We start from the raw sequence: 63,303 nt of genomic DNA on the forward strand, positions 1-63,303 counted from the left end.
GTTGTCTTTTTGGCCAAAATGCCCTCTATACAGCACAGTGGGGCTTCAGAATTTATTTTCAGTATCAAATAATAACAGAGATGAAATGAAATGTTTGTAGTTTGAGTCCTACTGTACTGTTTGCCCATCTGTTCAAACATTTCTCTGCAGAAAGTCCCTTAGGGGAGTTGAGCGACTAACAAAATTAAAACAGATTGGAGCATGACATGCAACAGTTATGTAAGCTTCATATCTCAACTCAAATGTAAATGCCCCAAGTTTCCTTTTACATTTGAATCCTAATTTCTGTGTTAGCTCCTCAACTGTCCACAACACCACCTGCTCCTTTCACCAGATGTTTCTCCTTTCACTTTCAGTTCACATTTAAACATGGCATATAAGTTGTGGCTATAGCAGTTCAATTTAGTATTGTTTACATACATGGGATGTTACCATTTTAATACCAAAAATAAATAAGCTGGAGAGAATTGGATAAAACCTTTTTAAATGTATGCTTTAATGCTTCCCCTGGAGATTGAATTGTCAGTATTCACATGCTGCCACAAGCTGTGGTCGTTAAAGTCACTCGGTTTAGTGAGGTTGACAAAATTCTTAAAAAATAAAATGTTAAGTGTTTAAGAAATAATGTTGAAAAACAGCTTGAATTTATTCCAAACAAATGTTCAATGTTCTCAGCTATGTTTGACTAAAAAACTAGGTATAAATACTAAAATACCAAATAAATAAGGGAAACATTTAGTCTTTAAGAGCACACACATATCCACATTTGGAGCCACGTTTTAACAACAAAATATATAGAGTTTCTTCTTTGTTATGCGCCCCTCCAAAATACTGTTAAGTTCAACTTGAAATGAAAGTGATAATGAAATACAAAGTCATAAATGGTAAAGATTGATATTTATTTCTCTTCACAAATAAAAAGAACCATGCTTACTCATCACAGAAATAAAAATAAGAGAAGCGTTCAGTCTTTGTATCTCTACCGGCCTGCTGCCGGAGTGTTTTTTTGAGAATGTGAATAATAGCACTCTATGAAGATTGAAATTCTTTAAAAAAAATCCAAGCCTATGCCCATACACTTATGCCACTAACCCCCACCACCCACAACCCACTACCCCCTCAACCTAGCTCATTTCCCCAGAACAAAGATCACAGCATTATTTGAAGCGGTCATTCTGAGGGCTCTCAGTCCCCAGATGTCTTAATAACCTGGAATAGTGTGACATTGTAGAGCACCTGGTGTCCGTTGTTCCAGGTGTACAGGACCCTCTCCCTGGGGTTGTAGTCCATCATGGAGATGTGGGAGTATTGATTGTGGAAGGGGATGTCTGTGTACTCGTAGCTTGATGTGTTGGTGTAGTAGGCAAAGTAGATCTTGGCACCAGCCAGATGAGAGTTGGTGACGTAAAGTGTACCGCAGATCATGAAAGACTCTCCAGCACTGCGTTTGGGAAAGCCTGTGTCCCAAGTCTGCAGCACCTCCAGACTCTGGGGCTCAAGGCGGCTGATGACAATGTTCCCAGCATTGGGGATGGTGGTGTAAACAGCCCACAAGCCATTCTCATCCGCCATCAGGTCGATGTCAGATGAGCCACCCCAGGAGTAAGGAAAGGTGTTGTTATAGCCGGCACCACTCAGGCTGCGCTGCACCAGCACACTCCTAGATCGGAAGTGGTACTTGATGATGATGTTGCTCTGGTACTTGTTGTAGTATAGCGAGCCGTTGTAGACCACGTGACCAGTGCCTGCCCAGGGATGAGGCAGTAAGTGCTGCACAAAGTTCTGGCCCTTCATGAAATCATTCATTGTGCGGTATTCCAGGACACGCCGTCCTTTGAAGTAACCATCCATAGACCACACCTGCGGAGAGAAGAAAAATGTTGATCACTAAATAATAATCAGCAATTTTTTGTTTTCAATATCCAAAATATGGAGATTTCCTTTTTTTTCTCTATTTTTTTAAATCCCTTAGACAAACTGAAGGAACATTGTATGGACCAAAGTATTTATTGATATATCTTGAAAATCATTGGCAGATCAATTGATAATAAAATAACCATAAGATGAAGGAGATATATAGAAAAGATTTAGAGGTTACAGGAGAATATTATTATAGCTGGCACACCTCTTTGCAAGAGCACTATGAGCAATGTTTTATTATAGCCGGTGGCGGTGCCCAGAGCGAAGTAAGCGTGTTGTGTGTATGTGGGGAGGAGCGTGAGTGTGTGCCTTCATGATCACACTTGAATGTGTGTGCTGGATTATTGATCTCTCCCACGTTTGCAAGTGAAGACGTTCCCTGTGCTTTGCAGTCAACCACTGCCTGTGCTCCCTGGCCTTTCCAGTCCACATTTACAGAAAATCAATCTATTTAGCAGCTCTAACTTTTTCCTCAAGCACTCTCAGCGGATCTCTCCACTGACATGGCCCCTCTCTGGCTGCATATCCCATCTCAAACCCCTCAATGCTCCCACAGAGACACAGTTCAGCTTTTAATTGATTCAATTAAACTGCACTTGGCTTAGATATATTTATTTTCTTCTTAATGTATCAATGAGAGATTTGCTAAACTGTAGCTCTTGCTCCTCTGATTCTCCACCAATTGTTTGTCTGCTCTTTCTTTTTTTTACTGTTCTTGCCTGCTTCCCAGGTGGAGAATAGGCAATTTCTTTCAACAATAATTCCAGTGGGGAGGAGAAGTGGTGTACGGGAGAAGTTGGGGGAGGCGAGGAACAGCAGCTGAATTATGGAGAAGGAGGATTAAGCATTGTTTCTGCTTTGCCTGCTAAATGAGTCCCTAGAGCTGAGCCAGGCAAAAGCTCTAGCACATTTAGACCATGCTTTTAATTTTGGCTCCTCAATGATGTTTCCCCTAATGCGATTATCATGATTGGTGTGAGTGTTGATGTGATGTTGTTGATGTATCTGGCTATTAATACAATCAGTGATTGATTTTAACAGTTTAATGTGATCTCAGCAAAATAGGTGAATAATACAGAGATCAGAACATTCAGTCATAGAAATTGACCTTCTCTGTTGGCAATATCTATTTAGCCTGTTATGATTCAGAGTGGAATAAAAAAAAGAGGCCATCTTCATCTCTCCTCTCAAACTTCATCAGTTTCAATTATCCCCTATATATGGCTAATAATCCACTCTTTTTACTTCGCCACCACTCAACAGGCCTTGCAATTTTTCTTCATTTTCTCCCTCACTTGTGTCCTTTTCAATCTGCTTCTAACCATGTATTTGCCTAAATTAAACCATGTGTCATCTCTAATCAGCTGAAGCCATTCCTACATCATGGGTCCAGAGCATCTCAGCACACTCCTGGTAATTACCTAGGTGATTTAGAAAACTTTTCCCCAAACAATTTATTCATTTCTCTGCTGATGATGAAGTCATTATTCAGCCAGAAATGCAGTGACCGAGGTAGACAGCGAGAAGGGAAAGGGATGCTATCAATCAGGGACTCAGGTTTGCATCCCCATTTCTCATACTGACTCTTCTCCTCCGGAGCTAACGAGAAGTCCTATTCAGGCAAAACAGTCAATCAGTCACTGAAGTAGCAGCTGATAGAGTTTTTTGAGAATGACTTTGATTCTACTTCATCCTCTATGTTTGTTGATGTAAGGTGCTGGAATTTAAAGGTTCTAGTTCAGGGTTGACTCAGGTGAGCATAAAGACAGTGGGACTTACCCTGTTGTCTGAGCTGGGGATCATGGTATCAGTCATCCAGGAGCCAAACCTTGAGCCGGATGCACGTACGGTTATGGGATTACTGACACCAGTCAGCTTCCCACAGCCTGGAGGTCAAATCAGAGACAGGTAAGATACCACACAATTGTTTTTTATGGATTTCTTTTTACTTTAGTTTTCTATTAATGTCTCATTAATGTCTTACTTTCTCTGCATTTGTTTACTCAGTTTTGTAAAGCACTTTTTAAAAGTTATCCTGAAACAAAATATATGTAATTAAAAGTTTCATGAATCTTATCATGCATGAACTCATTTCTCTGTGCAAACGCTTAAAGCCAATGGTAGACAATAACAAAACACTAATGACCTAAAGGCCAAATTTAATTGCAGTTTTTCCTGTTAAGTCATCAGTTTTAGTCATGGGATTTTGTAAAATCATCAGTTCAAGCCAACACAATACAAGAGAAGAATGAATTATTAATTCAGGCTTTCTAGGCCATTTTTTCTTAATTTATGCCAGCATTAGGAACATTAAGGAGACTGGAATTGTTGCCTATTTACAACAGAGTTGACCGTTTCTCATTTTAATTTTAACATTCATGCCTTTCTTCGTTGCTTTTGTGCAACCTCTAATTGTTTAAGTGATATTTGAGAATTACTACCCACCCAAGCACCCCCATTTATTTGAAAAGACCTTATACCTAGTTTCTGCATGCAGGAGTGGAGCCTGGTCTCCAGCAGCAGGACTCTCTGGCGCAGCTCCTCATAATCATAGGCCCCCATCTCCTCTTGGATGGCCATCAGCACCAAGGACAGATTCCTCACCTCCTCCCGAAGACGCAGGATCATCTTTGCATCCGTCTTGTACTGGTCCAGCACTGGCAGCAGGGGAAGCAGCTCGGTTACCTTTTCTTTCAACTCCTAAGACAGTAATCACAGAGAAAGATCAATGGAACAGCAAAAGAAGGGTGGAGAAGATTAAACCCTGTGGGAATATAGGATAGGGGATGAGGTCGACAATACATGACAATACAGGGGATTGTGTACAGGATAGGCTAGCCCTTCAATCTTCAATGGTTGCTTTTGGTTCATATATCATCGCTCAATCAGGAGTTAATATTGTTGCTTGGTGCTGGTTCATCTGTTTTACTTTTAAACGTCTGTAGTCATCATGGGATTTATAGTGGAACTGCAGCTGGGATTTCATGCATACCTGACATTTTTTGGAACACACCAGGAAATTGGATTTTTTTTCTTTCTTTGGCTGTGTTTTACACCACTGTGTATACATAATTGACTCTCTTTATATTTATGCTCTTTATAATTAAACATTGTTCTCAGTTGCTTGCTTTTTTTCTGTATTGATCATGCTTCCACCCCCTTATTTAACTTGTGTGGGATTCTTTTTATGATCTGTAAAGTACAAGTAGACCAAATTCCATTTACAATCCTTTGTGTTGATTAGAAAGCTCTGAATTTATACAGTATTTTTAATTTGTGTCCTGTCTAAGCTGGTTCTGATTTTTACTTACAGTAAGGAGCATGGTGCTGCTGGGTTTAAAATTGGTCTGTGACTCATGTGTTTAGAAGTGAAAGGATCAATGTGTCCTTAGGTAGGAGTGCAGGAAGCAGCAGTAGTCAGGCTGCCTGCTCAGAAGTTAGAAGGCTCAAGAGAGAAATAGGTGTATCAATAAAGTGTAGCCACCACAGGAGGGGCTGTTTCCTCCTTGTTAAGGTTTATCGTAAATCTGGTGATGGAGCAGCTCTCAGCCCCGTGGCGCCACATCATAAATCTAATTTTCCCCTTTTCAAGCCACGAAAATTCAGTCTCGTTAATCTCCCACGCTCTGCCATTGGCAACTTTGAGCTGTGCGCATTCATCAGCAAACCTGTTCTGGTCAAATCCTGCTTTTTCAAAAATTGTTCCTCTCTTTATTGGATTGCGGATTTGCATTCAGACAAGTCCGAGATTATAACGCTTACTGCTCTGCATATTTAAGTCATCTCAGGTTTTAGTGGGGAATTGGCAAATTTCATAAACATCTTCATTGCCTCCATTGTACTTGCTTTCAAAAGCACACACTTAAAGAAAAATACCGCCTGTCGCTGTGTCAAAGCAGGGTCTCAAGTGTGCGGTAAAGCACACTTAGCATTTATCAGAGCATCTTTTAATCAAACTATTTTATGGTCCATCTAGTATCTGTAAGGGTGTGAGAAATGAGCCGAAAGCCTGGGCACGACAGCATTGTGACAGGAAGACAAAAAGGCCTGTTGATAATGGTAGCTGAGCCTTAGCTTGTAGAGAGATAACGCAGGGATAAATGTGAATATATGTGCTTGTTATCTCAGAGTAGACACCAGAGTGTTAAGTATATAGAGGAAGAGAGACTGAGAAAGCAGAGAGAGGAAATCATGTAAATGTAAAAAGGAAATACAGAGAAAAACACTTTTCTTCCAGGTCCACAAGCTTAATTATTCAGGGTTATGTGAATTCGCTCTGCACGTGACTCGAAGAATGTTTAAGAATTTTATTTTATTTACCTATGTGTCAGTCTATCGAGAGTCACAAAATGTGATTGCCTTTGAAGAGTGATTCGAGAGATTGCCAGGCATCTGGCAAAGTTTGTGTGCACATGGAGAGCAATACAACATCTCATAGCAGTTGCATTCACTTGAGAACAATACGGTGTAAAGGAGACAGCCAATTACCTGAAAACCCTTTGGATTGAGACTGCGGGGATTGTCAGAGGCCACCTTCAGCTTTCCATCCACCACTTTCATTAGGCTCTCTGTGTTCCTTACATACTGTAGATCTCTATACGTCCGCAGGTCCAGCACCTCCATTGACTGGCTAATGTTCTGAACCTGTTACACACGGATACAAACAAACACGAACAAACACAAACACATTAGACAATTACTTTAGTAAGTGTAATTTAATAAGAATTTCTATCCATTCCTCATCAGACTTGCAGCTCTAGCTTGGAACTGCTGAACTGATTTTTCGTTATTAGTTGATCAGCTATTTTAATCATTGGTTACTATTTTTAATAATTTTCTAAAATAGAAGTAATTCCTTTGTCTTGTATTACAGCAAACAGCATTTCTTTAGGTTTTGAGGGATTGTAGTTGGATAAAAACACCTGTGAATGCAGTGGTGGGCCGTCAGGGCCAGCAAGGCCTTCTCTGCTGGCCTAAACATCATCAGAATATAAATTAAATGTTGATATATTTTTTCCACAAATACGTATTGAATTATTCCCCATAGTCTATTCTCTTCATTTTATAGCGTTCGTCTTGGCTGCGCTGCTTCCAGCCTCAGAACGAGATTTGGAGGGCTGGCCTTTATGTTAGAGCTTTTATCCAATCATATTTCAGCCATAATGTGTTGCTAGGGTCAAAGAAATCTGCCCTTAGGCCTTCAGAATCAACAGTGCGGGCGGCTGTAGCTTAAAGTGAACGCAAACAAAACTGTGGCGTTAACCAATCAGATTTCGAGGTGGCGACAACGGGCCAGCTAGCAGGCGTACGCTAACGTTAGCACGTGCACATCTTCTGATTGGATACGCACTATTGAGAGGCAGAGCTAGGCAGTAGGCAGAGCCATACAGTCTATGGGCAAAGCTAGCAAACAGAACTAGAACTTGAGCGAGCTAATTTGTGTAGATTTCTACAAGCTATTTTTTTCAACCCACAATGGCTGAAGGAGGAGAAGAGATGAATTTGGTCGCAGATATAATTACAACGCCATTTTCAAAACGAACTTTTCAAGTAAAGCTACACATCTTGAGAAGGGAACGACCAACTCCAACGCTAGCGAGCCTAGCACAGCAGGGAAACTACGAGCGGTACCCCTGGCTCACAGCCTCCGAGAGGCACTGCAAATTGTACTGCCGGGAAGGCCTGGTATTTGCAACTGATCGATTTGGTGTTTGGAGCCACACTACATTTGCAAACTTGAGTTGTCTAACCAAGGCAGCAACGAGACACCAAAGCACAGCTGGGCACTTGGAAGCACTGGTGCTTTTGAAAACCTTTGGGGACACACGAGTGGATCTACAGCTCAACGAACAAGTGCGCAGGGAAACGGAGCTCCACAACGAAAGGGTGAACAAAAATAGGGAAATATTGAAAGACTGATTGATTGTGTCCTGTTTTTGGGTAAACAGGAACTTTCATTTAGGGGACACGATGAAAGCGCCGAGTCCAGAAACAGAGGAAACTACGTGGAGCTTCTTTCCTTTCTTGCTGAGAACAACACAGATTTGCATTACCACCTGTACACAAACAACATGTTTACTGGGACGTCAGGCAAAATACAAAACGACCTGATTTATGCTATTGCTGAAGTGATGGGAGAAGAGATCAAAATGAAGATTAAAAAGCACCCTTTGTCGCTGTTATGGTGGACGAGACGTCAGATGTGGGTAATGTAGCACAGCTGGCACTTGTCCTGCGTTATGTGACGGACACAGGTGTCAAGGAGCGGTTTGTCAGATAATCTGATTCATTAAGTTAACTGTAAATGCTGATGTATTGATTATAAATGCTTCGGAAATATTAATATAACTCTGTTGTACTTGACTATGTTAAGGTGATGCAATGCCCGGTTATACTGCGTTTCTGTCTAAATGTATAGTTTCTAGAGCCATGGCGTCATAATGATGGTATTAAGAGGTGGAATAATTCAGGTAGGACTGTGTAGGACATCACTGAAGGCCTAGGTGTGAAATGCACGGCCCGCCACTGTGTGAATGTAAACTGAGATGAAACATTTGTTTGCTAGAAGCCAAAAGTCTGCAGAACAAATAATACATTTCAAAATGACAAGTAAAACAATGTATAGTGATATAATGAGTGAACACTCTTAACTTAAGTTAAATTTAGTAAAATGTAATTAATTTTTTTACCTGATTATTTGCTGCCTATCATACTATCAGAGTCTGACTTTCCAGACTTACTGTGGTTTGGTCTTCCCATGAATGTATCCGGGTAGGCTACTAGAAGTTAAAATTATACAGTTAGGTACAAATTTGAAAAAGTAAGTGTAGGAATGCTCTGTTACAAGTAAAAGCCCTGCATTCAAAATGTTACTTAAGTAAAAGTACAAAAGTATTGGCATCAAAAAATACTTGAAGTACCAAAAGAAGAAGTACTCTTTATACAGATTGGTCCATTTCAGAACAATATATATTACATGTTTTGATTATAATTATTGATGCATTAATGTGTTTATCAAAGCTGGTAAAGGTGCAGCTAGTTTTAATGACTTTGTATACTGCAGGGTCAGGCCTACTTGTGAATTTACACCAGGGGTAACTAAAGTCTTATTTAAGTGTTGATTATATTTCACATCATAAAGAAACTAAACTTATTAAATAAATGAAGTGGAGTAAAAGTAAAATATTTACCTCTGAATTGTAGTGGAGTAGAAGTACAAAGTAGCATTAAATGGAAATACTCAAGTAAAGTAGGCTACAAGTATCTCAGAATTGTACTTAAATCAAATACTTGAGTAAATGTACTTAGTTACTTCCCACCTCTGTAAAAATGTCAATAATCATTTATCACGTATTTCTATCGTATGGTAGGGTCAGGCCATAAGCATTTTTGTCTGCAAGGAAGCTGACAGGAGGTTGCTTGTACCATGTGCATGCTGGGTGTAGCTAAAGGTACATGCTAATTTGTGGCTGGTCCTCCAGGTGGCTTCTGCTTCACTGAATGACTTTTACCTACAGGGTGCTGTTTGAGGCCTGTCTGTTGTTTTTGACAGTATTTCCCTGTCACGTTGTGAATGCAAAGCTTTATTCAACTAAATGTTTTTGAAATAATTGAAGAACCCAGCGAAGCAAGAGAGACTGTGTGGACTAGGAATATGTTTGCATATGGAATCAACAAGCGAGTATATCGAACATGGAGCGGATTAAAGAGGAAACCGCGATGCACAGGACTGGCAGAAAACCGTTCAGACACGTGAGTACAAAAATACACTAATTTACAGTAATGTACTTCTGCTCTGCCTGCAAACGTAGCGTTGTGTGCGCGCGCTTCGATGCGCAGACAGTGCGTGCGCTCTGTTTGTGGCTGTAGTGATTGAAGTGTTATTGTTTACATCTCTGTTTTCTTTGCTTTGGCGGTGCTTTATTCTGCTGCTAGCGCTTTAAGATGTGGCAGGCTGTTTCCTTTATGTGGCGTTCTAATGATTCACCCCGCCGTGGTGTCGAACGATTCTTTATACATGGATTTATAGTCATTGTTCAATTGTCTTGAGTTTTCTTTATTTCTGGTGAATACAGTAAGGCTATATAAAAGGGCTACTTTATGCACATGGACATGTATTGTAAACTTGTTTCGCTAACCATTGCTCCTCCTTGAAAAATAAATAAATAACACGGCAACGTTTACTCACCTGCTTTTAGTTTTTCGTCAATTAAATAACCCTTAGTAGCCCTACCTTTACTTGAGTATAATGTTCTAGTAGCCTTCTCTTTCCATCTATGCATGCAGGTCGGAGGAAACTGACATGCTCAAACGGCCAACCCCTTCAAGTTGTTTTCATGACTTGCCCCAGTTCAGGTTGGGATGTTTTTACCAAAATGTATTTCCCTAAATGGTTCCATTGCCATTTGTCATCTGTATAGCCTATTCCAATTCCTTTGAGAAAAATGTACTATCTCCTTGACCTTGCTATATTAGTTGGCTTTCCTCCTCGTATTTGCATTGAAGTGTATATTAAAAGCTTCTGCTCTGCACTTGGTTTGAATAAATGGAAGGGTGTGGCAATAAAACCTTTCCACAGTACTTACACTAACAATTAAAGTGTAAAGTTAAGTATAAGGACAGCTTTAACTCATTTCAAACACACAAGGATATAAATAACAAAAATTAATTGATCTTGAAAAAGCAGAAGAGCTTAATCAAGAGACACATACAGATAAACAACACATTCATCAATTATTCCAAAAAAGGTACCCAATTAGAATATCAATATCCAATCTCTCTATGCTATCCAACAGAAGGGTAGCAGTCATACACTCACATTATGACAGTGTTAATAGAAACATACAAAATAAAACAAATTCAGGGAGTAAACATGCTGTCAAGTAGGTGTTTATTGAAGCTCAGTTCTCACTTTTGCACTATGTTTAATTTTTACTAAGTACTCCACTTGCTCACGTGTTGATAGCCCACTTTCGTGCTGCATAACCAACCTACTGTTTGATACACCCCCTCATATCCTTCACGTTGCACTGAACTGGCCAGAAATCATCTGACAAATGTTGCAGAGCTTTGCGGTGCATATAGGCAACTCATGCATACATATGTCCAACTACCCACACAAACAGACACCCACAAGCACTGCTGAAACTCAAAGAACGCTGATAAAGTGAGAAGTATTTAAGTCACTCCTAACAAAAATAAACAATCCCAACTCTCAAAAGGACACAGATTGATATAAAGTCTGTTTAGCACGAAATTTCTTGCTTGCCTACACCTTGGCACCTTTAGTACACCCAAATTATCTCGCCAATGCTTTGTGAACTGACCAGTGAATAGTTTGTGTGACTTTTTTTTTTCACCAATTAAAAACTAGTTTGACAGCACTATAGATGGAGGAGGAGGACTGAAAAACACTGTTCCACTTCCACCAGCCTGAAATGTTAACAGTGTCAGCATCCCCCTGGTCTGTGGTGGCAGGTGGGAGTGCTCCATCCTCTGAGCTGTCATAAGTGATCCACTCTCAGGCACCCACTCCACATACTTCCTAGAATCCAATCTTTCGCAGGTGTTTATTGTAAATGACTCAGTATGTACCAAATCCTGAAGTGTTGTGTGTATGCCTACCTGACTGTGCCCTCCTCTTTCATTTCATTTCATCCTAACTCACTTGAACCCAGTGGTCCAAGGGGGGATGAGGTGTCCTGAAGTCTGCAGAATGAGACTTCTGTCACCACCGTCCTTCAGGGCTTAGTGTGCCATGGATGGTATTTTGTCTGCCTTTGCAGAAAGCTGAATAAAGTCTTTTCCAGAAGGCTGCTTTACATTCTTTGAACAGAGGGTGGTTTTGACATTGTTAGTGCAACCTTGGCTTTCTCTGTCGGGGGGAGCCTTTGTGGATCTGGTCTGCTCAAATGAATCCCACACATGCTCTGGGTTCAAATGAGGATCTCTTAGTGTGCATGGTGCTGTTATGTGCACACTCATACATGCATACATATATTCTTGTAACTTGTGGTTTTGCTAGAGTGCATCTGAAATAGCACTGACCACAGGTGTCCTCATTAGGCTGGTCTGTGGGCTGTATTTGATGGGAGTGCTTGGCTCTGACTACTGGTGTCTTACAAGCACTGTGCATGTACAGAGGGGTTTAATAATATAATCCATGCTGTTTAATTCAATCCAATACAACAATTAATATAATGTCTGCAAATCTGAGATGCAGTGATTTCACTCTGGTAATTTGATAAGCCTTTTTGTTTTATGTATTGTTTTTTTTGGTAGTTATTGAAATAAAAATATAATGGAACATGAAAAACGATGCTCTCATTGTGTAAATCTGCACCCACACAGATTTTCACCTTTATTTTATGTCTTTACCTTTCCAAAAGGGATGCTATTATAAAGGCTCACCAAACAAACTGTAAAGTACTCTACATACAGTGGGGCAAAAAAGTATTTAGTCAGCCACCAATTGTGCAAGTTCTCCCATTTAAAAAGATGAGAGAGGCCTGTAATTTTTTATCATAGGTATACTTCAACTATGAGAGAGAAGATGAGAAAAAAAAATCCAGAAAATCACATTGTAGGATTTTTAATGAATTAATTGGTAAATTCCTCGGTAAAATAAGTATTTGGTCACCTACAAACAAGCAAGATTTCTGGCTCTCACAGACCTGTAACTTCTTCTTTAAGAGGCTCCTATGTCCTCCACTCGTTACCTGTATTAATGGCACCTTTTTGAACTCGTTATCAGTATAAAAGACACCTGTCCACAACCTCAAACAGTCATACTCCAAACTCCACTATGGCCAAGACCAAAGAGCTGTCAAACGAGACCAGAAACAAAATTGTAGACCTGCACCAGGCTGGGAAAACTGAATCTGCAATAGGTAAGCAGCTTGGTGTGAAGAAATCAACTGTGGGAGCAATTATTAGAAAATGGAAGACATACAAGACCACTGCTAATCTCCCTCGATCTGGGGCTCCACGCAAGATCTCACCCCGTGGGGTCAAAATGATCACAAGAACGGTGAGCAAAAATCCCAGAACCACACGGGGGGACCTAGTGAATGACCTGCAGAGAGCTGTGACCAAAGTAACAGAGGCTACCATCAGTAACACACTACGCCGCCAGGGACTTAAATCCTGCAGTTCCAGACGTGTCCCCCTGCTTAAGCCAGTACATGTCCAGGCCCGTCTGAAGTTTGCTAGAGGGCATTTGGATGATCCAGAAGAGGATTGGGAGAATGTCATATGGTCAGATGAAACCAAAATAGAACTTTTTAGTAAAAACTCAACTCGTCGTGTTTGGAGGAGAAAGAATGCAGAGTTGCATCCAAAGAACACCATACCTACTGTGAAGCATGGGGGTGGAAACATCATGCTTTGGGGCTGTTTTTCTGCAAAGGGACCAGGACAACTGATCCGTGTAAAGGAAAGAATGAATGGGGCCATGTATCGTGAGATTTTGAGTGAAAACCTCCTTCCATCAGCAAGGGCACTGAAGATGAAGCGTGGCTGGGTCTTTCAGCATGACAATGATCCCAAACACACCGCCAGGGCAACGAAGGAGTGGCTTCGTAAGACGCATTTCAAGGTCCTGGAGTGGCCTAGCCAGTCTCCAGATCTCAACCCCATAGAAAATCTTTGGAGGGAGTTGAAAGTCCGTGTTGCCCAGCGACAAGCCCAAAACATCACTGCTTTAGAGGAGATCTGCATGGAGGAATGGGCCAAAATACCAGCAACAGTGTGTGAAAACCTTGTGAAGACTTACAGAAAACATTTGACCTCTGTCATTGCCAACAAAGGGTATATAACAAAGTATTGAGATGAACTTTTGTTATTGACCAAATACTTATTTCCCACAATAATTTGAAAATAAGTTCTTTAAAAATCAGACAATGTGATTTTCTGGATTTGTTTTTCTCATTGTGTCTCTCATAGTTGAGGTATACCTATGATGAAAATGACAGGCCTCTCTCATCTTTTTAAATGGGAGGACTTGTACAATTGGTGGCTGACTAAATACTTTTTTGCCCCACTGTACTTGTATTCAACCTGCGATTAAGATACAAACACACTTGCTTTAGCTATATCAGCAGCACTAACAATGCTGCAAAAGCTATCCATCCTTAAATGCACACTGTACTGTATTTTGATTCTGCATAGTTAAAAATAAAGATGAGGGATAATTATTAAAATAAGTATTTTAATTGAATCATAATAAGAAGAGATCAGAGAGACCATATATCTATGTTTACTGAAGCACAATTAATCTGCATTCCCAAGAGCTTGGCCATATTGCTCAGCCCTACTTACATGCAGAAATAGTATTCTTTCCACATGAACATACATAGTATAGTATACCACAATTCCTGTAAAGACATACAGTGCAGCTATACATTCGTAGGTAAAGACATCTACTTTCTCTGAATAGCTTTATGCAGTGTGTCTGTTTCTCAGCAAGTATAAGCCTTCTTTGTTGAAATGTGCTTCTTCAAAGTGGTGATGAGTGTGGGTTTTGTCTGTATGAACCTGTGTTTGAAACACCAGCCGGCAGAGACTGTCAAGGGAAAAGGCAAACTTAAATGAGAATGAATGCAATATGTGAATTCAGGTGGCTCATTGATCCATCAGGACCTCAGGGCCTATTCAGCGTTTCAATTTACCTCCATCTCTCCACACAAGACTACATCAATGTCAGCCCCTCCTGTCTTCCCAGCTCTTTTTTTACCTCTCTGCTCTCAGGCTTTTACTCACTCTGTGGATCAACGCTTATTCGCCCATTCACTGGCTTAGAGCATCTGCAAAAAACGACATTCCTGTCAATGAGCTGCCAAGGCCTCTCCAGCAGGTGAAAGCTGTCAAACATTATTTCTCTAATATTTAATTGTAAATTTGGGAGACAAGTAGATAAGAATGGAAAGAGGCCATCCTTCAGCAGTCCTATCCTGCTTCTACTCTCACCCCTGGAGTGTGTGTGCTTGCGTGAACACACTGTAGGTCAATAATACTGCATGTATATAAAACATAGATTTATTGTCGGGCTGCTGGAACATTGCAGAGTGATTGCGGGTTTTGCATTTGTCAAAGTTTCGTATGATATTAAATTTGTCATATATGACACGAGTTTATATAACACTTTTTATTGACATGTTTCTCACTAAGAGGAAGACAGAATAAGCATAACTCTAAGTAAACAGATTTAATGTGTGCAACATATACTGCGTTACTATGCAGACAATGCATGTGCTATCTTCACTGATTTGTAAAACTGTTAACTTATGTTAGTATTAATATAATGAACATTAAGAGGCGAAGGCTTACTGAATGAAGGCAATTTAAACTCAAACATGTGATTTAAAAAAAAAAGAAGATAGTTTAACAAACTATGTCTTCAGATATTCCTCTGCATGTCTGATCAACTGTGGGGTAAAGTCAGAGACTATATTCATTACAGCAGCCTACGTGACAGACGGCGCCAGACACGACGAGGTGCAGCGTGTCTGTGTGGGTAACAGTTGTATCTCAAAGTGAGTGTGTTATTGACAGCTGTCACCTTCTCCATGAGCTGGCGAAGTTGCCTGCTGCGTGGGTCTCTGTTACACATGTTCTGTGTCGGTGCGACCACGGTACAGATACACTTCCCATCTGCGTCCTGTGCCGAGCTGTAGACCTGCCAGCCCTCCTCTGGGCTCGGGTACAGAGCCTGCAGAAACATAGAGACATATATAGCTTAGACCAAGAGAATAAACTTGATGCTTCGCTCTGCTGTTGTTTATCTTTGTTTATGGTTGCAAATGGTTAAAATAACCCTTTTTTAAAAAGAGAAAGGAGTAATTTTGCACAATGGCTAAATATTAAAATAAAGCACATACAATTAAATTCAAGGTCTTATGGCATGTTTTGGTTAATTTTCTGTCACTCAGCAGTGCACTCTTCCATCCCATGTACAGATCATTTGCCAGAATTCCTTTCAGTATTAATTCAATAACATGACAACCCTGCATGCACAGTGCTTATTATTCTTTGTGCAGCCCACACTGGAATGTCAGCAAAGGGACTTCCTGCTATGCAAGTTATGATTATTCTTCTAAAGTAGAAATATATTTTTCTATTTAATGATGTTTCAGTGAACCAACAGAAAGTAGCTTAAAGCAAAGTTACTGCACTGTCCTTCTGTTGCTAACTAGCTGTTACCATTTGGTATGTAGCTTGCTTAAACATGCTATTTGAGGAGTTTTAATTAATCTTATTCCAGTCACTCTTTATTGTGAAACATTTATTTTTTAATGAGTTGTTGCTTCAACGGCAAGTGTGCACAAAGCCCATATTGTTGTTTTCAAGTACCGTTCCCCTCTATTTATCCCACCACATGGCCCATTGCCAATTAGTATTTTACCATTGAATGGATTTATTTGTCCAGGTGTGTTTAGGTCCTTAATATGACATGTAAAGTAAACCCTCAGCAGATAACTCATATACTGTATTTCCATTATATTCTAGTTATTTCCTGTTAATTCCCATACATTTCTGTTACTGTTATTCCCATATAAAGTTCCCAACTTAAATCTTCATCACATATATTGCCACCAAGCAGGCTTTTTAAAATACATGAGGCAGACTGGATATTTGTCTGCCAGCATTTATCAACATTAATCTGAAAAGTGTTACACCCCCTCGTAAAACGTTTCTCAGCTAATAAATGTATCTAATATTTGAACGTGTTGTTGAAAGTGTTTAGAGAGAAAAAAAATACTCTTTAATACGTTCCATATCGTGATTAGTTGTGCCCATTCTGTCACCATACATTAGCTGCAAAATCATAATTTCTCTATGGCATTCTCTTACTCTCTTGCAACCCTGTCAAAAGTTACTCTTCCCCAAAGGCAATTAATAGCAATTGATCCCACCAAATACTCAAAATCTATGCAGTCTAATTTTAGGATTAACTGGAGAGGAACAGAGGGAGAGGGAAAGCGACGCCAGAGATTGACAGAGGTGGTGCTCTCAGCAGTAAAGAAAGGAGGAGAGAGAAAGAGGGAGGATGCAAGAGTCAGAGGGAGAAAATAGGCAGAAATGGGTGCAGATTAAGATAAGACAATAACATCACAGGGATGAAAAACACAACACCATGACAGAGATGGAATAAGAGCTTGACCGAGGATGAAGAAAGACAAAGACGAATCGGAGGAAAATGGGGCTTTCAAAGAAAAGAGCAAGAGGGAGAGATCAGGCTGTGTGAAAGCAGGGCATCTAATAAGTTTGGACACAGAGAGGAAATGGAGCTGTTTGAGATCGATAATGCAGACCGTAACCAGTGGAGGAGGGTCGAAGCTGAAAGGATGGATGTCTCTCTCTTACTAATCCAATCAAAAGTAGTGCTGTAGCACATGCACATGTGCACACAGTTTACACAAAGGCCGGGCCCGAACCATTCCTTTCATTCACGTTGCACCTACACACACTCTGCACATAAAGCAAAATGTGATGAGGGAAGAAGCAGCCATTTTAGTGATACAATTAAAGACCCATCCACATAAGTGGAAGAAAAAGGCTGGAAATAAAATCTTGTGGCTCGACCCGGTGCCGCTCTCCTGCTTTCTTCTGAGGATTTTTGTGCTCTTGTCTTCTTTGGTCGGGGGATCAGATTAAAATGTCTTGGGGGACAAGGGGACTGTGTGATTGGAGTGTAAAGTATAGCAACCACCCTGCAAGCCAATGTGCTAACTGTCACATCTTGTCACTCCTGCAAATCCCTTTGCACCCCAACCCCTCTCTCCCTCCCCTCCCCTGTTCTTCCTCCAGTTCCCCACACTCTCAGATTGAGTGAATTTTAAGTCTGACTTTTAGCAAATACTGTGAGCGGGATGGCTCAGGTAACAGGTACGAGACGGAAGCGTTCGGCGTTGGGCAAAAACAATGCGTTTATTGGTTGAGAATAGTGCCCACAACAGGCAGCTCCGCGGTACTTTCCGAGCGGGGAAGGCCAGGACGGGGTGTGTCGTCTTCCCAGGACCCAGCCTACTGCAAGACAGATCAGAACCAGGTTACCAACATGCCTTATATTAAACGCCTGATTACCTGATTCCGATCAGCTGTCTGGTCTCCGGCCGAGCCACTCCCCCTCACCCCAGCAGCCGGCGCTCTAACCACACCCGGCTGCCACATACCCCCACCGCCCGACTCAGGCCGGGATCCCGCCGGCCGACAGCCGACCTCCCCCCCCCCCCTCCGCCGAGCGGGAGAGGAAATCGGCCACGACCATCCGGTTACCCGGCCTGTGGATCACCTTGAAGTTAAACGGCTGTAACGCCAGATACCAACGAGTGATCCGGGCGTTGGCATCCTTCATGCGGTGGAGCCACTGGAGCGGGGCATGGTCCGAATAGAGGGTGAAAGGGCGCCCCAGGAGGTAGTAACGCAGGGCGCCGACCGCCCACCGTATGGCGAGGCACTCCTTTTCCACCGTACTGTAGTTCACCTCCCTCTGAGCCAGCTTACGGCTAATGTACAGTACGGGGCGGTCGACCCCCTCTACCTGCTGGGACAAAACGGCCCCCACCCCACTGTTCGAGGCGTCGGTCTGCAAAACAAAAGGTAGAGAGAAGTTAGGGGTGAACAGAAGCGGCTTTCCACAGAGGCTTTCTTAACCCTCTCAAACGCCAGCTGACATTGCTCCGTCCACTGGACCGGATCTGAAGCACCCTTTCGGGTCAGGTCGGTCAGAGGGCTGGTCAGCTCCGAAAAGGCGGGATGAACCGCCTGTAGTAACCGGCCCAGCCCCACGAACCTCCTGACCTCTTTTTTCGTCTTGGGCACCGGACAGGCAGAAATGGCGGCAGTTTTCTCTATCTGTGGCGCACCTGCCCGCCGCCCAAGTGGTACCCCAGATACCGTAACCTCCCTCCGCCCAAACCGCACACTTCTTTGGGTTGGCCGTGAGGCCCGCCTGCCTCAGGGACTCGAGCACTGCCCCCACCTGCTGCATATGCTGCCCCATGTCTCCACTGTGGATGATGACATCATCCAAGTAAGCAGCAGCATATGCAGAGTGGGGACGCAGCACTCGGTCCATGAGCCGTTGGAAGGTGGCTGGAGCCCCGAACAACCCGAAAGGAAGTGTGACAAACTGTACAAACCGTACGGAGTGGAGAAGGCCGTTTTTTCCTTCGACTCTGGAGAAAGGGGAATCTGCCAGTAGCCTTGGTTAAATCCAGTGTCGTATAAAAACGAGCAGTGCCTAGCCGGTCCAGGAGTTCGTCGACCCGGGGCATTGGAAAGCATCGAATTTGGACACCTCGTTAACCCTGTCGGTAGTCCACACAGACCGGATTGACACCTCCGGCTTATGTACCAGCACGACAGGGGCAACACCAGTCACTGGTGGACTCTTCTATTACTCCCATCTCTAGCATAGCCTGAAGCTCCGCCCTGAACAATTTTTCCTCTTGTGTTCAGGCAGCCGATAGGGCGTGAACGATATGGCCACGCCCGGGGGCGTTTCTATGCGGTGGTTTATGAGAGAGGTACGCCCCTGGCAGCGGGGAGAACACGTCGGCAAACCGCCCTTGCAACGCGGCAACGTCTGCCACCTGACGGGTGAGAGATGGTCGCCGCAACAGACCGGGGCTAATTCGGTGTTAATAATGACCTCCGGGTCCCAACTCATCTCTCTCTATCACCGTGGTGGCCAGAGAAGCAGACGCCACTTCCTCCATGTTTTAAGGAGGTTTACGTGGTAGATCTGTGTTGCTCCCCCCCCTGTCAGAACGCACCCAGCTCATAATCTACGTCCCCCACTCGTCGTGTGACCACGAAGGGCCCCTTGCCCTTGGCGAGTAATTTGGAGCTGGAAGTTGGGAGTAACACAAGTACTTTATCTCCCGGTGAAAAATTGTCTCAGTTTCGACCCTCTGTTGACCGGCGCTGCTGACGTTCCTGAGCCTGCAGCAAATTCTCCCGTGATAACTGCCCCAGTGAATGGAGTTTTGCTCGCAGGTCCCATACGTACTGCATTCGTTTTTACTTGTGCTCGGGACCCTCCTCCAGTTTTCTTTAAATAGGTCCAAAACACCCCGTGGCTTCCTGCCAAACAGCCGTTCAAGGGAGAAAATCCCGTGGAGGACTGAGGCACCTCCCGCACTGCAAACAACAGAGGGTCTAGCCATTTATCCCAATTACGGCTTATCCTCGTGAACGAACTTACGAACCATGTTCTTTAGCGTTTTGTTAAACCGCTCCACCAGGCCATCGGTCTGTGGATGGTAAACACTAGTCCGGATCGAGCGGACGCCCAACAGTTCATACAGCTCGCGTAGGGTGCGTGACATAAATGACGTGCCCTGGTCAGTCAGGATCTCTTTCGGGATCCCGACTCGGGAGATTATATGAAACAGTGCCTGTGCAACGCTCTTTGCCGAGATATTGCGCAACGGCACTGCCTCGGGATATCGTGTTGCATAATCCACTAGGACGAGTACAAAGCGATATCCCCGTGCACTCCGGTCTAATGGCCGATGAGGTCCATACCAACTCTCTCAAAAGGCACCTCAATTAATGGGAAGTGGGGCGCAGAGGCGCTTTTGGGGTGGCCGGCGGATTAACCAGCTGACATTCGCTGCAGGATGCACACCACCGCTTCACATCCGCGCGAATGCCCGGCCAATAAAAATCGGGCCATGATCCGGTGTAGTGTCTTATCGTACCCTAGGTGACCTGACATGGGGTTGTGATGAGCCGCCTGGAAAATCATTTCCCGACGGCTTTGTGGTACCAACAACTGGGTATTGATCTCTCCTGTCTGTGTGTCACGGCTCACACGATACAGCCTGTCCCTAATAACAACAAAGTGGGGGTGTGCGAGTGCTGTGTTTGGGTGGAGCTGGGAGCCATCAATACTCACCACCTGATCGAAAGCGTGCTGAAGGGTCCCGTCCCTAGACTGTTCGAGGGGGAAATCCTCAACCGGGAACACCGGCGGGGGCAGAGGGGCCTCCCCGGCACCCTCCGGTGGTAGAGGGACCTCCCCGGCCCCCTCCGTGTCTGTTCCCCCTTCGTCGCCGTCAGCCGCTTCGCCACTAAACACAGCACACCACTCACATTTCCCTGACTCCCGTGAACGCACCCCCATAGCCCTCGCTAGCTTAGCAAACCCCGGCCAATTTGTTCCCAAGATCAGAGGGTGCGTGAGGCGAGTACTAACTCCAGCCCTGACTCTATGCTTTTTTCCCCTAAAAGATATTTCCAGAGTCACCTCCGGGTACTGGTGAATATCCCCATGCACACACCTCACCTTCACCCACGATGCTTCCACCAATGCCCCCGGCCGAACCAAGCGCTGATGGATCATCGTCTGATTACAGCCCGTGTCCATCAGAGCCTGGTGGGTACCCCCCTGTATACATACCGGTATACGGTACGTCCCTTCTAAACCGGGGGAGGCAACTGGCGGTCCCGCAACCCGGACCAACTGTCCGACCTCCATCATGGGACACTCCCGCCGGAAGTGGCCGGGCTGCCCGCACCGCCAGCACTCCTGCCCTGGCGCCTGAGGGAGCCCCCCGTGGTGCCGGACGACCAGAGGCGGAGGCTGGATCCTGGGGAGAGAGAGAGAGAGAGAGATGAGGTAGGGCTTGGGTGGGAAGGGGCGGGTCGTGGGTTGAGGGGAACGCGGTGCAGCGGCTGCTGTCGGGAACCTCCTCCTTGGGGCTGGAACGGGTCGGTCCGCGGGGACGACAGGTTGTCGGGGCTCCTCCTTCATGCTCCGCTGGGGAAGCGAAAGGTGGTCCTCCGCGAGGACGACGGCTGCCTCCAGGCTGGCAGGGCGGTGACACTGGACCCAATTCGCCGTTGACGATGGCAGCCCGGCGACAAACTGCTCCAGTGCCACCTGCTCCATGCCGTCCTCGGCGGAGCGCATCCCCGGCTGCAGCCAGCGCCTCGCCGCATCGAGGAGCTGCTTCGCGTAGGAGAAGGGGGCGGCAGCGTCCTCGAAGGGAAGGGCCCCTGAACCGGCGGCGGTGTCCCTCTGGTGTGCTGCCGAGCCGGTCCAGGATGGCCCTCCGCAACTGCTTGTACTCATGTCGATCAGACGCTGGCAGGCTGTGGGCGGCTAGCTGCGCTGCCCCCGGCCAGCAGGGGAAGAAGCCGCACAGCCCACTCCTCCTCCGGCCACCCGCACGCCGCCGCAGTGCCCTCGATATGTCCAGATAAGCCTCTGGGTCGTCGTCGGCTGACATCTTCTGGAGGGCAATCTGCGGCGGCCGGGCGGGTTGGTCACTGGCTCGGCCTCCCGGGCGGCCGGACGCTGCAGCAGCTCCCGCAGGAGAGCACGGTCCTCCCGCTGGCTGGAGGCGATTACGAGGAGAGCCTCGCTCTGCTGCCGTTGTAGGGCCGTTGTGCTCTCCTGCATGAGGGCGAGACGCTGGAGGGCCTGGCCCAGCGGGCTTTCTCCTTCCGTCATCTGAGGGGTTCACGTCCCTGTTCTAGGCGCCACTGTGAGCGGGATGGCTCAGGTAACAGGTACGAGACGGAAGCGTTCGGCGTTGGGCAAAAAACAATGCGTTTATTGGTGAGAATAGTGCCCACAACAGGCAGCTCCGCGGTACTTTCCGAGCGGGGAAGGCCAGGACGGGGTGTGTCGTCTTCCCAGGACCCAGCCTACTGCAAGACAGATCAGAACCAGGGTTACCAACATGCCTTAAATTAAACGCCTGATTACCTGATTCCGATCAGCTGTCTGGTCTCCGGCCGAGCCACTCCCCTCACCCCAGCAGCCGGCGCTCTAACCACACCCGGCTGCCACAAATACATTATGGCCAATAGACGATACCTGAGTGACTCAAATATGCTGCAACATCAACCATGCCAATGACACTAGACACTCTCTTCATATTTGACCTATTTCATTATAAGGGTAGATGAAGTCGACTCATACATTTTTTAAATGAATACATCAAAGTGAAATTAATTAGAAGTAGAGAGTAATATACTATGAGCTTGTTGGTAAGTTAATTTGCAACCAGTTCCGGAAGTGACTTGCACAGAGTTTTTTCTGTCAGTCAGCACCTTTTTTTTCTCCTTCCTTCTTTGAGGCAATCCTGCTTCTGACTGTAAGATGGAGTGACAATGGTCTAACATGGGCAAAGTTGAAGCTAAAAAAAGACCAAAAAGGCAGTCTCAATAGCAGAACCATAACTGACTGTCTATTTCATTCTGCCATTGCCCGAGGGGGAGATTCTTTCCTTTGTCAGCTTCTCTGCCCGCATCTCAGTCACTGTCAGGACGTCTGATTTATTGCAACATGTGTGCATGACTTTGTGAGTGTAACTATTTTTGTGAGCCTGGCTAGGTGTATAGGTAAATACTTGCTCATTTACACACAATAGCAACACCACATACAGTTTATATGCATATTTGAATTGTTCTACATACAGTACAGTATCTACATGAACAATGTTGATAATGCATGCGTTTACTGTCAAACTGCAGCTAATGATTAAACCCCGAAAGGGTTTGTGTGGGTATCTGGGCAGCTGTATGCATGATTACTGCAGCAGAGCGTATTGACTGCTACGATACTGTGGACGTGTGTAAGATAGCGGCTCTTTGGGCCATACCATTTTACACCAGCTACTCATTACAGTTGATCTCCTGCTGTGTTAACAGGTGGAGGTTAGTTAGCCTCAAACAGCAGAATCCACTTGTGTTACTCACTCTGAGGGTATGTGCAGCCTCCTGCATTCAATAAAATTACCTCATATCCAAACACGTGGGGGCTAAATGCCTACGCACCAGAAATTCACTTTTGGTTCAGAAGGATTGTTGCGAATGGATGCATAAGAGGGCATCAATATTTCATATTCCTATCAGCCTGAAAGGGAGCCACAGTTGGATTCTAACAGATTTTTTTATGATATCTTAAATAGTGGGCCGTAATAAGCAAGTCTAAATTCTACAAAGTAATATTTGATGCATGTCAGCTCCATTATCATAATACTTTCTTAATTTTCCAACATGTTTAAACTCACGCTGTGCTCTTCATGTGCTTTTTCCCAAGCCAGGGAGCTTTCACAGCATCACATCTTCTCCTCTCTTCATTAATGTTTCATAAATGCTGGGCTGAAATTAAAAGCTTATTTGAAGCCGTTCCAATTTCATTACCACCCACCCATCCATTCTGCGCAAACTTCCCCATTCTCATCACATTGGCAGTTTAGATAGTGGGGGGAAAGAGGTCATTTTTAAATGCAAATATGCTTTGTCCCTATATACTTTGTGCCTGAGCTGTTGTGCTCCAAAGATTGGGTCGATGATATTGGTTCAGTAGTATTGTGTTCCAAACATGCATACATCAGATATCTCATTAGTTTAGGAAATTCCGCCTCCCCATTAACTAGTGGTATACAGAATAATATTCAGGGTATGCATAGTAAAATGAATGAATGATGTTTGCATACTGTGCAGGACAGAGCACAGAGTGTAAAAGTTTAAGAAAGTGGTGATAACCTGTGCTATCATCGTCATGCTATCAGTGTTAGCTGTCTTAGGGAGCTTCAGGTCTGAGAGATAATCCTATCCTCCCAGACACAGACAGTGGTTATATGAGGGAGGAGGTGTTGAGATCCCTGTCAGCCATTAGAAGTCAGGGATGAAATAGAATATGTAAGTGCCAGATATATGCTGTCATGCCATGGCGGCTATGCAAAAGCCCATTAAGGAGAAAGACAGCAGTGGTTGAAAACAGCAGGAAACCACAGAGGGCAAGATAGATGAAAAATCAATTAGGCTTGCTTACTCAAGTTAAAATTACACTTTAAGATTAGTGTCCTGCCCCTTTTGGGCCACCCACGGGTTTCCTCTGATCCTCTCTGATGACAACTGACAGCCGGGGCCTATGAATTCCTGTCATCCATTGCTGCTATGTCTTCCAACTACAACCTGACGTTCTCCCAAAGGAAAAAACTGTTTATTTGGAAGTTACTGATACAGTGATGGGCAGAAAAGAAAGAGTTGTGGTTTGAGAAAAGCTGATGATGGGAAAGAGAGATGGTTCTAATTTCCTCTAGCTTAGTTCAAACGCTGCCCAGTCACAATGCACAATGACAACTTCAGTTGAATCCCTGCTGAGAAAGGGGAATAGGAGATGAGATGAGAGGCTGTGGCCACTACTAAGCTAAAATGAAGTTACCAAATTCCACTCCAACATTTCTCCTCTGCTTCCTGTTCGCAACATTAAGGACCAGTTTTAAATTAGATAATGTGTCGTTTACAACCTTACAACATTAATGAAAACTAACTAGCCACCTTGTGCTTTTACCTAAGTGTTCCTTCAGTGCAAAGATACTCAGGCCCTTGTATTGTCGAGATTTAACAAAGTTCAGAGGGATTATCCAATTAGATATTCGAGCTGCTGGTATCACTGTCGAGAGTTGCAGGATAGACATCCTCTGGCGATTCATTAAATGAATCCTGGAGCTTGCTGCTGTAAAGCCAGAGCTAAATGAGGTCATAAATCTACAGCTCCCTACTTTATGAGCATGACGGGAAGTCTATTATAACTTTCATAAGCAGCAGGCAGAAAGGGGCAAACAGGCAGAAGCAGGGATATGAGATACATCTTGCTGCTGTGAACTCAACCTACCATCCTTTCTGAGCAAGTGCAACGTCACAGGATGTACAGTGTAAGCAGAGTAGGGCTGAGATAAAGTTGTTTAGAGAAAAGTATTTTGAGATACAGTAAGGGGCGATAAGGATAATGAATGCTACAGGCATAACCTTTCTCTTCAGTTTCCATCCCAAGATGCCAACTTTGTTTATCCTTATTCTACATCTACACTTTCTCTCCCTCTCTTACTCTCTGCAGGGTTACATTCTGTGCCAGGCATTCACTTTTCTAACACTTGTCCCCAGCACAGTAGAAACATCTGTCCCTGCTACACAGAGCAATCTATGGCCAAACAATCTTATGTCATTTTTCAAATTTGCTGGATATTGCTGTAATCGACTGTGTACAAATAAACATGCAAACACCCCCTGCTCTTCAAATGAACAATCAGTCAATCCTCAATGCACAGACCAGCTGCTGGCCTTTACAACAAAATTCAATGAAGACTCCTAGTGAGGTCCCTAGTCTCTCCTGCACCGAAGGAAAACCGATTACCACAATCAGTGCAGCATGGTTGCCAGTCAATAATATGACTCATAAACTCATCATGCCCCTCTCCCTGCTGCCTCGTACTCTCTCCCACTCCATCACTCTCATGCCTGTCACCCCTCCTGCGTGGTGTCCTGCCTGCTTTCCATCTGCAGCTCACTCATAACAATCCGGATCACACTTGTGGTGACAGTGGGGTGGACAGATCCGTCAAGTGCTTTTTGAAGTGGGGGGCAAAGTTTGAGTACTGTTGGAGAAGTGGTAGAAAATTACACCACCAATGCTCAGCACTACAGAGCTATAACTTTATACCTCTTGGATCAGGCTACTTGTACCTTGCCAGGTGCCCTGGTGTAAAAACATCTGGCATCCAGTCGACTGAAGGATAGCTGTAGCTGATAGCTGGTGTTAAATTCAGGAGGGTGAGAGAGAGTGTGAGGGAACACTAAACTGTTAGATGACAGTCAGTGGTTCACTGGAGGAAAATGTGGCTTGCAGACGGGTGTGAAACCATGAGTCAGGCACAATTTCAGTTGACTTGAAATTACACTATCATAATAGATGAACCAAATGAACCATGGCTAAGGCCTGATAATGAACCCATCTATAAAGTCTGGGATAAATATTGCGTTGTACACAGCTAGCACGCAATTAGCTCATGTATCAAAACAATTCAAGAATGTATTATAAGATTGGTTTTCACTGAGAATCTTGCTCCCCACACCACATCACATTGACTAAGCAGTAGAGGACACCTGTCTGGGTCTGACCTCAAATAAAGTTTGGTTGAAGGCAGTACAATGAACATAAAAGAAAAGTGCTCAAATAAAATTCTGCAGCAGTGTTTAATCTTAAATCCATGGCCAAGAATCGATTTTAAAAGTCTGCTTTATTGGATTGCACAGTGGACGTGATAAAGTTTACAGTCGTACATCGTGACAGACAGAGGCTGGGTGACCCCAATCAGGTTGTGAGCCCTGGCTGTTTGTTCACTGCCATTTGTTGTTTTCGGCTCCCTTTTGATGCTAGCAATACATTATCTAACTCTTCTGTCTCAAGCTTTCTTATTTTAGATATCAGAAGGGGAGTCAACACACACACACACACACACACACACACACACACACACACACACACACACACACACACACACACACACACACACACACACACACACACACACACACACACACACACACACACACACACACACACAAAAGGTGTTATGGGTATACAACCACATTATGTATGACATTGGCAGCTGGTGACTCAAAATATTGGGGAGGACAACAGGACAGAAGGAAAACCATAATGCCCCAGTAATCCTTTCCTAAACACAGAAAGAATCAGTAAGCAGGTACTCCTTGAGTTGTTTATGTCTTAGTATTACTTCAAAGCAGATATGATCTATCTTAATGTATTTTCTACTCTGACTTTAACATGTAGAGTAGATAACTCTTATCAGTGTTTAACCTGATAGCACGTCTCTCTGACTATGCTAAGTTATGTGATGCATTACAGATGGATGGTTAGGAATTTCCTCAAGGTGCTTGCTAGTAAAATTGAAGTTCTCATTGTGATGATTTTCATGTGGCAAAACAAATTAAGCAATATCATGGCAACTGTATCCACAATTTCAGGTGTTTCCTTGACTTGATTTCAGCTTTGAAAAACATGATGAAAGACTAAACGGGTTTCCTTATTCAACAACAACTGAAGAAGGAACGCTTAGTTGTCCCATAGAGGGGAAATGTACATTCCACATTTGACCTATGTGTTAGGAGCAGTGGGGTGCCATAGGTATGCCGTCCAGGGAATTGCCAAATGTATTGATAGATTCATATTTAATTTCTAAGTATACAATTTCAAAAATAAAAACTGTGTGTGCACAAGGTCTACAAGAGTGACTTGGCTTGACCATCTTGTGCAGGAACACATATTCTATGTAAATGTTGGAGTTCTTGGGTCTCTTCTGCTCATTAAGGAACATGGTTTTGCACTCTCCAGGCAGGGTTGTGCTCTGTGCCACAGTCATCCCAGAAAGGACAGAAAAACTCAGTCAGCTGTGTTCTTGAAAAAGCTGGTTAGAAGACGAGTGCAGAAAGCAAGTGAAGCAGACTATGGAAATAGCTCTGAGCTTGGAGAATATTGGAAGCAGCATGCACTGGTGCCAGGGCGGAGACCGGCAGCAGCCATGCAATGGCCACTGGCGCACGAGCATCACAGTGTCACAAAACCGTGGCTAGATTGTTTTTGATTAGAGTTCTAAACATTGTGTGAGTCACGACTGCTTCTAAGATCATCACAGGCAAATGTCTCATTAATAGGGACGGGACTTTGAGGCGAGGTTTTACATTAAAGTTTTATTGCCATTGTTTTATTCCTGTCTCAAAGAGGAGACATTCCCATCACAGCAGACTGGTATTCTGTAATGTTTTCTGGCACAATCAAACTGACTCATCAGTTGTAATAAAACATTGATGGAATTATCTCAAATGGCAGCCTTTCTCCTTTTCTCTTGTGAATGAGAGTTGCCTGAAAGAAAATAGCCACTCACGACTATGTATAATAATGTGCTGTTTCCACTCTTTTGAAATGCAAATGATAAGGCTTCTAGACATGAGCCTTATAAAAGTTTACTGAAGAAGAACTTTGCAAAATATTCTATTCCTCTTGACCTGAGCAAGTATAAAAAATAAGTGGATTGCTTAATCAGGCCATACCCCGGGGAAAGGTGGGTGTTCAATAGGATTATAGAGTTTAGAGCTGTAAATAATTCAAACATGCCTTGCATTCTGAAATTATGATTTAACTTTGATGATTTACTGAGATTTACCTGCTAAATTATGTGCCAGATCTAGGAAAGATACAAAACAATTTGGAGCTAGATGCTTGACATTTTCACAAGGGCATACTATGCCTTTTATCTCCAAGAAAACATAAACCTGACACCTAACTGCAACAAAAAATAGACATAATGCTGGGAGTGATGCTTTAACAAACCATTTAAAATTATATAACTCTTCTTTAAACAGATGGAATATCACCCCTGAGACAAAAATGCCAAAACTTCCTTTGGGTACATATTTAGACATAAAAGCACACCCACCCACATACACAGCAGTTCACGTACACATGCAGACACACACTTTTACCCAGATGGTTGCAAATCTCTTGGGATGTTACATTTCATTCAATCATTTCAACAGACCAAAGGATAGAGGTGAAGGCAATCATTAACCAATGATGAGCCAGAAAATATCTCAATTATTCGTCCACTTGATATACTGTAATGTCTGTTTTGCCTCCTATTAGGACACTGTCACAGTCAGGAAAAACTTGGCGTGTAAACAAAATTAAATATAAAACCTTAAACTATTAAAAACATCTGATGCCACCTCTATACCTGTATGACCTCTCTAATGACAAAAGGCTTTATATGAGGAAGGTAGGATTTAGGGACAAACGGAGGAGAAATAAGACCTTAAATTGTAACATTGTCTCAACCTCCCATCAGTCTTCCCCATCACCTCTGAATCTGAACATCGTTCCCACCCTGGAGGTCAGTGACAGATGGCATCAGCCTGAACATCACTCAGAACAGCTCTCCACCTCCCGTCACCCCGGCAAAAACATATGATTTACCACGACAGTCCACACTGCGTCCTCCGCCTCTCACCAGTCACTAGCCCACAATCCTGCATCATTATACCTAATGTGACTCACACACTAACATGTGCATCTTTCACGTTTGACTGAAACATTGCTCACACATGCATGTCGACTTCAATCATCTTACTCTTATTAAAACATCATAGCTCTTGTGACAGTTCCACATCCATCACTCCTCTCAGAAACCCCTCTGCTGTTTCTTGAGTTAAACATGAGGCACACACTAACTCTCATCTAAGTATCTTTCCATTGTTTCAATAACACCCTGTGTCTTCTGCTGTGTCACTGTCTTTTTTCCTTACATTCACAATAAAAACATTCATGGAAAATGTAGTGCACACTTGCAAAAAATGAAAGTAAGTCATACGCACACTGACAATCCTCTCCGAAGTGCCCCCTCTGGAGACGGTTGTCCCGTTGAGTCCAACAAGAGAGGGCAGAGTTTGAGACATCCAGTTGGTGACCATAGCCATGGTGCTTAGCACCGCCCCGATCTTTAGCATGGGAACGCTCATGTTTGCTCCCTGTGGGGCCCCGGCACAAACAGCCCTACAGCCAGCCCTACCCTGCCCTGCCCTGGACCTCGGCTCCAGTCAAACCCCTCTCTGCTCCAGACGGTCGAGGAACGCAAGCAGCCAGTCAGTGTCTGCCTCGGCCCGAGCAGCAGAGCCCCCAGAGCTGGTGAAGAACAGTTACCAGACCCACAGCCAGAGACTGGTTAGAGGAAAGCAGCTCACATCCAACAGCATCACCCTGGAATCTTTCCCCTCAGAGTGACTGCTTCAGCCTCACCCCCTCCTTCTCTCTCACTTCCTCACTCTCCCGTTATCTCTCCCTCCCTCCCTCTCCGTTCCACTCTCTTCCTCAAGATGCAGAGCTGTGCGTTGGCTGCCTCTCTGTCTCAACCCCTCCCAATCAGCCTATGCTCTGTTCTTGCCAGCCCTGTTTTGCATGCATGCATCTATTATTTTCTCTTTCTCTGACATTTGGCTGTGCTTTTATGATTCAAAGCTCAGTGTGTGTGCACTTCCACATTTCTGTGTGCTGTGTGGAGATCAGATAGAGACCCTGTCAGAGAGCTGATCTCTGTTCTATGTTATCTGGCATGTGTGTACCAAAGACTGTCCTCACCAAACTAACTTTACTGAATTGAGGAGTGGGTGTAGAAATAAGGAAGTCGATAGATTTAAGGTTTTCCAGGGATGTAAGAGGAGGCATTCAGCAAAGTGTTAATGTTATGTGCGAGAGATCTAGGTGCCTCTGCCTACGGCTGCTTCTGACAGCTCATCCGTCATTCTGCTTCATGACATATCAGCCTGTAGCCTCCACTTCTACAGTACCATCTCAACTCTGCCTGGGGCGTAACCATATCACCATCTTAAGTTACAATGTCTTGTCGACATTCACTGCCTGAAACTGTAAAACTAAAGAATGAGTGCATTAGTTCAAATGTGGATAATGATTGAATTGACATAATGACAGATTACGTTAAAGCTTTCAAAACAATTTGAATGTAAACTGATAATAGAAAAAAAACCTGGATTTTTTCTTACCTGGCTACTACAGCATGCTTTGCTTCAATAATGGGGGATTACAAGTTATTTTCAAGTGGTGCAGTTAAACCATTGTTGTATTGCTGTAATCCAAATGGTTTAAACTCTCAGCACAATCACAGCAGGTAAGCCAGTGTCAGATATCATACCAATTGCTTTACTGCCATTTGGATGTAGTATCATCTAAGGGTCTTTGCCTCAAGCTTGATTGGAGATTATTTCAGGACAGACCTCAGACGTGTTTAGATCAATGCTTTTGGATGTAGAGTATGTATTGGACCTGGATAGTGTCTCACATTTCCGCTTAAAGCTTGAAGTCTCTTCTTGCCACAATTTCCTGCAATATTCTGGGCCACTGGCGGTCTCATATTATGCCCTAAACAACCATGAATAACGATGACAGAGTGGCCCACTCAGACAAAACGGCCAGGTCATCTTCCTTTCTGTCGACTTCCTGGTCTGCTGACTTATTCAGTTTGTCAGCCATGGATGGGCTCCCTTCCCCGAGCAGTCACATTGGGTGAGTGATATGGCTTCCGCTGTGTGGGCCATACTGTGAAGTGATATGAGAAGAGACAGCTTTCTCAGTCCCATCCAAAAATAATTCATCCCTCCTCAGTTCACCTGCGGGCTCCCTCATGTGTCTGCACCTCTATTTGTGCAGCAAGACTGACCCTGTGTGGTTACCAGTGGGATTGCAGCCAGTACTCTGCCTTACACAGCCAGAGAGGGGGCCAGTGCCTATCATGCTGTTGTGCAATATTGAAACTGGTGTCAGGTAGTTGTCACTTCATGTGAATGTGTCAAGGATTTGTGAGGCAGTGCATGGCATTGCTGTTTAGAATCACAGTGTCCCATGTCTCTCAGAGATTTGAGAGAAAGGTACAATGCATTATAGTGTCGCAAACACACTGCTGCCAATCAGGGGAATGCGGGAAATGGACTGAAGCCAAGAGATATAATCTGATTACATCACAGAGGTTTGAGTTTTTATCGAAATAGTTTGTCTCTGATTTGTCTACAGGCAAATTACTATAACTAATCAAACCAATGTGATAATAACATTTATCATTAACTATGTTTACATATTCAAGGGAATATGCTTGCAAGAATTCTGAGACGTGAAAAAAGCTGTGTTTGTAATCTACCGTACTAAACATTCAGTTCAATGTACTGTCTAAAGAGAATGCAGTAATGGTGACGTTCACTTGGTGGCAGCAAAGACTTAAACATGGATGGGTGTCCTTTACCTTTGTTTTATTTATTAAATATCCAAGCTCCTGCTTCTGACGATGGCCACTGTGCAAGAAGTAGGATATTTCACAGCAGGTAGAAGTACATGGCCACATTGATTTCTTAAATGTTCCTTCATTTGCCTTAATATGTACATTATGAGGACCATATATGTTCTGAGTAATGCCTTACAGAGTAAACACTACATATACAGATATTGCTTTAAACTAGTGAGGACCCAATTTGAAATAATAAACTCCTATGCCCCTGCCTAGTGTTCAAATTATAATGATCATGATCAGATTCAACATATTCTCAGGTAGTTTTCTAGTTTCTCAAATTTGACATGAGCTGCTGCAACATAGTCTGTGATATCTGAATATAATAGTATTAGTAGTACTCTTTATAGTAGTACTCTAATATTTCTATGAGATTACAATAGGGTGTTTATCATACATGTACTAAAATACATTCACTTTTGATTAAAACTTGTATATTCGAAAGTAGATAATAACCAAATCAAAATAAAACCTTAAAAATGTGTCCCCTCTTTATTCTCTCTTTTCATCAGCTTGCATTCTGATTTTATAATAACTGTCTAGACACTATTGTTTCCATTCTGATGACAATGCTTTTCCCTTTTTAATTTTTCTTTCTTTCATTTGTGCCAAAAACATACTGTATATGAATGCTGCGCCTGCTAAATGTAAATGAACTGAAACCATCGAGGCTGCCATCAGACTCCTGCAAAACATATCCTCTCTCACAGGTTTTTCATATCCTTTTCTCCTATTTCAGGGTATTTTTGTTCAAGGCCATTGTTAATAACTTACTCACTTTACTTGTGTAAGGTGGAGTGCACCTGAACTCTTTCAAACTTTAAATTCTTGTCACAGAGTGCAGGTCAGATGCCATCTTTTGTAAAATGATGGACCAAATAAAGGAAGGCAATAATGAGTGTCATGAGGACAATCTGCCACACTGCAAAGAAATCCATGCTCTGCCAATCAACTATCTAATCACGAAGTCTGTTGGCAGAACAAGCTTTCATTAAATATTAGCTCGAGAGGAAATCAGCCTTTTAACCTGTAATAATTTAATTCTTTTTGTTTAATTTTCACAGCCATTTCTCATATTTTCCTCCATAATAATTGTCCAGCCTCATTTTCACTGCTTTTTATCTTCAATTCTCTGCTCTCCTTTGTTCTCCTTCTCATGAATTTTATTTAGCCTTTAACTCCTCTCACTCTCTGCCTCTCTTTGTTGTCTCTCCTGGCCCCTCCGGCATTAATACAAGTGGCATCGCATCATGTGTTTCTCCTTTACCCATGTGTCTTAGCGCCTACTATTTCTGTCTGGAGCTCATGCACATTCAGTGGTGTTTATAGCTGTCTTGTTGCATGCGTGGACTCAGATTTGCACTTCATACTGTAGAAACAACACTGTCTGCATGCACACATGTTGTGCAACCTTTAAGAGCCTCCACATAGACATGCAAACATGATTTTGTGTTTAATAATAAACATCTAAAAAAAACACTCTGCTCTTATCCTGAGGGCTTGCTATATAAAGGGCATTTTTAATCAGTTCAAATGGTGAAAATGGCCACCAACCGCACAAATGGCAGCATTTGTGCACACCCATGGATGGCAGTAGAGTGCTATAAAGCCTGAGGTCATAGGGACAAACTCTGGGTGAGATAACAACAAAACTGTGGAGCAGAAAGCACCAAACACTACAATAACATAGCGGAAACACAGGAAGAAATGACACCTCAGCTAATTACACAGACCTCCTTAACATTGATGCAGACCTGTTTTGACTGAGGCAGCGAGGCCACACACAAACCCCCGCCTGAGCTCTGAGAGATGCTGGAGTCATACGGCTCTAAGAAAACTGGCTATTTTTCTGAGTCATAATTCATTAATTAGATGATGGACATGGAGGCCCACTGCCTTCTTAATATATTAAGATCAAAATCAGCTTAAACAAAGTGTGACCTCATTACCATGGAAACTATTTAAATGGCATAAATAGGCTGTACCCCAGGGTCTACGCAGGCAGACACAGTGGTGTGCATTCAACATGGAGTGTTTAATCTATTAACAGCTCCTGTGGGCTTTTGATTAAGGAAACTCTTCTGGGCTCTTACATTTTATAGTAGCGACTGAGACCACAGGAGGATTATAGAGCACACATGCATCGACCCCTGCATGCATTAAGTGCAGAGAACACATCAAATCGAGTAGAATATGTTCAATAATTTAAGCAGAGAGAGTTCACCACAAATAAAGTAGAAACTCTGTCCCACTCTGACCACAGAGAAAGGAGACATTATATGACTCATGGCATCATAAATGTGGCTTGCATGAAGACCTCACATGGGAGTCGATAACCTTGCATGTTCAACTTGATCTGGCACAATTATCTGGTAAAGACAATAAGTGTGTTCATAACTGTGTGTATGTGTTTACGTATGCATGCATAGATTTGTTTGTATGCGTCAATGCCTCTCTTTGTTTGTGACCACTTGCATGAGCCACGCTTTCTCTCCACTGAGCTGTGAAATGTCTACAATAGCCTCTAATGGTGGTTGCCTAAGTGATGTTTGAGAGTCTTGGTAGATCTGTAACATGCACGCAGTATACAGTAAATCAGTCACTACTGTAGAAAAATAGCAAAACAGAGGCTCAGCCCGATGGTGTTTAACTAGAATAATGTTAGCAGGAGAGATTCTGTCCTTCCAGTTGGAGCACATGAGAAAGAAAATCAATATCGTAAGTGTGTCTGCCTGGCCGTATCGACTGTAACACACCTTCAATATCCTATGGCCTTCCATTGTCTTTACAGTAGAGCCTATCTAATGAACCCACACTGAAAAGAATGAGACGCATTTGTAATATATTAAGGCAAGACTGCAGATCTGAGATAGAGGTTGCGGTCAAATATAGTCAGTTTAGTTTAGGAAGGTTCCTAACGGAGTGAAATGACCCGGAAGTACCCAAGTGGCAGCCATGATAAGAGCTGTTCGAATTCTCTAGATGATAGGAAAGGAGCTTAGAAACTTCCTTTATAACCTCCTTTAATTTAGGAAACAGTGGACCTTCCTTTACGACAGGAAAGGAGAAAATGCTGTTGATCTTGACCGAGAAATGCATTTCATGAAATTTACATGAAAGTGCTTATTAAGCAATTTAAAACTTATAACGTAACTTACTAAAGTGCTTTATTTTGAACGTTCAACACTTTTATTAATCAAACGGAGAAATATGAACGTTACTTTTTAATTGAAATGATCAAATAAAGTGATATACAAAGTGATAGGTTAAGGCATAACTAGTTTATTATAAACACATTTGTATTTATTTTAAAATATTTTCATATAATCATACAATTGGGATTCATGTGGATTAATACGTGTGGTCCACACGTATTAAGCCGGATGGTGAAAATCATCAGTTTCACTTTCCTTCTGTATTTCAATTCCAACCTTGGTAATGAAGAATATATGTCTCACTGTTGTCCACGTTCATAAAGCATAAAACAACACCATCAGAGCAGAGCGCAAAGTAGGTGCACTTTCAGTCATCCGCTTTACAGAGAACTACTTTCCCACAGCAGATGAATGTTAATAACGTCTGCTGGCGCATCATAAATACGTTGGATAGTGCAGTCGGATTCTCAAAGCACCGCAGTCTCTTTTCCTAAGTCTTTTTGAATTCTCCTATCTACTATTCCTTAAACCCGTGACATTTCACGCAAAGATCAAGGGATAGTAGATAGGAATAGACGATAGGAACTGATTTTTTAACAATTCGGCTGTACCCAGAGACTCATAGCAGGCCTCTTAACCTACGCTGTTCGCAGTTTGTTTCTGAAAACTGTCTCCAACTACAGTGAATTGAAATAATTTTTTCATAACTATATATGTTTGACGGAGTATGATTATGTTGGGTTTTTTAAATTTAGATTTTGAAGCAAATATTTTAACCCGGAACAACATGTCTTCAACATGTCTCTGTTTACTTAAAATCTAGCAGCCAGTCAAACAGCATTTCAAACCTTTGTGTGCCCAAAGACTACATTTGTAATGATAACTTAAATTATAAAAATTGATAACAATTGAACCGGCTGAGTTGCAAACATATTTACTCATTTTGATCAAGCCAACATTGAATTGGAGAAACCTAGTTTGGTGTACCTCTTCTTAGAAGCTTTATGAATATATTGCTGGAACATGCATTTCAATGTTATTCATAGACAGATTGATTGCCCCTGATTGCTCCCTTGATTACTATCTCCACAGTCCATGGGGGATTATATGCATTATTATTTGTAAGGTATTTGGTATGTCTGAACAGTAAATCGTTGAATGTCAGATGGCTCAATCAGGGACAAGCAGGGCATCACATTTTGCTTGATGCTTGCTAAAGAAAAGCCCTGCTCAAACACCAACTACATGTAGCAATCAGCTGTCATGCATTCTGTAGCGCAGCATGGCTGTATCCACTGTTCTGTTCCTTCCCATGCCAACAGGACCAGCTGAATAAGACTCAGAGCAGCATTTCCTGTGGCAAATGTGCCCAGTTGAATAGCCCACACACAAAGAGTCACTCGCCCATATGCAGATATGCATTCACACACGCAACTACTATGATCATTTTGTGGCTACATGACCTGATTACAAATCTCCCTCCAAACCAATCCTGTTTTGAATCCAATAGCAGAAAGCCTGTACTCCATTCTGACCTTTTATCCCACCAGCTAGTCAAACATTCTCACTGCTGCATAGGGAAAGCTATTTCAATAAATGGAGTAATTACTGACAACAATTTGAGAAGCTAAAGCCTGGCATAAAGGTAGCTATAGGGACTCTCGTGAACATATTCTGAGGCAGGGCGACAAACATTGTGCCAAGTCAATTAAAGACACATTCTCTGCAAAATACCTTTCCTTTCATGCCGGTGGTAGAGGGCAATAGACTTCCAGTAAAGATAAAGTCAAACCAGTCCTGTCATATGGTTATAATATTTGGGAAATGGTAAATTGACCAAAATGAGATTCTGATTTAGAAATGTAAAACAAAATACATGTACAGCATACAGTATGTGTTTGTTTGTGTGACACCTGTTGATATAGTCATCTGTGACCTGTACAACAAAGAGGAATATGTTTAGTTTTTTTTACTTTGTCTTTTCCTCTGCGTTTGTTTAAATGAATATGTATTTGTCAGAGTATATGATTTATTTATTTTAACGCTTTTGCTTCGATAAATCAAACCAAATCAAGGAAACCAGTGCTTTTTTAAATAGTCACCCAGGATAATTTAGTTTCTTTCGTTGAGATGGTTACTTCCTAGGACTGGGCAGTATGACAAAAAACACATATCATGGAATTTTTCCAAATTATAACGGGATCACGGTATTCAACAAACAACTGCAAGATGTCAACCATATACCACATAACAACAACAAAAGCACTGTTTGAAAATATAAAAATGTCCCTTCCCTGAAACTGCAGAATACACATTTAAATACTTGTTTTATGATTAATGATTGACCTTAAAAAAAATTAAGTGCAACTTAAAGACTTAATAAATCAAGCCAAGGTATACTACACAGATAATATTCAAGTATTTAAACAAATACAACTAGTGCATCTTGGCTGGCACTGCACTATTATCCCTTAATATAGAAACTTCGCCACTTTTTCAACGGTACTGAAGTATATGAAAAAATGCATATAATACGGTATAAAGTTCACGGTAATGGGTATGATATGGTATACCGCCCAGCACTAGCTCTGACTTAATTTTTTCTTCCGATAGCTACTTACTTTTGCTAATATTTACAAAGCTGCATATGACCTTTATACAAAATATTGCTGTTGCTGCCGTAGTCTAATGTCATTCCTTTGTCTCATTACTGCACTGGCAAAGTGCCTTGTTGCGTAAATGACATATTTATCTATACGCACAGAAGAGCTGAGATCTGATCTTACTGTAGATGCCGTGCAACTAGCACCTTGTTAGATGAGTAAAGAGATGAACAGGGGATAAAGGGTCTGTCTGCGTGTTCTCATTAGGTCTGTGTCTGAGTCATTGTTTACAAATCACCCAGTCACAGAGTGAAGGTATCACCATGATTGGCTAACCCTACAATATGCAAAAGAAAAGCACAGGAGATAGAAAAGGGTAAAAGACAAGACTGTGATGTTAAGGGGAGGCAGAAAGAGAGGGAGCGGCAGTTGAAGAGACCGATAAAGAGAGAAAAGGATGGGTGATGCATTTTAAACTCCCTTAGGTGATGAATTTACATCTTGTCTGTTTTCTGCCACGTCTGCAACAGTGAAACTAACAGGACCAGAGAGGAGTGGTGCGATCCTGCCAATTACCGTCTGCTTGACTGAGGTTTTGCAGCAGCCAATTCTGAAATAAAATGTTAGAGTAGTGCTCTGTGCTGTAGATAGTAAGGATCAAACAATGACCAGAGCCCATCAGCTATAGCTGTATATTAGTAATGATGAGACAGCCCTGCAGTCTTGTGTCCAGCTCCTTTGTCAGAGCCCACACTAGAGCCTCATTTGTATCCTTTGTCTTCAGGTCATTAATGCTCAGAGAAGCTCTAACATTTAATTAAGGACACATTACTAGTCCAACACAGGCACAGTGTGCAGTGGAGAAAAATCACAAAACAGCCCCTAACTGAATATTACATTTAAAGCCATATGGGGTTATGGGCAAAACTGGTTAGGAGAAACCTCTAGATAAACAAATTAGCATCTCACTTTTTGCTCTTATGGAGTTTTGCCTCGCCGGTGGAAAGAATAGAGATACTTATTAGTATGAATAAACAGTCTTGTGTTAGCCTGACTCGTGTGCCTCACCCCGTCAACATGACCATGTAATCTGCACAAATCTTGGATGTTTTGTCGAAATCCACTGATCCACTGATCCGCTCAGTGATTAAACAAACAAACAGACAGGAAAAAATCAACAAACTTGAGAAAACGAGTCTACACAGCCGCAATGAAAGGACCATATGTTGAAAATTACAAAGGGTAATATTCTGTGGAGTTAGCCGAGTGTGAGATGAGATGTATTGTGAGTGGGAAGATATTGGTGGGAGGCCCTAATGGTCATAGAGGCTGGTGCTTCACCACAGGGGTTACATTGGATCATCAGGCTGGATCATTCAGAAAACAGATGCCATGGTACAAAGCAATAAACTGTATGGTGAATGTAGTGGCATGTCCTGCATAACCAACTCAATTGAGTCTCATCCTGAAATGTGAATTACATTGTGGGGAGAGTGTGCTTGATAATGTGTGAGTGTATGTTTTTTATAAAGAGACAAACAGATGCTATAGATTTCTACAAACAGAGTGTGCAGGATTCCAGTTGATGCAGGATGTTGTGCAGCGTGCTCTACATTCTGAGCACGACGCAGATCTATGGAGCTTAATGATGATATTTGTGAGTGCAGCCTGGGAGATATGATATCAGAAAGGCCATCCCTTGCATTAATATTTTATGCAGAGAGAGAGAGGGGGAGAGAGAGAGAGAGAGAGAGAGAGAATTTTTCCCTTAAGGACACACATCCTCTGCTAATCATTAACATAAATATTTTCATTCGGTGTCTTTAAGACATGGCAGTCAGCGACTTCAATGCTAACTCCTTTTGGGACATATCATTATTGATTATTGCCTGGTTGCCTGTGATTAAACCTATAAGATTTGAGATAAGGGTGATAGAAATACCTTGTAATAATGATCTGGATAGGGTAACTTGTTTCTGCAACACACAGAATCACTAATTAAAATTGTATTGACACCCATGCAAGGCAAATATATGGAGGACTCACTCTTTTCGTTTGCATTCAAATATAATCTGACAATTTGCTTTGTCTTGTTGTTCTCAATTTAGTTGAACTTTCTAGAATCAACATTTGGCCTCACTTAATCCATATTTTAAACAATTCCACTGTTCCCATTAAATATTCTTGTCATGAATGTTTGGATAAGACCAACAGAGATTTAAGCATGGCAGCTGCAGATATTGATAAAGAACATACAGTACCAAGTAGAAAAATGTGCCTAAAAAGTGAGAAGTACTCTTCTCAAGATCCCTGCAAAGGCTCCAGGCTTGCTGTTACTTACACTGAGAGGACTAATAGAAGAGAGCCTGAGAGGGCCACTATCCTGAGGCACTAAGGCTTAAAGAGAGAGACCTCTTCTGAATACCTATTCATCACACCACCATTAGTGTGGCTGAAGCAGTCGGCTCTGCTGCTCGAGAAAGTAACGAAGATTACAACATTACATCCCTTAGTATAGTGTGACATTATAAGAGAGGGATGTTCCCTGAGCTCAGCCGATACTGCAACCTGCTTTCTTTCCTCATCTCGTGGCGCAGATGCAAAAATATACTTCTTGCCACACATCTGCATGCACACAAACTAAATAGTGTAAACAAGTGCAGACTCTAATCATCATGAGAGCAGGTTTTTATCAGAGCATGACGTTGCTCTCCCGCCTCCCCACAGAAATGCCACTCTACATTATTTTTGTCTCTCGTCTCGTCTGTCGACACTTCATCTTTTCTTCTTCTTCCTGCTGCTTCCTGTGTCTCTCTTGCCCGAGCGACAGGATGCACATGCCATTGTTTTGTCACGGTCACTGCCGTATTGATTAAGCGATGTGGAGATAATTAAAGACGATCTGCAAGGAGTGTCAGTGCCAGTGAGCGGAAAAAACTCATAGTGACGGAGCGATAGGCCTCTAATTATTATTCTCCTTTTGGTTAGGATGGGAGAGATAATAACCCTGCAGGCACATTCGACAGGCACAGTCGGAAGGCACTCTGTCTGTTTTCCCCCTCTATCCCTGCCTGCAATCTCCAATTTTCATTTCCAGCAACTCCACTTTTTCTTTTCCTCTCTCTATCTCTATCTCTTACTCTTTCTTTCTCTATCTCTCTCACTTTCTCTCCTGCAGTCTCACTTTACAACCATGCTACCCTGCTCAGTTAGTCCAGTGGGCACTTACTCAAACCCAGTCCACATCCTCTCACTCTTTACTAACCCTGATCACCAAAGCATCTTCATTTAACAGCATCTGGCTACATGTGTGTGTTATACAGGTATGTGTGTGTGTTGCTAAATGATATGTACCTTTATATGCTGGTGTTTAATTATGAATTAATGCACATCAAGGCTCTACTTAATGCTGCACATTAACGTAATCTGAAAGCACATATGCAAACCCGTTGCCAAAAGTATCACTGAGGGAGTGGAGATTTTATTTAGAGTAAAGAAGAAATACATGTTGTTGTTTTTTAGAGGGCTGTCTTTGTTCATCTGAGGTTGTGGGTTATTAAGAAAAAAAAGTTGAACATTTTGCAGACAGAGAACTCTGGGCAAGCTCAAGGCCATTGTTTAAAAAGCATATTTTGTTTGTATACTCTGTAAATAATCAAAAGGATCATCATTATGAGCTACGGATTCATGGCCCTGATGGAAAAACCAAATGCTCACTCATGAGAAAACTTCCTTTCCATTAGTATGCTTACCTCAATTTGAGCCTTCTGATCTATGATAGATGAATTGAAAAATGTGGATGTTACATCATTTTTCTCCAATTTTGTGTGATCCATCAAATCTACATTAAATATATTTCGATTGATGTCATCAGTTCTACACATACCCATGTTATTATTTAATATAATACACACTAAGTTTTGTACTTGTGACTTCTACTTCCAGATGTGGTGTGAACATCCAGCGTTACACATTCATGTGTCTTTGTGTGTTTTGAAGACTTGGACAAATCCGGGAGGGGGGGGTGGGGGTTCAGAATCAGGCAGCATAATAATGTAAGCTGGTGTTCCTTCCGCTGGAGCATCTTGTTATCTTCTCTCTCCTACATGTAGTGTCTTTATCAAAGGACCTCTCTACCTTGCACACCGTGGGGCTGCAGAGAGCAGCTCTGCCAGCCTGCTTGATATGCAGCAGTGTCTGGTGGCTGCTGGGCTCCCACGCCTCCCTGACTGGAGCCTTTAAGCCTTGGTGCAGTTGGAGAGAGCCTCCCTCATCAATGGCCCTACTGAGTGGCTGTGACAGTGCCACGCGGAAAACACATCGATTAAATGGTTCCTCTTTCCATCCGCTTCTGCTGCGGCGTATAGCTCTCATCCTTCATTCCCCAAAATGAAAGCCCTGCAATTGAGTTAGCTTTCAGCATGGGAGTCAATGCTGTCACACTCACACATGGCAATGCAGAGAGGATCATGTGAAATAGGAGGAGAGGGAGACAGAGTAGAGAAAAACTGATAAAAGAGATTGTGGTAGTTATAGAAAAGAAGCGTAGTACAGTCTGAGAAGTTCAACCAAGATTTACTCTTACCTCACCTCTGAGTCCATGTCAGGTGATGCTACAGCTCCCCATAACCTAAATGTGTTCTATCTTTAATGAACTTGGGCTTCAGAAGAGAGAACTATGCCGACTATAAAAAAAACAAACCTTTTTTTTTTAATAGAAAACAAGATTTCCCTGGAGTGTGGTGGGTTGTCCGGGCATGCAGGTGGAAGCAGAATCTATATTGGGTGTTTGATAATGCATAACACTCTCTGATATGTGATGTGTGTCTCCCGATAAAAGCAAAGAGATGTGAAGAGCACCGTTCATAGCAACTTGCCCAATCTGCTCAGTCTTATGAAAGCTTTTGTATCAGAGCGGGAAGAGGAGCTCTAGGCGCAACAGCCATATTTATATTCCAATCTTCTACACAGAAACCCACATTGCCAGGCTCATAAAAGATTCATCGAGCAGGGGAAAGCAAGGTCGTACAGAAAACTGGTCAGAAGGTGCCTACTGCAATGCAAAAAAAGAGCAGATGGACCCCAAAAAAAATCATTGGGTGAGTCCCACGGTGGCAATTACTAGGGTAACGTATGTAGTTGCCTTTATTACTGGTGGCTGTCTGTCCGGCATTGACCAGTTGATGAACCGTGTCGGTGCTCTAATTGGCATCTGTCACTCATACTATAACCTGCAACTGGCCCAGCCATATTTATGACGGTGTCGATTCAATGCGTTGCTTTGCTTTTTGTTGGCTGTGGATCCCATTCCTGACATGTTTGTGAACTACAGAGCAAAGAGGAGAGAGAAAAGGAGATGGTAACAATGTGTGTGAAAGAGAGCTGTGCGTGTTCTAGTGCGTGTGCGTGTGCATGCGTGTGCCTGTTCTGGGTGTTGTCAGAGAAATGTCACTCTTGCTTAGAGTCACAGACATAAACCTCTGGGAGTCCTGCACCCTCGAGCACACTCACACAGAAGGAAAGAGAGAAAGTGGAGGAGAGAATGCGATATAGGGATGATATTCATCCCACCAGTCAAGCTGATCCTTCCATACTCTGTTGACAGCAACCATACAAATAACTTCCTATATATTTTATGGGCACACTGAATATTTTGAGAAAATAGTTGCGCATCAGAAATTGTCTGGAAGAAAGAATTTGGGTCGGAAAGGGACACTACAGGCTCAGAGGACACATGTCATCTACTTTTCTTTCCTCCTGCATGTATAAAAGTAATCAGTCCCTGAGTGTACAGCTAGATGCTGGTAAGCTGCCAGGTTAACCCTGTCTGTATAAATGAGAACTGTATCCAGTTCCCAAAAGACTTTTAAGACCTTTTTAATGACGATTACGAGCAGAACAGAGTCAGCCAGCTCAGTCCATGGGATTGCTTATTGTCATTTTAGTACAGCAGCCGCTGGGTTTTCAACAAGACAGAAAGCAGCAACAGAGGTCATTTAGAGCCCACAGAACCCCAGAGCATATGTAATGGTCAGTCCGTAACTCTGAATGAGTAGTTGGTCATTTAAAACATGGACTAAATACCAAGGGTACCAGACTTTTATATCTGACTTTGACAATCCCAGTTTGAAGCGTGTGTCCCCTGTGTTCTAATGTACTTGCAATATTCATCTACTTTCATGGTTTCAAAAACAAAGCCGGATAGTATTCATATAGGATAATGTGCTGAACAATTACAAAGCCAAATCCAAAACGTACAAGCCATTAAGTTGTCTATTGGTTCTTGGAAAGAATAGGTAAGACCAAGAATAAAACAGCTACAACAGTCTAGAAAGTTTAGAAAATTACATCACTTTAAAATAATGCATCCTCTAAAACTGGGAAAACACAACACTTTAGGCTTTATTACAAAATCCAACATCTAAGACAATAATCTGATATCATGATTTGGATTTAATATCACTACATTTCTCTGATGTAGTATGAATATAAGATCACAGTTTGTTTCGGGTCAGATCGGTCAATGCATAGTTTCATACAGAATGTACCCATATGGAGAAGGGGATTCCAGCTGGAAAGGTAATGCCATACTGCCACACCCTCTATAGCTCAGGGGCCCGACCATGGCGGGGACACAGTGTCCGTCTGAGTCAGGTCACTGACCTCACATGCTTCCCTACCCTGCCTTCCATCTGTTAACCAATTAGACTGCTGACCGCTACCTGCCTTTTGCGCCTCATCTAAGGCACTGGAGTAGTAAAATCAGTCACCCATTTCAACCACGGCTGCATTCGCTAAAAAGCTCACTGCCACCATCATCGCACGCTAATACCACCCCTGTGTGAGTCATGAACACACCACATTTATAAAACTGACCACGAAACGGTCAACATCATTAAAAAGCTAAGCACTTCAACAGGCACACAAACCTCACTGTCCATTAAAAAAACACACATCCTCCTAACCACCTCTTCTTTTATCAACACACATGCTGTACTTAGAGATTTTCCAGCATTTATTGCTCTAAATCCTCACCACCAACACACAACACGTGTACATACATATCCTTACTTTAAGCTAGTCATTCAGTAAAGAAGGTGCTACCTCAGTGATAATTGTCTAACCCTTTGAGGACCAAATTATCAGAGGGCAGATGATTCCTCACAATTACACACACACACACACACACACACACACACACACACACACACACACACACACACACACACACACACACACACACACACACACACACACAGGCGTCTCTGATGATAAAGCAGTTGGCAACATGAAAGCACATCAAACATTAAGATGTGGGAGTGAACAGCGGACAGAACAAAGGCTCAATAGCTCTCTGTGCTCCAGCCTTTCTTAAGCAGCATCTCTTTATGACACAGATCTCTTTACAGTGATAAGACTCACACAATGTGGTAGTATTATCGTGCACTGATTCGAGCACTGCCCTAATCAGTCATGACACAAGCACATACTGTTCAATCTCTTCAAGCAGCACTGAATCAAACATAATGCAACCTCATTATCTGAGGCTGATTGTGAAGCACCTTTGTATATTTACGGGGAGTGCATGAAGGTGGATGCAGGCATAGTGGCTCATCAAAACCAACTTGCTCACTTACTCACCCACATTGAGCTCGACATGATTGTTAGTGACTGACAGGCAGCAATAATTTGGTTATGTCGATTATCCTTTTTTACAGGGCAAACTATACTAAACTTACATATTATTGACATGAATGTGTGGCTCGTCCTTTAGCCCCACTAGTGTACTTGAATGTTAACATTATTATATGAGAAAATACAAATTCTGTCTAATCTGCATGCTAAATACATAATGTCCTTGTTTTAGTTTTAAAGTTCGATCCATGTGTTGAAGATTGACCTTCCAAGGGATTGCGTGTGGTCATGTAGTGTAAGTCATTTAGACAAATGCTGGTTCTGTCACAGCATAGCAAGGTGTTTTTTATAGTTGAGTGTGTGTCTTTGCCTCTCACTGGCAGATTTACACCCCTGCTCTTGCTGATTTTCATTTGTTTGATTTTCTTGGTGGAGGTTAGGCGGCTGCTTGGCAGAGCACATTCTGTCCAGCCTGCTACCTAGTGTCATTCCTCCCGGGAAACATACACTCACATCTCTGTTCCTCTTTGACTGTCATCCACCGGCACAGATTCATTCTTTCATATTTATCAAAGCTTTTAACAGGTAGTCAAAAAAAGATTGGGGGACATTTTTTTACAGGTTTTGACAAGTTTAAATGTTTTCGGTAAGACTGATGTTTAATAGGTTTTTGGCACAGAGACAAGGACAGAAATGAACCAAAAGTGGCGTGATTATAGTCATGTCTGGGGGAGTGCCTTTTATTATGATCATGCTGCTTTGCTCTCATTGGACTGTAACCAGGAAAATAGATCTTGGCTAAAAGGGTCACTGCCAAGTTGACAGTCTGTTTAAAGCCATCTTGCTTGGACATTATCCAACCAGCTGTTTGTCCAGCCTGGCTCTGACTGAACAGAGGTCTGGCTTTTTGCTGTCCTCACATGCATAGACACTGTAAATAGTATTATCATGTAACTTCCTTTTTATATATGGAATGAGACCTAATATACTGTATGTGAGGTTTATCAATAATACTGATACACAGCTAAGAAAGTCTTCTCAAAATAGCAGCATATAACCGCTGTTTTATTTGGGTCAATAAAACCATCTCAATCATTGACACTTATATTACAGCAATAAGTACTGTATAATTCATTCAATTTAATGTTTGAGCCAAATGATGTTTTAGTGTTTTAGTTGTGATTTACAAGAGCCTGCTCCTTTGCAGTGCTTGCTTTTTAGCTATAATTTGGCTGGGTGCTGTTGTGGTCTAATCATCACACCAATCTGGAATGAGTAAACACAGCTTAATAAGGTCCTAAATAGTGGCTTGTTCAAACTGATTGTTTATTGTGATCCCTGTTGAGAGAAAGGATCAAGTTTATTACTGGAAAATGTTGCCAATTGCTCACATAGTGTTCTGACTCTGAAAAGACTTTGAGAATGACAATCAAGTATTCTCCCCCATTTCATTTGATGTTGTACAGCCAAACTAAAGCAAGTGTTCATTTCCATCACCTTCAACCATGTTGGGAGTCTTCAAGACCAGACATCCTAAACCAAAAGCTGTATTCCTCTGGCACCCCCTTACTTTAGTTGGATAACAACGCGGTTACTATGCCTCCAAACCTGATTGAAAATCTTTCAAAAAACATTAAGCAATCTTCCGTTAACAGAAACTGGGCAGCTTCAGAAAACAAAACAAAGAAATCTTGGGTCCCCTTGGAAAGTATGACCTCACATCTCATTCAGGCTCCAGCAAGCTTTTTAAATCACTTTGTCAGTTGGACAGGAATATTAGTGCAACACACAGCTTTGTGATTTGAAAGCATTCTTCTAGCTACAACACGATGTGATTTATTTCATTCAAAGCCTTTGTTTTTAACAAAGAAGTTATATTTATTCTTGAGGTTTAAGGGCAGCTGTCACCAACCATATTCAGTTGCTTTGATTGTGATAAAAGTAATGTTTCACACCGAATTGTGTTGTGATTTTCCTATGTTTGTGTTTAAAACATGAACAAAATATCCAGTAATTTCATTGTTCACGTTAGTAATCGGCCATATTTAATCCCATCTTTGAACACTAAATGGAGCAAGATAAATTAGGCTGTGCATCAGTATATGTGTATAGTAAATCCATTACTTCCAAATTCAAGAACACACATACACGCATATCAGCGTGTCCTGTCATACATGGCTTGATGTACAAGACATCTGTTGCAAGGTCAAGCAGGTGCCCATCTGTACACTGAAGGCCCCTGGCCTTTATGGGTACTTAACAAACGCATGCAGTGAACGAACAAATGCGTCCGTCTCATTAAAGCTCTCTTAATATTTCATTCAGGCTTGTGCTGAGACTGTGATTGAAAATATGTGAACATCTCGACTCTGGTGGAAAGCAGTGTTAGCCTCATTTCAGTGGATATGCACCATGTCATCAATTCTTTATGTTTGACTTGCAATCTCCCGCGTCATATTTTCTTTCAGACCTTTAAATATTTAATGCAAACACTTACAACAAATTGTCCCCCAAGGCCAATTACAGTATGAACGCACTGAAGAAGGGGGTGAGTGATGATAGTTAGTCATCAGCTACATTTTCTGTGTCACTTTAACATGTATTTACCAGTGATATTTATTCCTCTTCATTTATTGAAGACCATCAACAGTGCTGTGTGGATGTGTGTAGGATTGAACATGTTTTGTAATTTACACTTTGTTTTGCTTAGTTAATACATTTGAGTTTAAGACTTTCAGGGAAGGTTAAATAAGTTATCATGCATGCAAAAACGTATTACATAATTTGATTAAAGGAAGTTAAGATGCACATTGGAATTGTTTCATTTTGTGTGAATCATGCAGCTAGGGATGTGTTCAGTGTGATTGTTATATTAGAGCCATGGGAACTGTTGCGCCTTGTTTGACACCGCTCAGAAAAAAATCAATTGGTTTTCATGTAATACCATCTGTGATGAACATACTTTGAACCTGGCACACAGGTGTACAGCACATCCTGTAGACTGATGCTGTAGCTTCTGTTAAAGGTCAACTGCAGTTTCCACCACTTGCCCTGTAGACATGCCGTATAAAACACTAATGTATGCTGCATGCAACATATGGCCTTTACGGTTTATACATGTTACAGCATATTCTCTCAGTCTGAAATGTAGAACTGCTATCAGCAAACCTATGCCAGCCAACAGATTGTCCCCTTTTTTATGCACTCCTTAATAACAGGCACATTGTACCTACTTTATAAGCAGACCTTGTACTGTGTAGGCTGCCATGCTGCTTGTATGCTGACCAGATGAACCCCTGCAAGTTCAAATTCTCTGCCTTGACTGAAAGCTTTTCTGGGTCAAATAGTTTACCGTCCTTCACTTCAATTTACAACTGTCACATCAAAGCTCGTCATTTTTAGCAAAGGGACGCAGCTTTCTCGAGTGTCATGCACAACACAGCACGCTACACAATCACTCAGACACTCGTCACATCTCCAGGATCTACAACCGTTGGCTGCTATGGCACACTACTAATTACGCATGGCTTGTAGATCCTGTATACAAACGGTCAGTGTCGGTTCTTTCAGCTTAATCAGCACGTATGTGTATCTCGAGGAGCCTCTGGACCTCTCTGTCAGTGATAGAGAGGTAGACAGGAAGGGCTGTAAACAACGACCTCCGGGGCATCCAAAGTATCAGTAAAATCATTACACTGTCAAGAAAACACTTTGCTTTGGTTCTTACTTTTTCCTTTAAACTATTCTATCGCCATGCTCCAGTCATTTAGTCCACTCATTGTAATACATACTACAAATTGCATCAAGATGCCATTCTGAAATCTGGGTGAGTCTTTAATTCCTGGAATAAAACCATAAGTGAGTCCAGCTGGATTCGCCGTCAACTGCAGTTCTGCTTGTTATAAGTTTCTTTGTGCTTCTTGCTTCTCATCAGCTCAGTAGGTTGCATACTGAACAATGGCAATTTTCCTATTTAATGCAGCAAAATTCATTGTCCAGTCTTTGCACTGAACTGAATTGAAATTATGTTTCCATTTTTTTGGAACGTTCTACTCATAGGCCGTTTGTTCTTACTTGAATGATACATTTTAGAACATGTCATACAGGCGGTTCTTTTAAGAACTTTTAAACAATGCTTATTCATAGCGGGTAAGCGTTTATGCCAGATTCCTTACCTCACAGGGCATGACAGCTAACATCACAAGCAGGAACATGGCACTGAAGAGATGCATCCTAGTCGAAATGATAGCGTCCCAGCCGACACCAGCTCCCGCAGCTCTCCCTCCGTCCGTGTCCCTTACTGGGGCGGTTTCTTCAGATACAGAGGGATTCCTTTAATGCTGTGTCGGCTGAGCGCCACCAACCTCATCACCAGGACGCACGATAAAGCCACCAGTCGCGTGTCTTTCGTGGAGCATAGACTCTTTTGCGGCTAGCGAAACCACAGCCCTCCCAATTTCCCTCCGTGGAGAAACTCCGCAGATAAATGTGTGGAGCGGGGGATCGGCTGTCCCCACCCTCCTGCAAAATAACTGCGACTGAGCGAGACGGATCGGAGGAGAGTCGCAGAGGTTGGAAGGTGACTACTGTGCTTGCAAGGTACCAACGCTAGGAGCAGCACGTCTATGTGCCGGGAGCCGAGTGAAAGAAGTACCACTCTTTGACGCAGCCAAGCTTGGCCGTGCGCGTATGTCTGTATGTGTGTGTGATAGAGAGACAGAGAGAGAGAGAGAGAAAGAGAGAGAGACCTGCTTGCACTGGAAGTATTCTTGCTCAAGTGTTTGAAATACAGATAGATAGATAGATAGATAGATAGATTGCTTCCAGTAATGATGCTTCATACTTAACAGAATCTTTTCCAGCCTCATGACAGATACATCAAGAAGGAGCTTACATTTAGCATGGATAATGTCATCCTGCCTATAAGCCCAATGGTGAATGATAATTTTCTGCATTTAAAAGATCAGGATAGTGACTGTCACAGCGATAATACCATCAATTCAGTGCTGACATATATCCAATTAGAAGATGCCAAAATAGAGGGACTCTCTGAGGTTTAGGTAAATGATAAAGATTATTCTGTCTCCGCTTACAATAGAGATAATGAATGTTGTTAGCCAACAGATAATTAAATGAAATAATACATTTTTCCCAGGCCAGGAGAGATTGCGAATGTGCACTGTTGTAGGGTTGTTCAACAGTAGCTAATATATGGTTTAAAAACAGAAGCAAATACTATTAAAGCAGTGGTCAAAGTTATTATAGTTTATCACGTAGAGAACAGTGAAAAATCCCTTACACACAGGGACATAATGGACTGGAAGGCTCCTGTTGGTTGTACTCCAGATTTATCATAATTCAAACTGCCTGAACAAATGTCTTCACAAATCAAATGACTAATTATCCCTTTTTATTCCCTTTTTGTTATCCCATTGCCCATATCTGTTGATATATTGTTGCCCATTTACTGGTATAACTCTGTGTTATGTAATCATTTGAAGAAACAGTAAGTCGGCATGTATTTTAGATCTGGCAATGTGCTGGCCTGTGCCGTCCAGCCCTTGCCCATATGGTTCAGCAGAGAGTTGACTTTCTTCCCCCCTGCTGCTGCCCCTCAGTGGCATGGTGCACACCCCTCTATTTTCCTAGCAGGAAAAAACACAAGGAGGTGAGATGAGAGTCTGAAGGGGTAGCAAGGGAAAGAGGGGATGTACAAGAAAAAAAAAGATTGAAGGAAATATTCCTCTCTTCTGCCCATTGTTTTTTTCATTTTACTGTACCATCCTGAATAATGTCTCCTCTCAGATACATACAGTAGATCATGAGGCTGGGAATTAACAGTTGCCCAAGGCTGCCAGGTTGAGTGAAACTTATATTCAGTCATTGCATGGGGTCAGTTAGTGCCAGTGTTTTTAATGGTCATGCTGATGATATACACTGTGCAAACAAACTTCTCTCTTCTCCTGGTTGCTCTCGACCATCTCCCCTACAGTCACAGTTTAGAGGCCTGGGGCGTTGAGGGAGCTGGGGAAATGTTTCTGAAGTAAATGTAAACAAAGCATAACCCATTTGTCAAAGATGCAGCATTTTTCTCCTTTTATCCCTGATCAGTCCAAGAAGGCCAAGAGAAAGGATGAAATAGGCCTTTAGGGCTGCTCTGTGTCTCTGTATTCTCAGGCAGGCTTTCTCTCTCTCGCTCTCGCTCTCGCTCGCTCTCTCTCTCTCTCTCTCTCTCTCTCTCTCTCTCTCTCTCTCTCCCTCTCTCCCTCTCTCCCTCTCTCCCTCTGTCTTATCCTGTCACCTCACACGTGGCTGCACTGTTTTAGGCAGATGTGTCACTAAAACCACACATTTTTACGTTGTTCCATTCTAGACCTTTTTTAGCTTCTCTGAACAGATCAACTCAATCTCTCTCTCTTTTCCACTCCTTGTTTTCTCATGGTTACCCTCAGTGTTTATGTTTGTTATTGACTGATAGTTGTTCGATTGTATTTCATGCTCTATGATTTAATCCAGGACTTCTCTGTATGTTTCTCTGTACGAGTGTTGCTAAAATATTTGAGGCGATGCAACACATCTACTGAAGTGGCCTGAAGACTAAATTTAACAACCACTAGCCTCTCTGTTCTTCTGAGCGTGAATGTTTGACTCTGACTGCCTACAGGCTTGTCTAAAAGTATACTTCTTCAGCATTTAAAACACAGCTGTTTAGATGGGACTATTTGTATTGAGTCACCATTGCCAAGCCTATTATTAAATAGATTTTCAATTTTCCAGGAGTTGTTTCTACGAATAATTGGAAAACAAGAAGAGTTTTAAACACTCTGTGAGAATGAACAGTAGTAGAGCAGAGGCGGAGTAAAAGGAGCTTAGTTTTTGTTCATATTATAGTGAACATTAGACAGGGGAATAGGCCCAGTGAGTGACTAGATTGTAGATCATCACACAGACATACACAGACTTTCTAATTGGATTTTGTGAAGTTGGAGAACACAAGTTGCCCTATCCATCTAGCAAACATTGGACTTAGTCCTATAACAGAGCGTGTGTTTGTTATTGATCTTCATAATGTTACTGCTATTGTGGTTGCTGCAGAGTTATCATGCAGACCATATGTTTCATGAAAGTATCCAGAATCCTGAATCTATATTAGTCTAATAGACGCGTGAAATCATTTTAAGCAGTCTTTGGCTTAAATGTTAATACTTGCTGATTAATTCACAGACAGGCAATCTATCACACGCAAACACACTTCACCATAACATCAACATTTCAATGAACACACAGATGGAGTAGTGTTAACACTGACACTTCTGCAAACATAACATGGATATCAAAGCCAACACAAAAGCAGTGTGCAAACATTTCAGCAGCTTGTGGCTCCCATTTGAGACTCACACTTTCTAATGGTTTTCTAATCAACTCACACCTATTTAAAGAGCATGAAACACCTCCTTCATCAGTAATGTAAATGTTTTTGGTCAGATTGACTGCCACAGCACATGCACCTGCTGTGCTTGTCTTTAGGTAGAGCGGCTCATCCACTTATTGGAAGATCGGCATTCAATCCCCGGCTCCTTCAGTCCGCATGTCAGAGTGTCCTTGGGCATCCTGAACCCAAAATTGTGTGTGATGGGATAAATCTTGGCATGAAGTGTAGGAGCACTTTGAGTGGTTAGAAGACTAGAAAGACCCTAGACTGTATAAATGCATTTCCATTTACCTGTCTTTTTATTAGGAACTTTATCTAGAAATTTCCAATTTCTCAGGCAAAACATTGCTCAATGTGGACATCAGTTTTGAAAGGATTTATCTAAAGCTGTTCTTTTTATATTTAAAATGTCTGTTCTTAAACGTCTTTCCTGTCGGATCAGGATCAAAGACAAATCGCTTAATCTCCCCTCTCCTTTTTGCAGATGAATAAATGCCGAATGCATTTTGATCTGTAATCACACAGAACAAGTGATGGTGAGAACCTTAGGTCAGAGGTTAAGAGGGCTCTGTTTCCATAGCAATGCTCAAGTGCCCGGAGGGGAAGGTGTGAAATCCTCAATTGCAGCCTGAAGATGGATTCAAATATAGCTTTTCACACCCTCTGTTGGTCTGTCTCGCTTTACTACCTGCACGTCACCAAGGCAACCAGGGCAAGGACAACTCAGATTCAGATGGGCTTTTTCTGTGAAGAGGCCCTGCCATGCTTCATGTCTGTGCCTTGCCATAATTCAGCAAACATCATCAATTTCCATCTAGATGAACTGCACAAACTGCATGGGTCTGCTCATGGTTCTGTACCAGAACAAAACAGCTAAGCCTTGCCCTCTACAGACTGACACATGAAGAAGCTTGCAGGTACATGGGGATGCTCTTCCGCGTGGTCCATCTTTTAAGTGAAGCCACCTAGCCTATACATACGAAACAATCCCGCTTGACCTTTGATTTATCTCAACATATCCCTTTCTTCTTCTCCTCACGTGACTATCTATGTATCCCTACTCGTCTGTTTCTCCCTGAATGAGCAGTACGATAAGATTCTCCCTGAGTGATTCTCCGTAGCCTGTGTTTATGTTTAATTGGATGAAAACATGATGCATAATGCGGGGGGAAAGAAACATGAGAGAACCAAAGTCCATGTCGCCTGCGGCATAGAAACCAGCAGCTATTTGCTGTTGACATTTTTCTCTACTGTTTTTTCTGCTCCATTGAAACAGCGGCATCTTCATGTTTTTTCATGCACCTAGGGCTTTTATTTCCCCCCATTTCACAGTCTGTGATGTAAAGTTCCCGAGCAACACAAGATTTCACTCTCCACTGCCGCAAGACTGAGTGTATGTGTTGGTGAGTACATGAGTTTGTGTGCGCACAGCATGTAGCGGTGGTGAAATCTCTGAAGTACTGCAGAAAGAGAGCTTTGATGTAGGTCTATCTAAAAAGAGTAACACCAGGTGTTCTCCATTAGGGACATGCTGCTAGAAGGTGTTTACTTCCATTGCAAATAACCTGCAGCCTGCATCTTCACTTCCATCACACTGGAGCGGGACCACTAATGATAATAATAGTCTCAATGGAATTCAAGTCATTGTGGAAAATTATGAGCTTGAAAGTGAATGGGAGAAGAAAGCAAAACGCCTTATAAAATAAATGCATCTGAGCTGAAATTATCCTCCGACCAGTACTACAGATGGCATGGAGAAAGGCAATAAAACACTCTTCAGAGGGGTGAGAGCTTTGTTGCTGCAGCTAACACATCTCATCCCTTTTACAGTGTCCTTTGTTAACACTCAGTTCGCACTGTACTTTATCTCCAAGCAGCCATTTGGACTGACAATTCCCAGCACAGCTCTGTCAGGTTGATATCTCCCAGCGCGAGTGCTTATTTCTAGTGCATCCTTTGCTTTTATTGTAACAGTTATATTTAAAAGATGAGACCATGACAGAGACCAATAGAGAGAGGAAGCTATAAAGAGCGAGACACCAGGATAAAAGAATGGTTTTACATAATTAACCAGATAGAAGTGATTACAGCAGCTTATCCACAGACTGCAACTGTGCACATTCAGCCTCATTACCAAAGTAAAGACACCACACTGTGGCTGATGGCTTAATTACAGTCCCACAAATGCTTAAGAGTCATTACGGCAACTCACAAAACTTTTACTGAACATATACAGTACAGTATGTGGTCATCGGAGAAGGTGCTAGCTTTTTTATTTCATTCACTTAGTTTTCTTCATGCCTCTGATGACCAAACACAACCTTCTCACTTGCCTCTGGATATTGCTCTGGCCAACGTGCTTGTTTTTTGCCTCATTCTCCGAATTCTCACTAAGTGCGTCTTTCAGTCCTCTGTACTCAAGTTCAAGTTCTTTATTTTCACATACACAATGAATACAGAGAAGAGAAGTATTTGGCCTTCAAATATTGGATACAGGTAGATAGACAGGGGGTACAGTAAGTGCAAAATGTATTTATCCAAACAGGATTTTAGTAGTAATAATAATAAAAACGTACAAATATACAGAAAAAGATACAGAGGTGAAAACTGTAAAACACAGCAGTAAGTTAAAGTACTGAACACAAAGGAAGATGGGGACAAATTTAGTACTCTACTGTCTGGATATTTACTATGGGGTTGGAGGCTGAAGTTATTCTCCCAGCTTCAGCTCTGCCAAGCCCCACAGAGGCAGCAGCAGAGTGTAGACTCAGCACTTCTTAGGAGTTAGAAATGTCTGAAGCCAGGCACAGGGGCTTTTTTCTCCAGCCTTTTTCTGCATTATTGAATCTGGGGACTGCCTCAATCCAGAGACTGGACACAGCAGAGAGGCTACATGCAGATTTGATGAATCAATATATTGCATTGGAACGGTGAGCAAGGAAAGCGAGCAGGGACTCTGGCAGAATTGGATCAGATAAACTTCATTTTGCTTGAAACGCTTATCTTCCTGTTGCACACTTATATATGTTGACACAAACAGAAGTCCTAAGACACGTTTATTGTACACACATACCAAACACACACACGGGCTCGCTCCCCTGAAGGGCTTCATTAGATAAAAGGAAAACAGCTCTTTCCAGGGCTGCAGTGCAATTATTCAGTGTAGTCAAGCATGTCTCTGTGTGACAAAGCAAATTGCTTTTTCGGTTTGCTGTTCCTGATACAGATAGGGCTTTCAAAATCTGAGGGGAAGCCTCGCGCCACTGCTCCCGCCGCTGCAAGAGATACCGGCAGTTATTTACTCCACTGTGTGTGTTCGTGTTTACAGATGACTTTACGTATGCCTGTGCTGTGTATGTGTGTGCAGACGGCAGTGTTTTGTGTCTGTACAGTACATAGTGGTGTATGACAATCAATCAGCTTTACTTTATTGCATTTCAGTGAAGTCTGGCTTGATTGATGGAGGTGTAGTGAAATGTGGTGTGTTATGGTCCATGTAGGAGAACTTGATGCCTAGTGCACTACTTCCATAATTATCCTGAGCAGCACCTGCTTAAATGGAGCTGTTTTCATCTGCACCATGCTTCTGTTAATGTTTGCTGGCAGCTGCATCTCGTTTATTTGTTTTGATGATAAGATGTTTTACAGGTGTTTTCATTCTAGAACCGAAAGTCATTCAACACAGATATGACAAGGATGACAAGTGGTACTGTGACAAAATGTCAGGCTTGTTGAAACGGCGGATCCTGGTAGTGATTGGTGAGATCATTGGCATGAAAACAACCCTGAGAAATACATGGGTGTTTTCTCAGGTCTGTCAGATGATTATCCTTCCCCTCATGTTAGGGAGAGTACGAGAAGTGTTTATGGCCGCTGACTCCTTATTTATCATTTTCCTGCTCCCTCCAGTTGGGTCCCAATCAATATCCAGGGACTTGGAGCACGAGACGTAGACAGAGGACAAGTCATCTGGAGAGAGGCAGAGGGAGGGAAAGTGCAAGGACAGAGCAGAGAAAGGAGATTTATTTGCACTGCCTGTAGCTTTGTGGCCACACACAGGGAGACAAATGCTTATGGAAAGCTCCAGGAATCTCTTATGTGATTATGGAGCACGTCAATTGACTTTGTAAGGATTTTCATATTTGTACTATATCGATCAGCTGTAGATTAGTCTGAAGTAATCTTAGTCTATAATACATCAAATTGGAAATCCAAAGGAGAGCATGTAATGTTTTGTGAAAAAGGAAATTGGTGTAAATAAAAGTATTTGGAAACTTTATTTCTTGTTTTATTTTGGAGATGTTACTTTCATATATTTGATCTAACATATCCAACAAATAAATTGACGCCTATAAAGTGCCAATTTATCACTCTGGTGGGGGATTGTATGAGAAAATGAAGAGCAGGTTTGAACCCATTCTGGCTCTGAAGGAAATATCCTGCCACTAAGGGACCCTTGGGCAACATTATATGCTAAAAACAAATCCAGTAATCTAGGTTGTGGCTAGTCTGTCGCCATAGAAACATGTTGTTGTCATGCCGACCACCTAGCCAGTATGTAATGTGAAATAAAAAGGGGATCAGACCTCAGAGATGCTTACGACTTTGCTGCAGATAGGTGGGGTAGTGGTCTTTTTTTGAAATCAGTCACCTTTCAGGCTGAGTGCACAGTGCTCAGACATCAAGGCTCTGGAAGATGCATTAGTATTAACATGTATGTTGAGTTGTTTCAGGATGAAAGGCACAGAGGGAGTGGGAAAGTCTGATGAGGCACAGGTTGACACAAAAGGTAAAAGAAAGGGATTTGGCTTGAAACTGGAGGTAGAGGAGAGGGATTTAAGGCTCTGGTTCCACAGAGGCTTTCCTGCTCACTACAAGCAGCCTGAAGAACCCTGCATGGACACTTCAAAAATACTCATGATTTATTCCGGTCAGTGCTGTCCATATGTGCCTTGAATATCTGATCAACTTCACTGATGTACTTCACTCTACGTCTGCTTGATGGAAGGATAGAGGGATGGAAGGAAGCAATAAAAGAGACTGATGAAAAATGAGGCATGGAGTGATACAAATAGAGAAGCAAAGGTTGAGATGAAAGAAAGAACAAAGAGACAGAGAGAAAAGAGGGACATTTGGTATATGAACATAGACTGACAATTGAGTGGGAATTGCTTAGAAAAAGAGGCCAACAAATGGGGAGAGAGAGTGAACGAAGGACAGATAAAGGAAGAGTGAGGCTGAGCTGTGTTGGGCCCTGTGGAAGTCACTGACCACTCTAATTATCCTCTATTTTCTTCAAACAAGGCTCAGGCATTGTGAGTCGGTCCCCTGGGACACAACCCGCTCCTCATTTTCTCTGAGATTCAATTCCACTCCATCCTCCTCTGTCTTTTACATATAAAACACTTTCTTCAATTATTCCTCTGACGTTCATATCTGTATTATTTGACGCCTTTGACTATTCAGAGCGACTGCTCATTTCGCCCCACTGTAGTGTGACTAGAATCAATCCCAGGCTCATTCCAAGATAGGCTGGGAGAGTGAATGTGTGTTTGTGTGTGCGCCCTGTGTGGATAGTTGTTTGTTGAGTATGATTGAAGACAAGACACAGAGCGAGATTGGAGAAAAAGACAGACCAGCGGAGGGAGGGCGATATTTTATGGGACTGTGCAAATGAGTGTGTGTGTGTGTGTGTGTGTGTGTGTGTGTGTGTGTGTGTGTGTGTGTGTGTGTGTGTGTGTGTGTGTGTGTGTGTGTGTGTGTGTGTGTGTGTGTGTGTGTGTGTGTGTGTGTGTGTGTGTGTGTGTGTGTGTGTGTGTGTGTGTGTGTGTGTGTGTGTGTGTGTGTGTGTGTGTGTGTGTGTGTTTGGTGTAATGAAGGAGTTTCCAGCTCATGCTTGTCCTGCTCTCTCCCTTGTGTAGGACAGCATGGTTTATTTGAGATCAAATGAGGCTACAATTACACGGTGGATGCCTTTCTCTCTCAATCGATCACAAACAAAATGAGCATTCCATCAGAGGCTTTTAACTAAAGGTGCTGCTGCTTGCATTGCCATCTATAGCGTACTGGCTAATGGTCACTTTGCCTTGAATCTCACAAGAATTGGAAGTTGGCTTAAAGAATGGAATGAACAGTTTTTATTTGAGACCATTTCTCCCCCCAAGAAAAGCAGTAACTGGCCATGTTTTCAGATTATTTCATGCTAATTTGCACATGAATAGTTTTGCTACATCCCAGCTTTCAGAGACAGTACTTTGTATCATTAGCACCATCAAGAGATGTCTGAGGATTAAAGCAATTAGAGTTGCTCGGTATTTGATGAACTCAATTAGTTTGTGAGTAAACTGACCAACATTAATTCCAATTATTAACAACTACATTTCTTATTAATCCTTATTAAAACACTCTTACTAACAGAATCCGTCATAATTCTGTAAATGTAAATATACATCTGTGTTTTGAGGTGTATTTCAGTAAAGAAAGTTAGATATCATGATGGCAAACATACTGTCTGGCTGAGTTAGACTAACTTTAGTTCATATTTTCTTTCTTCTGGTGAGACACCTGATTGCAGACTGCCAACATATCTCTGCTGCTTACCTTCTATTACATGCTTTCCTGTCTCAGCCCCTCTGGTGTATTTGCTTGAAAGGACTCCCTGCTGACTTTAAAAAGCCTGTTGATAATTGTTTTGAGTAAACAGCCCGCTAAGCCTTCCTGCCAAGTCCATTGTTAACATTTGAGTCCAGTGTTTGTCCTGTTGCCAGTCCCTTTAACACATGAAACAGAGCAACATGAGCATCCTATTGAAGTTCTCCCTTTAATCCCCAGTAAAATATAAAGCAAATAATACGTGTTATTTGAGCCTGTGTTTTGGTTTTAAAAGTGAGTTGTTTGACAGGGGTACTTTAAAACACAGCAATGTAATGATTCGATGCATATTAAATGTGACTGTCATTTGGACATGCTTGTTGAGTTGCAACTATATTGATCAACAAATAAAGTAAAGTACGTTTAAGAGGAAACAGCACATTAAAATCAATACATGTCACACCCCATTTGTATTCAGGACGGATCCTGCTTTTTGCTATATGTTATTCAGCAATTAAGATTGTGTTTAGTCCATTGATGATTGTTATGGCAGTGACAGAAAACCAACAACAGAACCAGTGCAAATATGCTCCAGCTACATACATATGTTTTGGATATGCCCCGCTCTATGTGCATTTGTTCAGCAATCGTCAACTAATTTGAAAGAACACAAGTTTCCCAGAGTGACACTATTAAATGCAACCCCGCTGGCTTGCAGACATTCTGTTACTCTATGCATTTTTAAACTATTCCATTTCGGAGAGAGAGACAAAAGTTATGAAATCTACACTTCTAGTTCATGTATCTAGGTCACCTTGTGATTTCATTTTGATTTTAGCTTTAAAGGTTGTTAAAAGTTAACCGAGAAAGACAATAAAGGTGAAAAACGAGTTTGAAACCATTTAAAAAAGTGTGCATGTTTGTTCTTTGGCTGCTGCCTTAAGACTTTTCGTCCTTTTGCACTTTGGGCCTCATTCAGAATTTACATCTAGCAGGTATTTCTATATTCAGTGAGGGGCTTGGCCCAGCGGGACTGGTGTGAGCACATAGCTAATAGGCACACTCGTCTAATGCTGTCAGGGGGAAAAGCAGGATTGGCCTCAAAGCACAAGGGATCCAGATGAAGGAGATATAGACTCTATATGTGTGTGTGCGTTTTTGTACGTGCACTGGTCCGTGGCACATCTGCATGGGCTTGTGCATACAGGTTGTGTATGTATTTTCATGCTTGTGTGTGTTTATGTGCAAGTGTGTGTACACACAGAGGAAGGGCTGCTGTTCCAGTCTGCTTTGCTGACAGACAGTCTCTTGGTTAATGAGCAGCTGTCGGCCATCACTATTCATGAGCCCTGTCACTCACCTCCTCTCTCAAAGCACCAGCACCTGAAACCCCTAGTCTCTCATTAGCACTGCAGCAGCAGAGGAACACACGTCAACACACAGTCTCTGTAACATAAGTATACATGAATTCTATAATACACCGTAATACTCATTCACATGTATAAAGATAAGGTAAGAAAGCTTACAGCACAGAGTGAAGCCTACATCTTCAATTCAAATTGAAGCATTGTGGTTTAAACAGAATAGATTCTGGTGTGTTGAGGGAGTAAAGCATTTAACCATTACATCGCTGCTCTTTCATCTAATGCGGAAAAAAAGGTGTGCATATGGGACTTAACATAAATTGGCTATTTAATGTGTCCCAGAGGAAATAGATAGAGAACTGGGGTTTAACTAAAGACCCCTGCCTCTGCTGTGCTATATGTGACAGTCAAAGAAAAACGACGGTTGCTTTAAGTTAACACTGGCCAGCTTTTATACCTATCTTTCATACCCAAAAGAAACAAGTAAGGACTGCATCAGGGTATGGCAATTTTATCATTAAATGGAAGAAGAAACTATTAAATAATCTTCTGTTATTATTTAGAATTTGAATATTAAAATGTTTAAGGTCAATCTGATTAAACTCAAGGTGTTCTGTTGATTGAAAAATGATCTTCAAATGCAGTAATGATAACAGCCTTCCCAACCCTCTCTGATTACCTCTGTGCCAGGGAATTCACCCTGGAACTATTCAAAGCCACTTTTGTGTGTGTGTGTGTGTGTGTGTGTGTGTGTGTGTGTGTGTGTGTGTGTGTGTGTGTGTGTGTGTGTGTGTGTGTGTGTGTGTGTGTGTGTGTGTGTGTGTGTGTGTGTGTGTGTGTGTGTGTGTGTGTGTGTGTGTGTGTGTGTGTGTGTGTGTGTGTGTGTGTGTGTGTGTGTGTGTGTGTGTGTGTGTGTGTGTGTGTGTGTGTGTGTGTGTGTGTGTGTGTGTGTGTGTGTGTGTGTGTGTGTGTGCGAGAGAGAGATTTTTGCCAGTACAGTACACAGTATGATAAAAGAGAAAAACTATTCTGAAGTAGCAAAACGTTATGGAGAAAGACAGACATAGGACATGACTGCAGGAATAATTCCCGTTTGCAGATTCAAAACATTGCTGCATGTCTCAGGTTGGTTCTGAATTATTGAAGAGTAGCAGAGTCAAGCCCAATTGTATTCATTACTGTGAAACATATGAAAGCATAATTCAAACGTTGCCAGTTGCACTTACAAGGGGAAATAAAACGCCATTTCCTCTCAGCAGGTGTATTGGTTAAGAGGCCTTATCTGTTTTGCTGGCATTAGGACGGAGATAACCCAGCATAGTTGGTTTTGTACGAGTGACAGAAAACCTATTGCTGCCTCTAACAACTATATGCGTTTCAGCACTCTCGTAGCTCAAACACGTCATTTTCTCAAAATCTCAGTTTGCATTGAATGAGGCTTTGCTGGTCTGTCACACAAGGCGTTCTGCTTCCTCTGCAGTTCACCCCTGCCTTTGCAATATTTATGAAAAAAGTCCTGGTTTCCATGAAATGCTGCTACATCGGATTCTCCACGATAGAATAACAACCGTGTCGGTGGCGCATTGATTATTCACAGAGAAAGAGACCAGGAAATGAAGGGACAATAGAGCCAAAAGGTTGGAGGGGTAAAAAATTTTTTGCATCCAGGACCTCAGACAACAGAACCACACTTATTGAGGTGAATGGAAACGATTAGTTTTCTCTGGCTTTTCAACTGAGGTCTGAGCAAGTGTACTCCCACAGCTGAATAACTCAGTTGCTTTCTCTCTCACACTTTTTCCTCTAATGCCTCATTTGATTAATGGGAAAAAATCATCTCTATTGAGCAATAGGATCATACTGTTACCACTCTCTCTGTCTGGCTTGCTCTGATTCCCTAACAAATCAGAGAAACACACACACAAAGCC

At 42.4% G+C, this 63,303-nt stretch overlaps 1 protein-coding gene across 2 annotated transcripts; it reads right to left on the minus strand.

The window, feature by feature from the left end:
• Positions 1-878: 878 nt before the first annotated feature.
• Positions 879-50,626, minus strand: olfm2a (olfactomedin 2a). 2 transcript variants are annotated; one of them, XM_063904007.1, is made up of 6 exons: positions 50,163-50,626; positions 15,479-15,628; positions 6,409-6,564; positions 4,401-4,620; positions 3,700-3,806; positions 879-1,860 (listed from the first exon to the last, which is right to left on the minus strand). In XM_063904007.1, the coding sequence occupies exons 1-6, from the start codon at positions 50,217-50,219 to the stop codon at positions 1,186-1,188; spliced, it is 1,365 nt and encodes a 454-aa protein (XP_063760077.1). In that variant the 5' UTR covers positions 50,220-50,626; the 3' UTR covers positions 879-1,185. The 2 variants fall into 2 exon arrangements, with proteins under 2 accessions (XP_063760077.1, XP_063760076.1); XM_063904006.1 differs by lacking the exon at positions 50,163-50,626 and adding an exon at positions 30,121-30,503.
• Between the last annotated feature and the right edge of the window lie 12,677 nt (positions 50,627-63,303).

This window comes from Eleginops maclovinus, chromosome 16 (assembly GCF_036324505.1).
Source record: "Eleginops maclovinus isolate JMC-PN-2008 ecotype Puerto Natales chromosome 16, JC_Emac_rtc_rv5, whole genome shotgun sequence".
In the NCBI taxonomy this organism is placed as follows: Eukaryota; Metazoa; Chordata; class Actinopteri; order Perciformes; family Eleginopidae; genus Eleginops; species Eleginops maclovinus.

Coding starts and splice junctions, on each gene's coding strand:
- olfm2a (XM_063904006.1), bottom strand. CDS start 30,264: ATGAGCGTTCCCATGCTAAAGATCGGGGCGGTGCTAAGCACCATGGCT. Junction 15,629..30,120: donor CTTCGGAGAGGATTGTCAGT/GTGCGTATGACT, acceptor ATGTTTCTGCAG/GCTCTGTACCCGAGCCCAGA. Junction 1,861..3,699: donor TCCCCAGCTCAGACAACAGG/GTAAGTCCCACT, acceptor TTCTCTCCGCAG/GTGTGGTCTATGGATGGTTA.